Source organism: Emydura macquarii, unplaced genomic scaffold (assembly GCF_026122565.2).
Source record: "Emydura macquarii macquarii isolate MOO-44397 ecotype Brisbane River unplaced genomic scaffold, CSIRO-AGI_Emac_v2 contig_3114, whole genome shotgun sequence".
NCBI lineage: Eukaryota > Metazoa > Chordata > Testudines > Chelidae > Emydura > Emydura macquarii.
Genome location: NW_027133251.1, coordinates 551731 through 620593, shown reverse-complemented (window position 1 = coordinate 620593; position 68863 = coordinate 551731). Strand labels below are relative to the sequence as shown.

Sequence of the window (68863 nt, the reverse complement as noted above, 5' to 3'; positions counted from 1 at the left end):
GATTTTGTGAAGGACAAAACAGTAACAGAGGTCAAAAAAGAACTAGAAAAGTTCCTGGAGGACAGGTCCATCAATGGCCATTGGCCAAGAGGCTCAGGGACACAAGCCCATGCCCTAGGCGTCCTAAGCCTCTGACTGCCAGACGCTGGGAGTGGGACCACGAGTCGGCAGGAGCGGAAGTCTTGGGAGTGACTGAGAGATGCTAGGCAGGTGAGGATAGGCCATGCAGGGCCGTGAGTGTGACGACAAGTAAATGGTGTTTGATTTCTGGGGCGTCGGGAGGGGCCAGCGGAGGGCTGGCATGCTGGGACTGGCGAGCCAGCAGAACAATCGAGGTGGCAGCATTTTGCATGGAGGTCATCGGGACAGGGGCTGGGTTTGGGGCTCTAAGCCTGGGGCAATGCCAAGCGAATGGGTCCAAGGACTTGGCCAATGGCTTCCCTGTGTCAGGGCCTGAAGACCTCCCCCGCTCCTGGCTGAGAAATTGGCAGCCGGTCCAGGGTTAGCAGAGAGACCGCTTTCAGCACCATGGAAAGCAAGCGGCCTAGCGCAGGCTGGCCTGGCTCACTCCTTTCCTCCTGGCTTAGTTTCATTAGCACTTGGGTCCCGTGAGGACGGGAGCCCTGGGAAAAAAACCCGATAGGGCTGATGGGACCAAGATAGATGCCCATCTTATTTCACAGGCTTTTGGAGCCTGGGATTGGGGGGACGACGGAGGGGTCAGGGTTTCTTTTGCCGCCCTTTATGGTATATTGGCTATTTATGGGATGCACAGAAGCTTTCATAACTCTGTGGAAACACAGCGGGAGAGCGAATCCTGCTCCTACCAAAGCCATGCAAGTGCTGCTATTGATTTCAGTGGGACCTGGAGGGGGCACCGCCAGGCTGGCAAAGTTCGCCTGAAGCCCCCTGCCCTGTCACAGCAGAAGCTTATCCTACTGGCAAACAGTTAAGTGGGTCCCGCTGACTCCTTGAGGCTCCCTGGCAGATCATTAATTAGCTGGAGAAAAGGGAGGCAGGAGTGGCTCTCGGGGGCGGGCGGGGGAGGGGGAGGGGGGAAGAGGATCTAGTCTGTGGTCTGAGCTGACCAAAATGAGGAGCCTGAGAAGTCTTGAGCTGAATAGTGTGGTGTACTGTTGTTAATTGTGTCTAAGCAGAGACAGCAGGGGATGACTTTGTCTCTGCACGGTGCGGGGTCTGACTCTGAGCAAGACACATGCTCACAAAGGGCCTTTATTTGTTATTAATTACGATGATTATTAGGGAAGTGTATAACGCAGCCTCACCTTGCTTCTCAAACCCAGGTCTCTTGGATCTGATTAGGAGCCCTTTGTTTGCTAGATGACATCGTGAAGGAGGGTTTGGAATTCGGCCCCGGGTATTTTGTTTCTTGCACTGTCCTTGTTTAAACCCAGCAGAGGTGCAGCCATCCGGGTCTGCGAGGGACGGAATAAACACGGATGCAGGCCGCTGCACCCACTGAGACCAGCAGGATGTCATGACCACGGCAATCATCTCAGCCAAGTTCTGCTCTCATGCTTTGGCTGGTTCTGACTCTCTCACTCCTGGAGCGTGTGCCCGTCAGATTGCGGTTTGAAATGCCCCTATGCCGGTCAGCTTAGCGTACAATTGCTCCCATCATCGCTGACATTTCTCTAGCCGTTTTCCTCCTCGAACGATCCCAAACCAGTGGGGGCAGTATCAGGCACGAAATACGTACAATGCCATGGAAATGCAGCCCCCTCTGGGGTGAAAGGGGTCAACTAACTGGCATACATTGATTGGCACATCCGTGGGGTGAGCAGAGAGGTCTGTCGAAGGTACCGCTAGCTGTAAGAGGAACTTTCTCATCCATCACATTTCACTAATGTGACTTAGTTGCAGATTCCAGTTGCCCTGACATTCCAGAGTGGTGAATGCGAATGGCCGGTCTGCGGGTTACCAAGGCCTGCAGACTCTGAATTGCTACGGCAGGGGTTGGCACAGAGCACACAGGGGACGGTGGCCCTGGAGTCAGGACTGATGCACGTCAGCACGCGTGTGGCCACACACGAGCGTTATACGCTGAGTGATCAGCCAAAGGAAGCGGCTCTGGAATTGTCCCGTCTCTTTTCTGGCAACGCCCTGGGGTGTTTCGTATTCACGGGGGAGTTTTTTTCACTTCCTTCATCCCGCTCATCTCCCGCCCCCATGCTCCGATTTCTCCTCTCTGGGGTAGTGTATGATTATTTATATTCCAGTGACACCTAAGAACCTCAGCTGAGAGCAGGGTCCCGGCGTGTGGGGGGCTGTACACACACCAAATAAGAGATCGTCTAACTGGGCTTCCTATCTGATACTGGACAGACGGCGCCTGCACCGGGGAGCCGAATTCAGATTGTATGGATGTTATCCAGCCTTTGACCTCTCGACTTTCCATCTTTGGTGCCCTTTGAATGTCGTTTTTTGTACGTAATTGTATACAGCCAAGGAAAATGCACACAAACCTGGGAGTCTGATTTCCGGGTCCATCTCTGATTCCTGGGCTGACCTTGGCCATGTCATTTCCCCAGTCTGAGCCTCGCTTTCCCCATCTGTAAAATGGGGATAGTGATACTTTCACAGATCCCTGATAAAAAATCTGCCTTTGGTGGTATGGGTAGGGCCCCAGCTCTCCCGAAGGGGTGGTGTCGGTTGGTGAATGCTGATTATCCATGGTTTAACTGTGACCTCTGCGCTTCTGAGGGAGATGTGAGGGTTAATTAGTCAATGTCTCTATTGCACTTTGCAAGCACAAAGCACTGTTATTAGCCGCTCTGTTCCAGCATCGCCTCGCTCCTGCTTGTGGTGGTGAGCATGACAAACCCTGTGCAGCGTCTGCGGGGTCGGCACAGAAAGCAGATTCCTCCCCGCGCCTTCCCTGGAGGCTCTTTCCTGCCTCCTCACTGGCGGAGCAGCGTGCTCCGGTGCCGCTCGTGCTAATTGCACACATTAGCCCGCCTCCGTTGTTTGAGTAGGACTGTTGCCGTTTCCACTGTATAATTTGGAGCTCAGCGAGACAAGCAGCATTTACCTGGGCCGGCGCATGCTGCGCTGCCTGACAGCTTGTACAAAGGAGACGTGGCTGACGGCAGGACTCCCTTCTCCTCCTTTCCTGTGGCTGGTGTAGCGCAGAAGCTACAGTTTCACCTGACGCTGGTCGGGCTGTGTCAGGAGTGGCAGGATTCGTTGCAGTGACGCAGGACTCGCTCCCACGACCGTGCAGGGATCCGATCCCAGCTAGGCATCTCGCTGCCTCTGGAGGGCGTGAATGCTCCGGCTTTGCCATCGTCTGTTCTCACCCCAGAGGCTGGCAAAAAGCCAGTGCCACGGTCTGACGTGAGGCTGCCGAGCTGAGTCGTTGCCCGAGCGTCTCATTCTGCAGTCCGTAGCCCCGATGCCTCGTTCGGCGTTTCTTTGGCCCGGCCAGTGGCTGTGCCCAGGCGTGCCTGACGCTAAGCGACGCCCATCCATCCTCCGCTGCAGTCTACACCTCGTCCCGGCTTGGCCCTGATGCGACCTCTCCGGGAGGTCTTGGCAAGACACTCCGGGGTTGGACTCGTCTTTCCTGCTCGATGACCCGCTGCTCTAAGCCAGCCTCCTTCCAAGCTCCTCGCTCTGCGACAGGCTCCGTAGCAGCTCGGCCGGCTGGCCAGAGCAACGAGCGAGCAGCTAGCAACGTGCACCGCTTAGCCCTGCCTCTGCCAACAACTCGCTGTGTAGCCCTGGGCAGGCCTGAATTGGCTTCTGCCCAGCCGGCAGTCCCAGCACGTGACAATCCTCCCCACCCCAAGCACGGCGTTCCCGGAAGGCACAGGTCCACGCGGTGGGAGCTGATTGCTCTGGAAGGCGCAGATGAGACTTTGTGCAGCGCAGCGTGGAGAGAGCAGCAGCTTCCGGCCCAGCTGGCCAGCAGAGTGCAGCCCCGAACGGCCGTTTGGACTGGTGCCCGTGGCCTACTCCTTAGAGGACGGAGTGAGTGGTTGGGCGAATCCCCATTCACACGGTCACCAGAAGGGGGCAGAGTTGCCCGATTCATTTCAAACCATCCATGAGCCCGCGGCCATGGGGGCCACCTCTGTCTATGCAGTCAGCCCCGGGACCTTTAATTACCCCTGAGCCTTTGCGTTCAGGCCAGCTGAGAAGAGGCAGCCAGTGCCCAGGGCAGGGGTGCACCAAGGGTCTCCGGCGCCCGGGGGCCAAGCCTACATTTGCACCCCCCCCCGCAGGCCTCATGCCTCCCCCACACAGGGCAGGAGAGGTCCCAGCGCTACCCCCCAGTTGCCCCGGAGAGGGGGCATTTGCACCTATGTGTGGGGGAAATGTGAGGTTCGGGGGGGTGCAAATGCAGGTTTGGCTCCATCACCCTAGCTTGGGGGGGGGCTGGGCCAGCCCTTCACGACACACAGCTGGGGAGGTGCTGAGGGGCCCCCCTCAGAGCCTCCTGTGCCTCCCGCCCATTGGGAAGGGCCGGCCCGGCGCATCCCCCCCCCCCTTCATTTACCCGCCACTCCAGCCCCGCAGCCCAGCGCCGACTTGGACGGGACGGCCTCACCCCCCGGCCTGGGGCGGGGTGCTGGACAAGCCTTTTACAATGAGCAGGGGATGGGGGCACAGGGGGTTCTGCGCCCCTCAGAGCCTCCTGCGGCCCCCACCTCCTGTGCATCGTGAAGGGCCAGCCCGGCCCCCCCTCCATCCTCCACCCAGTACGCCACTGGCCCAGGGCCCTGGCCTGATGTGCTCCCATCAGCCTTTGTCGCTGAAGAGCTGGGGCTGCCAGGAGCAGTCCGGGTACCCATCACCTTCAGCCCCAGGCCGTCGTCTGACCAGCAGGCGAGGCGCACGTGGCGTGAGTGGCTGGGACTTTGTCGGAGCGGAAGCGTTGCCGTCTCTTGGGCAGGCAGAGGTGGGCAGAGTTCCCCCCCCCCGGGCTGCTGAAATCTGCATCCCCACGACCGGCATGAACCCAGCCCTCTGCACTGCCCTGATGATGATGAGGGGTCCGTGCACCCTTAGCCCACGGGGCGCTCGATGCCGCGCACGTTCCTCTGGCTCCCGCTTTGCCTGCGCGACGCTGCAGCCCATCAGAACGCAAGGCACAGTGTATAGAGCTGAGGTTCTGCTATTCCCCCACGACATCCCCCGGCTTTGAATCATGGACCTTCAGCACAGCCCAGGAGTAGTGATCATCAGTAACCAAAACCAGGCCTCCCTGTATAAACCCAACATGAAAAACAGTCCCTGCCACAAGAGTGGCCCAAGGTGAGAGGAAGAGCTGGGTTTAGAACCCAAGTCTCCTGAGCCCTACTCCACTGCTCTGCTCACTAGGCCACACTGCCTTCCCAGCTCCATTGGCGTGCAGCAGTAGTAAGCCATTATCTTTGAGTGACCCAGTCTCTAGTGGGAGACATGACATGCCTTTTGTCACTGAGTTGTACCAGCATCCCCTGCGGCCAAGGAGACATGACCCGCCAACTCCCCCCACACACCACCCACAGAACTGAAATTTTGTTCCTGACAGACATCAGTTCATCCCAGGGCTCCGAGAATTCTGAGTCCCAGCCCCTGGGTAGACTTGCCAGGACACCCAGCTGCTCTCTCCTATGGGCAACGTGTGAACCCATTTCTGTGGGTTGAGCAGCAGGTAGCGATCCCAATTCAGTGAGCACCGGCTGAGCTGTAACCTGGTTGCTATTGCTAGAAAAAGCCCCTGTGTATTCGCTTACCCACACTGCACATGTCTGGATCGCCTGGAGTTTTTTCCCCAGCGTTGCATGGACAAAAGAGCAACTTAGCCATTCTGTAAAAAGGAAACAGATTTCCCACACTGCCTTTGATTTTGTTTTCCGCTAGGATGGGGGGTTGGAGGGAGAGGGAAGGAGAGAAGGGGCAGGGAACTGAAGGCTGCAGGGCATGATGGAGGATTCAAGCAGAGCTGGTCAAAAGAAATTGAAGACAACCGTTTTCCATCCAGGAAAATGCACTTTGGTCAAAATCAAACATTTTGTGGAAGCGTTGTGATTTCAGCAACTTGTTCGAGGGGGAAAAGGCAAAAGCCTCATTCTGAGCGTGTCATTTTGACTTTTATATCACATGAAGATATTCATTTTAATATCACATTCTAGTGTTGCCCCTTTTGGACCCTAGTGGTTAGCCAAATTTCAGGCTATTCCCTGGGGAACGTTCCACTCGGAAGCAGAAATTGGCAAGAGTCAGGTTTTGCTTTGCCACCGTTTTATTTCTTTATGAAGTACATACAAAGTCCTGTGTCTGAATGCAGAAGGACCCAAGAACAAAGGAGCAGTGTTTTGGTTCACAGTCCCAAACCTCGTTAGCCAGCAGACCCAAAACTTCTCGCTCGAGGTTGCTTCAGGGTCACCCTGTGCTCACAGGGACCTGCATGGCTTCCTTGCTCCTTTGGCTCTTTCTCTGTTCTTGTCTTGCTTGCAGTTTCTGTGTGTTGTGTTCTCTCTCTCACACACACACACTTGAACTCTTGGTCCACATAATGCTAATGTCTGGGCAGACTCTATTAGAACATAAGAACACATGGTCCATCTAGTCCAGTGTCCTGTCTTCCGACTGTGGCCAATGCAAGGTGCTTCAGAGGGAAGGAACAGAACGGGTCATCATCACAAGATCCATCCCATCAGCCATTCCTAGATTCGACTTAGGCTTTGCATTAAGTGTGGTCCCTTAACTGTCTCTGACAACTCTCTGAAATAGTCTTGCAATGTTCACGCATCACTTAGAACAAGGTTTTATCTCAACTTACAACCAGGTTTCACCCAGTTTATAACAATGCTTATGTATATTTTATAGTTAATATTACATATACATAGTATTTCAATATAATATAAAAGTCAGAACAAAATTAATTGAAACGATGCTATTGAAAAGAAACTTTTGGTAGTCCTGAATCAATATTTTTTGGAATTTTTTTTTGTTGCATGGAAAATTTCAGCTTTTTTATCTGGATCAGAACAGGAGGAAAAATTAAAAACCAGGATTTCCCTTTGAACAGATATTCCAGGTCCTGGCCAGTGCTAGCTTCAAGCCTCTTACCCAAAATTACAGCAGGGGAGAAAAGTTTGGCCTGCTATTTTTTTCCTAATACACAGCTTTTTTGTTCTCGATGGCATGAGACGCTGGCATTTCACTCCCTTCTGGGCCATCCCTTCCTCCACTGCCACTAGAGGCAGAGGGATTTGATTTAATCTCTGCTTCAGTCACAAGAGATTGGCCCAGACAATGCTGAGGAAGCTAAATGTATCCAATTGTCCCCCCAGATGGACATGTGGCTAAGGCATCAAGGGGAGCTGAGTTCTCATCTCAGCTCTGCCAGCAACTTGCTTTGTGATCCTGGGTAAGTCACTTTCTGTGCCTCAGTTTCCCTAGTGGAGCTAACAGTAGTGACCTAGCCTTCCCGAGAAAGGCAGTTCTATTCTGTTCAGGTCCTTAACTGTGCCCGTCACTACAGTATCTGAGCACCATCTGAGTGTGCATTAAGCAACATGACTATTGGCTGTGATGCATGGTTCGTTCTTTCTCCTGTCCCCTCCCAGGGGCAAGTTAGGTGAGAATGTTTGTGTTTAAATTGCATCCCCTCGCCTTTTATGTCGTCTGCATATCTTTAAAGCGATGCCTGTGCGTTAGCTGCACGGGCAGTGTGCCAGGTGTGCGGCGCTGGGTGTTTAAATCCCTACCCCTAAAAACGGAGACCACAGCCCGGGAGGCAGGTTCTATCACAGTCAGCCCCTCAGAGACATTAGCAAAGATCCGCTCCCCTCTGCGAGACCAGGAAGTGTGGTCAGCCACATGTTACATCTTGGAGAACTGGGACTCGACACATCCCCGGAAACACCCCCTACAGACGACTGTGATAATCTTTGTACCAAATATGCCTTGTGATGAGGTATGGTTTGAGCGTTAGTATTCGTGTGTGAGGTAAGTACACGATGGGTGTCAAGAGCTGGGAAGATACATTGGAATGATAACGAAAATGTGGTCAAACCAGGTGTGGCGAGAGAAGTTTTTAAACCAGTCTGTCCCAAACAAAGAAATATGGGTTTACCCCAATCGACATCTAAGCAGTAAACGGCCCCCTCCAGGGGTGGAGGAAAACCTCCCACTGCCGAGGGGGGGAGAGGACAGCCTGGCATCTACGCCCAGCAGGAGAGAGAAGCTTAGTCTGCCTTTTACAATTCAGAAGAGTTCATTTCAAAGGTTCACTGGTATGTAAGGACAGGAGGTTAAACCTTAAGTGATAAGCAACGAATTGTACACAGTATTACTGTATTATACAAGTGTATCACCTGAGGTCCTTCCTGAAAAGTAATGACACACTGGTGATTAATATCACTGTGAAATATACATATTAACACCACGGGAGGAATTATGTCTACTCATTGATAGTAGGCTGTACAGTCTGCCCAGACAGGAGGGGATGTCTGAGATATAAAGGGGATGAGGGGGGCTAATATCTTTTATTGGATCAGTGTCTGTTGGTGAGAGAGACAAGCTTCTGAGCATACAGAGTTCTTGCTCAGGTCTGGGAAAGGCTCTCCGAGTGTCACAGCTAAATACAAGGTCAAACAGGCAGTTTAGCATAAGTCGTTCGTTAGCAGACCTTCTGTGGGACCCTTCGAAGTGAAGTGGCTCGTTAAGGTCTCTGAAGTCACAAACTAAAAAGGGCGGATTAGTGGGTTGCTGATTGCTGTAATCAGCCGTAAATCCAGTGTCTTTATTGAGCCCATGATTTTTGGCATCTAATGAAGTTCTGGCGTTAAGCTCCCAGGTTTGTCTTTTGAAAGTGTTGTGCGTAAGGGCTCTGCTCCCCTCGCTGAGCTGTGGTCCCCGGCTCATACCCTCCAGCTGCTTCTGCTGTCTTTCTCTCGTTGAGTCCGGTGGACTTTCCCGGAAACACAACTTGAAAACCTCTGCGCTTGCAAACATCTAGGCTGCTCTTCCGCCGAGGGGGCCTGCGAAAGGGGGGAGCAGAGCCCAGCGGTTATCCCTGACCAGAGGATGCTGACACAGGTTCTGCTCTGGGGCACGATCACACAAATCCACGTCCTCTGCTGATGGAACACAGCCGGCTCCATCGGAAGCAGCTGACACCAGGTGGGGATCTGACCCATTGCATTGAAACCTTATTGAGGGCACAGGAACAAACCATCCCGATGTGCAGAAAGAATAGCAAATATGGTAGGCGTCCAGCTTGGCTTAACAAAGAAGTCTTTGGTGAACTTAAACACAGAAAAGAAGCTCACAAGAAGTGGAAGCCTGGTCAGATGACTAGGGAGAATTATAAAAACACTGCTCGAACATGCAAGAGTGAAATCAGGAAGGCCAAAGCGCAATTGGAGTTGCAGCTAGCAAGGGACGTGAAGGGGAACAAGAAGGGTTTCTACAGGTATGTTACCAACAAGAGGAAGATTAGGGAAAGTGTAGGTCCCTTACAGAATGGGGGAGGCAACCTAGTGACAGAGGATGTGGAGAAAGCTGAGGTACTCAATGCCTTTTTTGCCTCTGTCTTCACAGACAAGGTCAGCTCCCAGACTGCTGTACTGGGTGGCACAGTATGGGAAAGAGGCGAACATCCCGCAGTGCTGAAGGAACAGGTCCAAGACTATTTAGAAGGATTGGACATACACAAGTCCATGAGGTCAGATGCAATGCACCTGAGGGTGCTGAGGGAGTTGGCTGAGGTGATTTCAGAGCCATTGGCTATTATCTTTGAAAGCTCATGGCAACAGGGGGAGGTCCCTGAGGACTGGGAAAAGGCAAATATAGTGCCCATCTTCAAGAAAGGGAGGAAAGAGGATCCAAGGAACTACAGATCAGTCAGTCTCACCTCAATCCCTGGAAAAATCATGGAGCAGGTTCTCAAGGAATCCATTTTAAGGCACTTGGAAGAGAGGAAGGTGATCAGGAACAGTCAACATGGATTCACCAAGGGAAAGTCATGCCTGACCAACCTGATTGCTTTCTATGATGAGGTGACTGGCTCTGTGGATGTGGGGAAAGCGGTGGACGTGATATACCTTGACTTTAGCAAAGCTTTTGATACTGTCTCTCACAGTATTCTTATCAGCAAGTTAAAGAAGTATGGGCTGGATGAATGGACTATAAAATGGATAGAGAACTGGCTAGAGCATAGGGCTCAACAAGTAGTGATCAATGGCTCCATGTCTAGCTGGCAGCCGGTTACAAGCGGAGTGCCCCAGGGGTCGGTGCTGGGGCTGGTTTTGTTCAACATCTTCATTAATGATCTGGAGGATGGGGTAGATTGCACCCTCAGCAAGTTTGCAGATGACACTAAACTGGGGGGGTGGTAGATACCCTGGAAGGTAGGGATAGGATACAGAGTGATCTAAACAAACTGGAGGATTGGGTCAAAAGAAATCTGATGAGGTTCAACAAGGACAAGTGCAGAGTCCTGCACTTAGGAAGGAAGAATCCCATGCACAGCTACAGACTGGGAACCGACGGGCTAGGCAGCAGTTCTGCAGAAAAGGACCTGGGGGTTACAGTGGATAAGAAGCTGGAGTCCTGGGAAGCATTACAGGGTGTCAACTGCTATGTTCCTTTCCAGCTAAGGGACCGGAGAGCCACTGCAGGAGCTCTGAGCATTGCTGCGCCCCATCCCTTCCTATTCGCTGCCCGTGGCATGTAATAGTCTCATCTCCTGTGGGGGCTCATCTACTTTGGTCTCATTTGTGCTGTTGGGGTTAGTGTGCGGGTGGTGAAGCACTGGAATGGGTTACCTAGGGAGGTGGTGGAATCTCCATCCTTAGAGGTTTTTAAGGCCCGGCTTGACAAAGCCCTGGCTGGGATGATTTAGTTGGGGTCAGTCCTGCTGTGAGCAGGGGTGGGACTAGATACTTCCTGAGGTCCCTTCCAACCCTCATCTTCTCTGATTCTTCTTGGTTAGATGTTTCTAGGCTGGATTGATAAGCCCGTTATGACATCTTTGTTCATCGCGTAGGTACTTACAGACTGTGATCAAATCACCCTGCAACCGTCTCTTTGTTCACAGGCTGAACTCCAGGAGTCTGTCACGATCAGGTGGGTTGTCCAATCCATTAATCATTCTCATCACTCTTCTCTGACCCCTCTCCAATTTATCAACATCCTTCTTGAACTGTGGGCACCAGACCTGGAGCCAGGATTCCAGCAGTGGCCACACCAGTGCCAGACACAGAGGTCAAATAACCTGTCTGCTCCTCCTCGCGATTTCCCTGTTCACGCATCCCAGGACTGGATTAGCCCTTTTGACCACAGCATCGCACTGGCAGCTCGCATCCAGCTGATTGTCTGCCATGATCCCCCAACCTTTATCAGAGTCCCTGCTTCCTAGGACAGAGTCTCCTATTCCGCACTCCTTGTTCCTAGATGTAGATATTTAAAGCTAGCCTTATTAAGACGTGCACCCGGTTTACTTCCCACGCCCCCAGTTTTTGCAGCATCTGCAAACTTCATCGGTGATGATGTTATGTTTTCTTCCAGGCCATTGATAAAAATGTTAAATAGCGTAGGGCCAAGAGCTGAGTCCTACAAACTCCGCTGGAAACACGCCCACTTGATGGTGATTCCACATTTACAATTACATGTTGAGACCTATGTGACGCAGGCTGGATTGTGGGGGGAGAGAGGGGCATTTATTATATTATTTAATATATCAATATGTCAAAATCATAATAATCCATGTGAGATCTGCCATGGCAGGTACGGTTAGAAAGGCTGTAATGTGCTGAGTGAGATGATAATGTTTATGTGCATGTGTTATCTGTGTATTGGAAGTTATGGATATGTTTGATGTATCTGTATTTCAACTCGTGCTGTGTCTGGGCGACATCCCAGACAGGATGGCTGCAGCACTAGCCTGCTTAATGGCGCATTAAGACATTCACAGGTAAAATGGGCCCAGGGGGAGAAGCCAGGGATATACCTGATGAGTCACCAGTCACTCATGTGATCCTGGACTCCATCTTATTTCTGTACATTTCCACAAGCAGCATGGCAAAGGCCAAAGGACATAAAAGGCAGCTGCACCACATCCATTTTGTCTTCAATCACCAGTCTTCAGCCTACCTCTGGATCAACTCATCTACAGCTGAACTGAAGCTGTAAAACAAAGGACTGAGACCCATCCAGGTACTGGATGTACCCGATGTATATGGACTTTCAAATCAATTGTATGTGTCTGATTGCTTTAATTATTTAATATTTCTCTTATAGTTTGTTTCTTTCTTTTTACAATAAACCTTTAGTTTTAGTTACTAAAGGATTGGCTGGCAGCGTGGTGTTTTGGGTAAGATCCAAACTTATATTGATCTGGTGCTGTGGCTGACCCCTTGGGGTCAGGAGAGCCTTTTTGGTAAAGAGCAGAGAGTTTTAAATAACTGATCTCTTTACTGGACCTAGTGGCCGATTGGGAGCCAGAGACGGGAATGCAGTAAAGGGGGCTGTGTGTATTTGTATTTTGGCTTCTTGATAACGGGTGTGGGGGAATCAGAAGAATTGTTTGTGGCAGGTTGGGAAGTCTGACAGTGCTGGGAGAATCTGGTCTATTTTTGCAGCCTGCCCTGACCTTGGCATTTTCAGGTGGCTACCCTAGGCACGGACGGGTCACAACCTATTATTGGACCAACTTCTGTTGGTGAGGGAGACAAGCCCCGTATAAGCGCAAAAGTTTGTCTCTCTCACCAACAGAAGTTGGTCCAATAAAATATATTACCTCACCCACCTTGTCTCGCTAATATTCTGGGACCAATACGACTACAACAACACAGCATGCATTTTGAGACCTGTCAGTTAGCCAGCTTTTAAGCCATTTAATGTGTGCCATGTTAATTTTATGTTAATGTTAATGTTAATTAGATATCCTTCTAGTTTTTTAATCAGAATGTCATGCTGCATGATATCAAAGACTATTACATCAACACTATTACCTTATGAACCAAACTTGTAATCTCATCAAAAGAAGATGCCAAATTAGTCTGACAGGATCTATTTTCCATAAGCCCATGTTGATTGGCATTAATTATATTACTCTCCTTTAATTCTTTAATAATCGAGTCCCATGTCAGCTGCTCCATTATCTTGCCCAGGATGAGTGTCAAGCTGACAGGTCTATCATTACCCAGTCGGTCCCATTTACCTTGTTTAAATATTGGTGTAACCTTCGCTTTCTTCCAGCCTTCTGGAACCTCTCCAGTGTTCCCAGAGTTAGTGAAAATCACCACAAACAGTCCAGAGAGCTCCTCAGACAGCTCTTTTAAAACACTTCGGATGTAAGTTATCCGGGCCTGCTGATTTAAAAATGTCTGACTTTACCAGCTGCTGTTTAACATCCTCCTGAGATACTAATGGAATGGAAAGCAAATCATCATCATATGCTGAGACTACATCTTCTGTCTTTTCCCCCAAATATGGAACAGAAATATTTATTGAACACTTCTGCCTTTTCTGCATTATTATTGATAATTCTACCTTTTCCATCTGGTAATGAACCAATGCCATTGTCACGATTCATTTTGTTCCTAATATACGTTAAAAACTTCTTCTTATTGTTCTTAACTCTGCAGGCCATAGAATTCTCCTTGTGTCCCTTGGCTTCCCTTATCAGTTTTCTACAATTCCTAGCTTCTCATATCCAGCTTATCCACTGTAACCCCCAGGTCCTTTTCTGCAGAACTGCTGCCTAGCCCATCAGTCCCCAGTCTGTAGCTGTGCATGGGATTCTTCCATCCTAAGTGCAGGACTCTGCACTTATCCTTGTTGAACCACATCAGATTTTTTTTTGGCCCAGTCCTCCAGTTTGTCTAGGTCACTCTGTATCCTATCCCTGCCTTCCAGCGTATCTACCAGTCCCCCAGCTTATCGTTTTATTTATTTCCCACTTATCATTCATATTTGTCTAACTAAATTCTTCCTCCCAGCTGATCTGGCTCGGAATTATTTTCAGCTCTGTGCCACCAGCCCCTTTAAAGCCCTGTGTATATATATATAGATATTTCTGGTTTGGCCACACCCCCTATAAAGCACTGCTCTGGTAAAGGACCACGTGAGTTATTACTTCAGGATCCCTTGGCCAGCGGGTTGAACATGCATCACCGTGTAATGTACGACGAGCGCTGCGTCGAGGGGTGGGGCATCATGTCACAGGCTAGTGACTGCAGCCCGTGGCTCGGCTGTTAAGGGTGGTCCTCAGACCAGCTCAGCTGCCTGTGCCAGAGGAGGCCATGGAGAAGGTGGTGGGAGCTGAGGGTCTCCACGCTGCTGGCTTCTCGTCAGTCTGTCCTTGGGCCAGGAGACTGCGCTGGTCTCTCTGTGCTCCCGCAGCTGTCCACACGGACTGAGAGGTTCGTGCATTGGCGGGCAGCACATCCTCTGGGGCGGGACCTTGGCACTGGAACGCTCTCCACTTCCCCCCGCCCCAGGGCCGACCGAGCCCAGGAACGTGGTGCAGCGGGTCCCTTTTTTGGCTCTGGCTTCCCCAGGCGTGGCTGTTTGAGGGCGCGCTCCTCTGGGCATGGTCTGTCTGCGCGTCATCCTCGGTCACTTTCAGGGTGTGCATCCAGAGACCACCTGAGCCCAGGATGGGAGGCTTCGTTCCACTCTAGCGGCAGGTCCCACTAGTAGGATAAGAGCCCACTGCAGTGGCCAGGCCAGGGAGAAGCTAGTCCTTTAGCTCTCGTGCGAAAGGCTTGTGAGTGCAGGCATGAACCCTGCTGATGGCTGTCACAGGAAGGCTGGCCCCCTTACGGGGAGACAGGGCCCTGCCTACCTGTGACGGGTTCCTTCATGCAGAATGAGTCCATCTCGGCACACCTCCGTGAGAGAGGAGCTCCCAGGGGCAGGAGCAGGAGGGCGGCTTGTTCCTACGGCTGAGAGAGCTCGGGGCAAGGAGTAGAGGGCTGCAATGGCTCTGTCAGAGACAGAGGAATCACAGCGAGCAAGTGCAATTTCTGTGGGAGACCCTGAAGCCAGGGACTCCTGCTTTAAGGCGAGTGAGATTCTGTAAGTCATGGTGGATCAACAGCTGGACACGAGCTCCCAGGGCGTTGCTGTGGCCAGAAGGTCTAGGTACCTACATGGGGAACAAATCTTTAACAATAGGCTCTTCCATCTAGCAGAGAAAGATGCAGCCCCTCTCAGCGGTGGGGACATCCTGCCACCCCCGTTGTGCCGATGGGGAAAGCAAGGCCGGGAGCAGCTCAGTGACTCGCCCAAAGCCGGGTCGCAGTGGCAGTGTTGGGAAAAGAACCCAGGAATCCTGCCGCCCCCTCCTCCGCACAAACCACCCTTTCTCTCCAGCCCGTCAGCTCAAGTGGAGGTTTCCCTTCCTGGTGTTTGAGAACATCCCCCACCCACCCGCCTGAGCCGTCTGACTCTCACACACGCCAACCGCGGTCCTTTCCCGCGCTCCCCTCTGAAACCAGAGCCCACTTATGGCTTTCAGAAGCTCTGTTATGCTACCTGAGCCACAGCTTTTTCTCCTTGGCCCGAGGCTTGGGACGGCTGCCCAACGCCCCGGCGGCTGATTTCTCCTCCGCGCGCCCCTCACCCAAGGCGCTGTGAGCAAGGAGAAAGCAGATGGATGCCTCCCCGGATCTCATGCGCTCCCCTGTCCCCATCAGCTTCCAGGGAACCGGGGCCAGTGACTCTGGAGGACAAGTTAATTGTCTCACCTCCCCTGCGACTGGAAGGGGGCAAAAAGGGGAGTACAACTTCTCTCTCCCTTCACAGCCAGCCCCCCGTGAACTGATTCCACCAGCCTGGATCCATAGGAGGGTTTGGGGAGGCCTCACGACTGGGCAGGGGAGGTTTTCTTGGCCCCTAAGGGCAGGCCTATGGCTCCATAAGAAACCCTGTGGTTTCAGACGCGCCAATGGAGACGCAGCTGCCCATGGAAAGGAATGGAAGGACTGAAGGCAAGTGGCTGGGGATGAAACGGGACTGAAAAGCAGAGCTGCTGCTGCCCAGCCAAGGACTGAGGTTGTTTATTTCACAGCTGTTGCTTAGTATGAATTATTCATGCACCAGGTGCCAGCCTGTGTGCGCTCCAAGGACACTGGTCGGCTGAGTAATATCGTGGTAGGCAGAGCCAGGAGCGTCACCTGGACGTAAGGTTGCCCGTCACGTCCCATTATCAGAGCCTGTTTTCAGTGCTGAATAACTGAGCCAAACTTTAACGGTTCAGGCTGAAATTTTCCATCCCGTGCGTCTGCCTCAGGCAGAATTTCTTTTTTTTCTTTTGAACATTTCAGCTGTAACCGTTCAGCTGTTTCCAAGACTGAGAACAGAGGGAAAATTGGCTGTTTTGCCCATGTTAAAAAAAACTCTTATGACTGTAGCACAAGGGCCTCCACACTCTGGAGCAGAGACTTGCAATTTGGCAGGGTGGCTCGCCCTGCCTGCAAGAAGCTGCTTTTTTCTGTTCCCAGGGAAAAAAAAACCCACATCTGGCCAGGTGAGCAGCCCTCCAGAAATGTCAGCTCGCACGTGCTTAGTAGAGATTTGTTAGCGTTTCCCAGCTAAAACCTCCAGAGATTCCCTTTTCACGGTGCATGCTCCATCCCCTTACAGCACCTAGCTCCGGCTGGACTGAGCACGCACCAGCCCTTCTGAGCGACTGGGCCTTCTCCAGCCCAAGGCTGCGGGGGCAGAGCAGGACTTGTCCTGCGATTGCTCCTCCTGGCGGCCCCGGCGCTGGAACTGAGAACAGGGAGCCGGTCTCTCCGTGACAGGTGCACCCCCCCCCACTGGTCCCCAGGCTGCATGAAGGAGGAAACCACCTGATTCAGATATAGGGGGAACAAGAGCTGGACTAGGGTGAGAAGGGGGGGGGCAGGTAGGGGAAGACTGAGCTCAGAGCAGGGGCTGAGGTGGGGAGATAGTGGGGCTGGCTGGACAGGAAACCCTTAACTCTGGCCCTTCCTCACGTTTCAGCACTTGACTTTGCAACCTCAATAATGGTGTTTTAATGCGGGTTTTTTCAGCTGCCTTCATATCTATGTTAGGATAGCCGCCACATGGGGTCCAGGCCCTACCAGGCCATGTGCTGTGCAAAAGACCGCAAAGTATAAAGCCTGCCCCCAAGTCGTTTATAACCCAAGGCCCCAACCTCGCAATTAGCTCCCTGGAGGCAAACCCTTCAGAGGGGCTGCGCACAGCCGCAAGCGTTGGCCCGTGTAGATCCACCGTGGCTGAGAAGCAGAGCAAAGCTATGGTTTTGGCAGCACCGAGCAAAGTTGCCGCTTGCCACGTGTTTGCATTGTGTTGCATTGTTTGCATTGTACAATGCATTGCATTGTAGGGTGCAGGTTGTTGCACACACTGGCCCTGTCTGGAAGCGCGCAGACAAAACAGACACGATTGAAGCAAAAGGGCGAATGAACATCTCCAAACAGCTCTCCACCTAAGCCCAGCCCTCATGCAACCCTCTTGCTGTGTCATTGCTGACTTAAGATGCCCCCCGTCCATCCTGTCCCCCCTACAGAACAGGATACAATCATCCACCCCGTTTGGGCTCAGAGAACCCTTTACTTTGTCAGAAAGTGCCATGGATTTCCAGTGCTCCTAGCCCAAAGGGCAGGACCTCACCAGGACAGAGCTGGGCTCGATGCTGACTTGGAAGGCAGAGCGCCACTGCTGAAAACTTCACAGTACAGCACCTCTAACCCAGAGTGATGCCTGGCTTTTAACCCACCCCAAAAAGCCACAGGCCAAGAATGTAACAGCAAAGGTATTTCATAGAATCATAGAATCATAGAATATTAGAGTTGGAAGAGACCTCAGGAGGTCATCTGTCCAACCCCCTGCTCAAAGCAGGACTAACCTCAGCTATATCATCCCAACCAGGGCTTTGTCAAGCCTCAGCTTAAAACCTGTAAGGATGGAGATTCCACCACCTCTCTAGGTAACCCATTCCAGTGCTTCACCACCCTCCTAGTAAAAAACTTTTTCCTAATGTCCAACCTAGACCTCCCCCACTGCAACTTGAGACCGTTGCTCCTTGTTCTGTCATCTGCCACCACTGAGAACAGCCTAGCCCCATCCTCCCTGGAACCCCCTTTCAGGTAGTTAAAGGCCGCTATCAAATCCCCCCTCACTCTTCTCTTTTGCAGACTAAACAAGCCCAGTTCCCTCAGCCTCTCCTCATAAGTCCTGTGCTCCAGCCCCCTAATCATTTTGGTTGCCCTCCGCTGCACTCTCTCCAAATTGTCCACATCTTTTTTGTAGTGGGGGGCCCAAAACTGGACACAGTATTCTAAATGCGGCCTCACCAATGCCGAATAGAGGGGAATAATCACTTCCCGTGACCTGCTGGCAATGCCCCTCCTAATGCAGCCCAATATTCCATTAGCCTTCTTGACAACCAGGGCACACTGCTGACTCATATCCAGCTTTTTATCCACCGTTACCCCCAGGTCCTTTTCTGCAGAGCTGCTGCCCAGCTCGTTGGTCCCCAGTCTATAGCTGTGCATGGGATTCTTCCTTCCTAAGTGGAGGACTCTGCACTTGTCCTTGTTGAACCTCATTAGATTTCTTTTGGCCCAATCCTCCAGTTTGTTTAGGTCACTCTGTATCCTATCCCTACCCTCCAGGGTATCTACCACTCCCCCCAGCTTAGTGTCGTCCGCAAACTTGCTGAGGGTGCAATATACCCCATCCTCCAGATCATTAATGAAGATGTTGAACAAAACCGGCCCCAGGACAGACCCCTGGGGAACTCCACTTGTGACCGGTTGCCAGCTAGACATGGAGCCATTGATCACTACTCGTTGAGCCCTATGCTCTAGCCAGTTCTCTATCCATTTTATAGTCCATTCATCCAACCCATACTTCTTTAACTTGCTGATAAGAATACTGTGAGAGACTATATCAAAAGCTTTGCTAAAGTCAAGGTATATCACATCCACCGCCTTCCCTACATCCACAGAGCTAGTCACCTCATAATAGAAAGCAATCAGGTTGGTCAGGCATGACTTTCCCTTGGTGAATCCGTGTTGACTGTTCCTGATCACCTTCCTCTCCTCCAAGTGCCTTAAAATGGATTCCTTAAGGACCTGCTCCATGATTTTTCCAGGGGAAAAATTTTTCCAGGGGATTTCTGACCCCTCTGAAAAACGGGGGGGGATGAGAAGGAGGAGTCTGGTCACGACCTAATCCAAACGCCCCAGCCTTTGTCCTCCGTGTAGAGGAAGGGGACCAACCGACAGGTGTACAGAATGAAGAACACATTACCAGGGCGAAGGCCTGCGGTCCTACAGGAAGCCAGTCTCAGCTGGAGGATGGGGAGTCTGTGCCTTGCTTGGAGAGCCCATCAATATTCGGAACGGATGTGCATGGCGAGGGAACACTGCGGTCGCAGAACGCACACATCTTAGCTGTGACCGGCGTGCTGGCAAGGCCTGGCTGCCGGATAATTCAGCGCTTATGTCGCTAAAAGTTCCATTCAATCAAAGGCAGCGAGAGCCAGGAAGAAGCTGGGAGATAAGGGCAAAAACAACAGTCAAACCGGAATGAAATGGCGAATAATCTCCGCAGCGGGAGGGACGCTAAAACCGCAGCTTGGCAGAAGCCAAGAGGCCTTCGCTGATTTCCTCTGTCTTTATTAACACGCTCCGGATCCAGATTCGCTTTCTTTGCTCAATTTTTATTGTGTCATGAGCTTCAAAATGGGACCTGCAGGCACTTGGAAACCCAGGTTGAGAGGTTCATGGGTTACAGTCCCAAGCTCTCCCAAAGACCAAGCGGGGTGAAGCCCAAGAATGGGTTACTGGGGGAGGTGGGGCGTGGAATCTCCATCCTTAGAGGGTTTTAAGTTGGCTGGGATGATTTAGTTAGGGTCGGTCCTGCTTTGAGCAGGCGGTGGGACTAGGTGACCTCCTGGGGTCCCGTCCAACCCTCATCTTCTATGATTCTGGGCTGGCACAGCCCCAGCCTGAAGCACCAGACCTGCGGGATACAGCCTTTCTCTTCCCTAGCTTTTTTGCATTTACAGCGCGGGCTCTGTTCTGCAGATCACAGGTTTCACATTTATTAGCGAACAGGTTACGGTAAAGAGTTTTAAAGTTTATGCTGTTTCTTGTTAAAGGTCTCGTATGTATGATTCATCTCCATATTGTGCACCCTTTTCACTGTATATTTCTACATCAAAGCCACTATAAAACCCAGCCTGTCCCTTTATGTAGGGGAAGGAATAGCTGGAAAGGTTGGAATGGTTATAGGATGTTTTTAGTGCATGCCTGTGTATTGCTGTGTCCTTGAGTCCTCTTAATAAAGGGAGAGCAGATAGGGAGCTGTCTGTGCATTGTAATGGAGAGGGCTGCGTTAGGGTAGCAGAAGCAACGGCCAAGACCTGGGAGCTTGTGGGTTCTAAGCCTGGATCTGTCACTGATGTGGGATCTGAGTTTGGCCAAGCCATTTCCCCTTTCTGTACCTCAGTTTCCCTACCAGTAGAAAGAAGAGAAATGCTGCCAGGAACTAAGTCCAGGCAAGGCGTGCGTGTAAAGGAATGAACGCCGTGTTTGTCCGCTTTGATATGACCCGTAGGCGGCAGCAGCTGCAGCTAAGCAACTGATTCGCTCAGGGAGAGAGAGTCTGGCAGAACAGACTTTTACTGGGGATTTGCTGAGCATCTAAAATGAACTGCACCGCAGCTGGCTCTAAGCGTCTCTCCAAGATCTACCTCCCATTCGTTCAGATAAACAGAACTTGGAACACGGCCAGCAACCGCGCCGTCTGGGAGATCCCAATAATACCACACAACCCACATGGCTTCAACACCCTGGGGCTAGTCACCCAGTCCCCAGGGCTCATGTATCCCGGCTACAGCTGACTGCTGTTTTAGGGCCCAGTCCTGGTCCCAGCAAAGACACACAGACCAGGCAGCGATTCTGGCCCTTACCGGCCCTGCCCAGAGAGGGGGCAGCGCCCTCAGCTTTGCCGAAGGGGTCCATCTCAGCCTCTCTTCTTTTCACCTTCCTCTCGGTTTCTTCTTCTGCTCCAGCCCCTTTTCCCCCTTCAGATCACTTTGCCATCCTTGGCCACAGGAAACCCCACGCCCTTTCCTAACATGCCCTCCTCACCTGCTCCCGGCCTGGCTCTCCCTCGGGGCTGGGCGTGCTGCGATTACCACGCTCTGCGGACCCTCCCTTCTCAACCTCCTGCCCCTGCTCCATCCCCTTTTCCTGGGGCAGGGGGGAGCCAATCCACGACAGAGGCCTGGGTTCCAGGTCTCAGCTGACACTGCCTCTCTCGGTGGCCTGGGGTGAGTCTCTTCCTGCCTCAGTTTCCCCCAGTGGTCAGCCCGTGGAGAGCATTTGCTGGCCCCAGGGCAGAACAGTCCGTCCCGCCCCTTCCACCCGCGGCCCCCACCCACAGCCGACTCCCTCTCTGCCCCAGACCCCGCCCCCGTGCCACCCCAGGCTCCGGGTGAAAGCAGGCTCCGAGAGGGTGAAAGCAACCCTCAGGATGTCTCCTGCCGGAGACAGCATGGCCGTGGCCCCGCTCCTGCAATCAGCTCTCTTGCAAACGAAGCGCTCTTAAAGGGCTAGCAATAAAGGGATTCCTCCAGTTCCTGCCCCTCTGACTCGCCAACCCCAGCGCCACCCCACAGGACTGCCCCACGGCCCGGCTGAGGGGGGTGGGGATGAACCCGGGGCCCGCTTTGGATCGGTCACCAGCTGATGCGCCCACGGCAGCAGCCTGAGATGAAACCTTGTGACCATGCACTCAGCAGCCCAGCCCTCTGGATGCTCCGGGTCCTAGGCTGAGGGGCTCCGCAGCTCCCTGGTCCGTCTGCGGCGCATCGCCCCTTGAGGCCCGCTCCATGGAGGGTGCGTGTCTGTGACGGCCCCAGCCGCAGAGTCCGGAGCCCACCGGAGGCCCGGCTCCCTGCGGGCAGCCCCTCGCCTGCTCTCTCTGCTTCTGGGCAACCACCAGCCACGGCTGTGGAGAGGTCCTTGTCCTGATGGCGGCTGGAGACAGGCTTAGCCAGAGGTCAGCAGCTGGGAGCCGCAGGCTTGGCTACTGCAACTCTGCACCTGGCCACTGGCTCCCCTGGGCCCGGACCCCAGGCTTCTGAGCTGCCTTCCCCTGGAGCGCCGGCGCCACTGCCAGGCTGGTAGGCAGAGGAGACGGTGCCAGCGGAGCGGCTGCCCAGGGAGCCTGCCCTCCGGAAGAGCTGAGAATGAGCAGGACCCAGCCAGGCCAGCGTAGGACACGCGCCCGGAGCGAACCGGCAGCCATGCCCCGCAGGATGGAGGGCAGAGGGGTGCACGGGCCAGGTCCTCAGCGGGCAGAAATCGGCATAGCGCCTGGATCCAGCCTGCTTTGCACAATTGTGCCAGGCACGCCAATCCTGGGGGGATGGGCTTGGCCCAAAGACCGAGACAGCAAACTCCCTTTGCACCCAGCTCCCTTGCCCCCGGCTGCTCGAATGGCGCAAGAAACTAAACAGCGGAAAATTAGAATAAGTCACTGCCCTCCCCGCCCCCAAATGCCTTGTAATCTCCCAGCCCCCCGCCTGCTAATCGGGCGCTGGTTGCACCGGGCGGAGGTGCTGCCCCAGCAATGCAATCTGCTGCAGACGCACCCCCACCCTCCGCAACGCGCCAAGTGTTGTTAACGCGCCCAGCGAGAGCAAAGCCACGGATGAGATTTTAATGCGTCAGCGCCACGGCTGAGTGCAGCCGCTAGAAACCATCTCCCTCGCCCGTTCACCAGGTTCCCCTGCCCTTTGTCTCTTCCCAGCGCCTCGCCCCCACCATCTTCCTTCCTCGTTAAAAAGATGCCACGGGAACCCCCACATAGCAACAGGGCCTCCGCTTTCCATGGTGCCATGCACCCCAAAGCCTCGCAGGTGGTTCACATTTCACCCACCACTAACATGCAGCCAGCTCTGGGATAGGCCATGGCAGCTGCTTAATAGAGGCCAGCAACGCTCTGCAAAAAAGGGACGCGGCACCGTCTCCGGTCGAAGTGACTCTGGTAATTTTAACGCCTGAGCTATAAAAGGGAGCCGTGGGGGGGCTTTATAGCAATTCTGTGACAGCGCCGCTGAGTTGAAAGGCATCAGCAGCTCGGCGGAGCGACGCGTCGCCTTCCCCGGGTGGGCGGCTCTGTGCGCTGCTGACATTTCGCTGCTCAGACCAGGAAAGACAAAATCCACCCTCGGCTTCTCCTGCCAGGAGGGAACTTCCTTCCGCTGGCTCCTTTATTTCGTCTCTTCGCACATCACCTAAAAGAACGTGCCAAAGGGAAGGAGGATTTGTTCACCCAGGGCTGCAGAGGCAGCTGTGACTGGCCCGGGCTGGGTCCTTTGGTCATTCTGGTGGCCAGGGCCTGGGACTAGCAGTCAGGACTCCTGGGTTCTAATCCTGCCATCGCCTTCCCGTCCCATCTGGAGCAAGTCACTTACCCCCTCCCTGCTGTGGTTTCGCCTGGCTGGGAAACGGGGCTGAGGTTTCCCTACCACAGGACTCGCCTAGGTCTGCCAAGTGCTTGGGGTGAAAGACACCCCTGGAGCGAGGGCCAACAGGGTGTCTGGGCATCACTTAGCACCTCCGTGCAGACGGGTTTGCAACCCCTTCCAGGATTGCTGAACCCAGGCCAGGACTGAGGGGGGCCCGTGCGGTGCAGCGGCTCCCGTCGGCGCCGGACCCGGCCGTGAGTCAGCACCAGGACGGATACAAATTCGGCTGATTCATTGCCTACCAGATGCCTGACGGTACGCGACGGCCATCAGCACAGCTCGCCGATCCCGGCACATCCCCAGGAGCTGTCCCGGAGCTCCGTGCGACAGCCACAGCGCCCCACCCCCTGCAGCTGTGCTGGGCCACCTTCGCTGCCGTTGTGCACGTGCTCCCAGGGCAGGGAGAGGTTTCCAAATGCTCTCGGAGCTTGGGAGAGTCACACAGGCTCCTCTGCTGTATTGCCCCAGCGTCTGACGGGAGAGATTGCTAACCCACGCCGCGATCACCAGCCCACTGCCTCACAGGCCAGGGGAACAAACAGGCTAGTGTGTATGGCCATCGCTGCCCTTTGCTGAATAGACTCACAGCTGCTTGACTGTGTGTCATAGTCCCTGTAGGGCTGCCACAACCCTCAGACAGTACACAGACAGTAGGGAGGCTCTTTCCAATTGCCTCCATCCTGCCCACTGTCCAAGACCATGCTGCTAGGTGATGGCATATGAAGGAGACGCAGCAATGCCAGACTCCAGCTTGGCTTAGAAGTCACAAGATCAGTGCACCACTCATAACCGCTGGTGCCGTGTCGTTACCTGTCCTGCACTGGCCCACACACCTGTGGGAATCTACGTGTGCATGCGTGTGAACGCATAGGCTTACTAGATTTGCGGCGGACACCCAGCGGGGAGGGGCTGCAAGCGCTTTGGGGCCAGGATCGGAATTGAAAAGGGACTGGCCACATTAGAGAACTGGTCTGAACTCAAGAGGCGCTTCAGTAAAGACAAGTGTAAAGTGCTGTGCTGAGAAAGGAACAAACAACTGCACCAACGGGGAATAACTGGCCAGGCTGAAAAGGAGCCGGGGTTATCCTGGACTGAATAAAAGGCGACCATGTGATGCAGGGGTGCCAAAGGTTAAGATTTATTCTGGGGTGTAGTCACAGGAGCAGCGGACATACGACGCGGGAGGGAACCATCCTGCTCTACTCGGCCCTGGTTAGGCCTCAGTGGGGGAGAACCGTCCTGCTCTGGGCGCCGCACGCCAGGAATGACGTGAACAAAACGATGAGTCCAGAGATGAGCAGCCAAAGACGATCGAAGGTTTGCAAAGCCTGGCCTAGGAGAAGAGAGTACCAAAACTGAGCGTGTTTAGTCTTGAGGAAAGAACACGAAGGGGGAGATGATCACAGCCTTCAGAGATCAGAGCTGATCAGAGATGTGCGGGGCTGTGACCCAGAGGAGGGTGAGCAGCTGTTCTGCACGGCCTGGGAAGGCAGGACAAGAAGCGACGGGTTTATGCCACAGCGATGCAGATTTAGGTTAGGGTGAAAGGAAAAAACTGGCTGACTCTAAGCCTGGTCAAGCTCTGGAAGGGGCTTCCAAGGGAGGTTGTGAGATTCCCCGTCCCTGGAGGTTGGACAAACCCGTCAGGGCTGGTCTAGGTTGACTTGGTCCTGCCTCAGCGCAGGGGACTGGCTTAGACGACCTCTCAAGGGCCCTTCCAGCCCCATATTGCTGTGACCCTGTGCGTGCACATGGCCACGGAAAGGCCTTGGGATCCCGGGTCTCTGCAGCCCCCCGGCCAACCCCCAAGCCCATCCCCATGAGATCCATGCTGCAGGCAGCAGCTGCTCACAGGCTCGGCAGCTCACTGACGTGTCTGGGGAACCCGCTGTGAGCTCTGCCGGTCCCTAGCTCTCCGCCCGCCAGGCTCTGGGGAGAGGGAGCCGGGCAAGGAGAGCCCCGGGGTGCTCCCCTGGTGTTTTCAGTCATCGGGGGGCAGGATCAGGCCCAGCCGTAGGCAACCCGCAGGCACCAGCGTTTGGATGTCGCCTGCTTTCTGTGGGTCGCAGCCATGCTCTGGGACGTCCCTTCTCCCCCTCCATTCCCAGCTCTCTCCCAGCACCCCCTGGAAACGGAGATCACTTGGCTGAGGGGTTTCTCCGGATGCACAGACAGCGCCAGACGAGCCGGAGTCACGACGCTGGTGCCTTAACATGGTCCAAGTGGATTCTGGGCTTGGGAAACTCCAGGCACGAACCTAGCCCCATGCGGGTGAAGGGGGGTGGGGGCCCCAGGGAATCAGCTTCCCGCCCACCCCCAGCTCTGCCGGCGGGGAGCCGTTTTACGATGTTGATCCACGTTCCCATGGGGGCTCAGGTTGCTTTTCCCATCTGTCCCCGCATTCAATCCACAGGTGCCGGCTGCCCCGTCCGTCCCCCTCTCTGAAGCACGGAGCAGGGCTGGGCCTACGCCCACATGCCCCAGACATCGAAGGACGTCTCGCATGCCCTGGACTCCCGGGGTCCTTTCCAGCTGCAGCCACCTCTGGGCAGGCGAGGGAGGCTGAGAGCATGGGGGAGAAGGGGCGCGTCACAGCACGCACGGGGAATGAGTTTGTGCCGGGTGGGCCCTGGGGGATCCCCACTCCCAGCTCCTCTGAACAGAGGGCGGCCCGGCCCCCTATGATGCCAGCCCCCTTCTCGTTCACCCCACACCCTCCATCCCCTGCACCCAGCTGCCCCCTCTCCTCCGCCCGCACTGGCAGGCAGCCCCAGGTCTCAGCCGTGCCCATCTGGTTTGATTTTCCTCTTCAAATAGCCAGCGGGCCCCGTTCTCCGCGAGGAGGAGTCGTCTTTACTTCTGATGCCAGATGTCTATCTACGGGACCCCTCCTCCGGAGCGAGCCAGGGCCCCTCCGCCAGGATCTTGTGGGGGGGCCACAATCTGGCAGCTAAGGAAAGTCTCTTCATGGCTGGGAGGAAATGTAGCTGCCAGGAGACCTTTGGGGGCAGATGGCAACCTCCCGAAGGGAAGAGAGAGCCAGGGGACCAAGGGGACAAAGAAGAGGCTGCAGGGGCTGGGGTGAGGCTTACTTCCCCCACTGCTTTTTACACATGGGGAAACTGAGGCACGGAGAGGCAAAGTGACTTACCCAGGGTCACCCAGCAGGTCACTGGCAGAGCCAGGGACTCCATACAGCCACCCCGGTTCCCCGTCAAGTCCATCCCTGGGCTCCCCACATGCAGCCAGCTCTGCCGCTGCCCCTCCACACCCCACTGCATGCCACCCTGCCCCTCGCGGTTCCAGACCCGCACTCCTCACATGCCCAGCTCGGCTGATGCCCCTCAATCCCGACCCGCAGCCCCCCCTGACCCGCTTCCTCTCACAAGCTTTCCAGCCCAGCGTCTCAGACCCGAACTGACACCACCACCAGCTAGCTGGTTCTCTCTAAGGCCCCTCTGCCCTATGGTGCTGGATTCAAAACCGCTCCAGGCCTTTCCTGAGCTCAGCTCCCCAGCCGCCCGTGCGGAGCAGCCTAAGGGTGTGTCCACGCTGCAGTAACACTCCTGCGGCTGGCCCGGACCAGCTGACTCTGTCTGGCGGGGCTCAAGATGCAGGGATAGAAAATTGCACTGTGGCCGTTTGGGCTCAGACTGGAGCCTGGGCTCTGGGACCCTCCGCCCGCGCGGGGTCCAAGAACCTGGACGTGGACGCCGCAATGTGGGCGCAGAACTCGCTGGAAAACCGCTCCCAGAGAGCAGGTCTCAGTGGCTCACAGTCAAGCTGGAAGGGCAGGTCGAGTGGGGTCCTGCAGGGATCTGTTCTGGGTCCGGTTCTGTTCAATATCTGCAACAGTGATTTAGATAACGGCATCACAGAGAGCACACTGATAAAGTCTGCAGACGATACCCAGCTGGGAGGGGTTGCAAGTGCTTTGGAGGATAGGATTAAAATTCAAAATGATCTGGACAAACTGGAGAAATGATCTGAAGTAAATAGGATGAAATTCAATCAGGACAAATGCAAAGTGCTCCAGTTAGGAAGGAACAATCAGTTGCGCACACACAAAATGGGCCATGCCTGCCCAGGGAGGAGTTCTGCGGAAAGGGATCTGGGGGTCACAGTGGATCACAAGCTAAATATGAGCCAACAGTGTCACACTGCTGCAGAAAAAGCAAACATGATTCTGGGATGTGTTAGCAGGAGTGTTGTAAACAAGACATGAGCAGTAATTCTGCCGCTCTGCTCCGTGCTGAGCAGGCCTCAATTGGAGTTTTGTGTCCAGTTCTGGGCGCCACATTTCAGGCAAGATGGAGACAAATTGGAGATATCTAGAGAAAAGCAAAAAAATGCTGAAAGGTCTGGAAGACGTGACCTCTGAGGGAAGATTAACGACCTGGGTTTGTTTAGTCTGGAGCAGAGAAGGCCGAGGGGGGACATGAGAACCGTTTTCAAGTACATAAAAGTCTGTTACAAGGAGCAGACAGAAAAATTATTCTCGTTAACCTCTGAGGACGGGACAGAAGCAATGGGCTTAAATTGCAGCAAGAGCGGTTTAGGTCGGACATTCGGAAAAACTTCCTAGCTGTCAGGGTAGTTAAGCACCAGGATAAATTGTCAGGGTAGTTAGGCAGTGGGATAAATGGCCCAGGGAGGTGGTGGAACCTCCGCCCTGGGAGATGTTTAAGAGCAGGTTGGACAAACACCTGTCAGGGATGGTCTAGCTAATACGGGAGAGCAGGGACTGGACTGGACTCCTGAGGCCCCTTCCAGTCTTAGGTTTCTCTGATTCCGGCTCAGACGCCGGCACCTGGGGGTGGAACTGAGCAGTGTTTGTGCATAGCCATGGGGGAAGCTCGCCCACCCGGCACACCCCACTCTGGAGCTGGGTGCAGTGCCACAATCCACCCAGGGCAGTGGGCAGCCCCCTAACGGATGCTGCCAGCGGCCCAGTGTGTTAGAGTCGCATTCCAGCGGCGCCTGCCCGGGACCTGCCGAGTCGGGACGAGGCTCCCACGTATCCGACCGGTGATCTGAGCGTGGGGACCTAATCCCGAAGCCACCTCCCTGGAGAGACCCCCCCAGTCTCCAGCTTCTCTAGCTCCCTCCCCAGGGCATCCCTGACCCACTTCTGTTCCAGGGCATCTGCTGCACTGGCGGTGGCCACGGGGCCAGGCGCTGCCCAGGCAGCTAACCAAGGGGCCAGTCCCTGCCCCAAAGTACTCATAATCTTCTTGACGGTGGGGTGAAACAGCTCCAGGGAGGCAGGTCACCGTGTCCATCCCCTCTCGGGCACTGGGAAGTCCCCGCAGCGCAGCCCTGAGACTCAATTGTGCGGAGAGCTGCTGGATTTTCTGTTCAGGGGGGAAATTCCAGGATTTGGACTTTTTTTGGGGGGGGCCTTTGGCAACTTCCCACAAAACAACAGCGTGAAAAAATTCATTTTGAGTGGAAAGGTTTTGGTGCCACAAAATCAAAACATTTTGTTCCAGTTTCGGCCTTTTTCACCTTTTCTTTAAACGCCTTTAATATAGATAGATACAAAAAAATCCAACAAGTTTAGTTTCAAAAAGTCACCTCGAAACAAAAAGAGCCAAGCCCTGCCGTTCTGTAAATATCAGAACCCCAGGATTTTTGGCCTTTATTGAAACAAACACTGAGGTTCTCCTAGGTCCTCGTATTCAGCTCCTGCGAGCGCCCGTCCCCCAGCCCCTTCATAAACGAATCACCCCGGCGCCGCTTCGCTCCCCTTTTTTCTTAACACAGATTTGCCAAAAGTGACCCATTTTTCTAAACTTTTCCATTTCTTCAAAACCAGCCCATTGGAAAAAAAAACATTTGGATGAAAAATTTCGGACCAATTGTCACGGCAAATCCCCCTGGCTCAGGGGTGAGTGAGCCAAGATCAGCCGCACAGGCAGCCCCCAGGGCCCGGGCCTGTGGACTCGCTGGCATGGCCTCTCTAGAGGATGGAGTCTTTGGATGCTCAGAAGGTTCCGTGAGAGAGGCTTTGCCCAGAGCCTTAACCACTGCCCGTCATGCTGAGCGGTGTCATCTCGCTGTTTCCTTGCATTCCCCATCTGTCCATATCCCCCGTCGTCTTTTGTCTCCTATTGAGATTGGAAGCTCTTTGGGGCAGGTGCTGTCCTTTTGTTCAGTGTTTGTACAGCACAGAGCGCAGCGAGATCTGGCTGGGGCCGGCAGATGCTACAATCAAGTCAACCACAACAACAACCGAACGGGGAGCCGTGGGCTGCCCTCGGCCAGGATCAGCGAGCTCACGCTCCAGCAAGGGCTGTGCGCAGAGCCCACCGGAGCAGCATGCTAGCCCGGACGTGTTGTTCCAGATGTCACCCTGCCCAGCCCTGGCGCCGACGCCCCCACCCGGCCCCTGGGCCTATCAGCGAGGAAGCAAAAGCCTTCGGCTGAGATTGCCAAAGCCACCTTAAGGGACTCGGAAACACAAGCTCCGACACAGACTAGCGGGAGCTGAGCAGCCAGACCCCTCCCCGCCCTCCCAGGTCCCTCGAAACCTGCCCCACAGCGCGGGGACAAGGGTGCACTTGGTGACATTCACAGGCCGCACGTTTTTTTAAAGAGAAAGCCACGTACAGCTAAACCGTGGGGCTGGCTGCTGCCGGATGCCCCCTGGGGAAAAAACTGGAGGGCGAGAACGTTCCTGGCACCCAGGAGAGCTCCTGCAACGGCAGGTTAACGTCAGCCCTTTCTGCTTCATGCCATGATCCCCAGCAGGGCGTGGGAGGAACGGGACAGCCGTGCACTAAGTCAGACTTGAACCTTCCTCGGAAGCACCTGCCACTGGGCGCTGCCTGAGGGGGGGACGCTGGCCCCATGGAAACTCCCGCACCCTGCCCAGTTCTCCCTTCTGGCTCCCGGATCTCGGCCGACCCCCAGCTACTCCAAATTGCCATTAGCCCAACGTCCCCCAAGAGGCCCACGCAGCCACCGCGGTTCTAGCCATTAGCGCGGGCCAATGGGCCGCCGTTTGCCACTGCCCCCCCACCCGCTTCCGGAGGATGCTCCGTAGACGTCAGAGATGGATCAAGCCCAGCAGGACGGTCGCCAACAGCCTGAACCGCTAGGACTTGCTTTGTGCAGGTGAGTTTCCAATGACTGCCGCAGGGGCTTGTGTCTCTCAGCTGAGGCAGCACCACACCGCTCACCCCGGGCAGGGCGTGCTGAGGCTCTGTGGTTGCTGCCCCAGGCTTTGCCAACCCCCCGGGTTATCTCTGGCAGCTCTGGGCTCAGACGCCTATCAAACGAGCGTCCTGCATCACCCACCCCTCACCTTGAGCTCATGGTCGCCCGACTCCTCCAGGAAGGAAGAGAGGGGGCTAGGCCCTTTCCAGCCCAGCAGGACCGAGCGTAGGCGCTAGGGCAGGTCTGAGAGCCGTCCCTACCCCCCGGACAGACCTGCCCCGGGGCTGATCGCAGCCAGCGTGACTCGTTTCGCCTCGGGCTTCCACAAAGCCACCAAGGGAAACCGCTGGGACTAGGAGTGGGCAGAACCTGGGACGGAAAAATCATCATCTGCAGGCACCCACCCAGGGCAGGCTGGATGCGGAGGAGGGCAAGGGCATGGGCAAGCACTGGCGCTGCTCCTCCCCGCCCATTGCTTTGTCTTAGGGCTCCTTCCTTCCTGCAGGGTCATCTTATTTCTGAACCATTCCCAGCGGCAGTCAGGACCCACAAATGCTGTTCTGAGTTCCAGGCCCCACACTGGACTATTGCAGGTACTTATCTAGCTCCCCATTACCTGTGCACCGCACCATCTTCAATGTGTTTAGCCCTGCAACATCCCACGCGGCAGGGCTGTTATCCCCAGGTTACAGAAGGGGCAGCTTAGGCACAGAGAGGCTAAGTGACTCACCCAAGGTCACAGGCGGCATCTGTGGCAAAGCAGGGAACTCGAACACGGGTCTGCCAAGGCTGAGGTGAGCATTCTAACCTCTGAGCCATCCTTCCTCGCCTGAACCAGCCCTGCAGCCAGCACCCTGTGGGACGTGCCGTTTGCACGATGGCCACGGCATCCAACTGACTCCCATGCACAGCTACAGACTGGGGACCGACGAGCTGGGCAGCAGCTCTGCAGAAAAGGACCTGGGGGTAACAGTGGATAAGAAGCTGGATATGAGTCAGCAGTGTGCCCTGGTTGCCAAGAAGGCTAATAGCATATTGGGCTGCATTAGTAGGAGCATTGCCAGCAGATGGAGGGAAGTGATCATTCCCCTCTATTCGGCATTGGTGAGGCCGCATTTAGAATATTGTGTCCAGTTTTGGGCCCCCCACTACAAAAAGGATGTGGACAAGTTGGAGAGAGTCCAGCGGAGGGCAACAAAAATGATGAGGAGGCTGGAGCACAGGACTTATGAGGAGAGGCTGAGGGAACTGGGCTTGTTTAGTCTGCAAAAGAGAAGATTGAGGGGGGATTTGATAGCAGCCTTTAACTACCTGAAAGGGGGTTCCAGGGAGGATGGAGCTAGGCGGTTCTCAGTGGTGGCAGATGACAGAACAAGGAGCAATGGTCTCAAGTTGCAGTGGGGGAGGTCTAGGTTGGACATTAGGAAAATGTTTTTCCCTAGGAGGGTGGTGAAGCACTGGAATGGGTTACCTAGGGAGGTGGTGGAATCTCCATCCTTAGAGGTTTTTAAGCTGAGGCTTGACAAAGCCCTGGCTGGGATGATATAGCTGAGGTTAGTCCTGCTTTGAGCAGGGGGTTGGACTAGATGACCTCCTGAGGTCCCTTCCAACTCTAATATTCTATGATTCTATGATCTCTTGGTCCTTGGTGCTCCGGTCGCATGGGTGACAGCCAGCCCAGCCTTTTCCCCGCTGGATAGGTGAGCTGTCTCAAGGCCATTTGATGGGCATGCATGCGATTCCCCTCCTGTTTAAAGATGAGCAGCAGGCTTCATCTTCCCCACCCTCCCCCCAGCCAACCCCACCAAGGCCAGAGATGCCAGATGCTTTGATGCCGTGCGGGAGCAGCTCAAGGGAACTACCCCAGCAGGAGGCAGCCAGCCGCACACAGCTCTACACTAGCCCACCAGATCGCAGGGCTAAATCTGCTCCCCGGGTTCTGCTGATTGTCTGACTCCAAAGGACTGCTCGACATATGCCTGAGGGGCCTTGGACAAACCTGCGCTGGCTGTGCAGTCTCTGAGCAAATCTACCAGCAGCCCGTTTGCAACATGATTAGAGACCCTGTCTACCATATTCTCCCAGCCAGCTGGTCTCTCAATTGTCAGGCACTGGCTGTCGCCTTAGATCTCCTCCTAAATCACAATGCAACAAACATGATGCTCATTAGGCCCTGTTTAATTAAGCAATATGGATCCTGCCTTGATATTTACAATCCCACTTGCCCTGATTTATTAGGGAAAGTGTCTTGTTTTTAAATGCAGCGACTGTAAAGTTTAATACTGCTTGACTTATTGCAGAGTTCATTTACAGCGCTGGGCTGATGCAATCCAGGCCGGGCACAGAGCCGGTGGCCTAGTAAATCAAAGCTAAGTAGGCGTGCAGCAAAAGATGACTAGCTTCGTTACAGCCGGACAATTATTGCGATCTGGATTTACACATTCATGCAAACTCGTCATCACTTCCCTGGGCTCTGGGCGTGCAGGACAGAGAGAGAGAGAGACACTGCAGGACTGGGTTGTAATAAACCCACTTGTTGCAAACAGATACCATTACAAGCCCACCCACGTGCTCCGGTGGGAAGCCGTATCCTGGTTCTCTAAGCTCCAAAATGACAAGCCTCTGCCAGGAGAACTAAAGGACAGCTCTCCTGGCTGACACCAGTAGTAAGGCTCTTATCTTGAGCGGCAGAGAGAGCACATTGAATAGCCCCTTTGTGACCCGTCCATGCCTAGGGCAGACCACCTGAAAACGCCAAGGTCAGGACAGGCTGTAAAAGGAGAGCAGATTCTCCCAGCACCGGTGGGTGGCACTGGTCAGGCTTCCCAACCAGCCACAAACCGCGCTTCTGATGCCCCACACTGGTTATCAAGAAACTAAAACAAAAATACACACAGCCCCCTTTACTGCATTTCAGTCTCTGGCTCCCAATCAGCTGCCAGGTCCAGTAAAGAGATCAGTTATTTAAAACGCTGTGCTCTTTACCAAAAAGGTTTATCCTAACCCCAAGGGGTCAGCCACAGCACCAGTTCAATATAAGTTTGGATCTTACCCAAAATACCACGCTGCCAGCCAATCCTTTAGTAACTAAAACTAAAGGTTTATTATAAAAGGAAAGAAACGAACCATAAGAGAAACGTTAAATGACGAAAGCAATCAGATACATGCGATTGATCTGAAAGTCCCTATATATCCGGTTTCTAGTAGAATTGTGGAGTTGCAGGCTTGTCTAGTCCCTCTGGTGTACATCCCATACCTGGATGGGTCTCAGGCCTTTCTTTCACAGCTTCAGTTGTAGATGAGTTGATCCAGAGGTAGGTGAAGACTGAAGAAGACTGATGACTGAAGACAAAATGGATGTGGTGCAGCTGCCTTTTATGTCTCTTGGCCTTTGCCATGCTGCTTGTGGAAATGTACAGAAATAAGATGGCGTCCAGGGTCACATGAGTATTAAGTCCTGGTGACTCATCAGGTATAGCCCTGGCTTCTCTCCCCAGGCCCATTGTACCTGTGAGTTTCCTTAACGGGCCATTAAGCATCTTATTGCTGCTCCCATACTGCTGGGATGTCACCCAGAAACACAGCACACGTTGAAATACAGATACATCAAACATATCCATAACCGCCAATACAAATACAACACATACACAGAGACCATATCATCATCCTTAGCAAACGATAACCTTTCTAACAGTACCTGGCATGCCATATCCCGTATGAATTATTGTAATGTTGAAATATTGATGTTAAATAATATTATAAATGGTCCCCTTAATCCAGCTAGCATCACACCCCCAGGCAAAATTGATGCAGAAAGGGCTGTCCCCAGACACTGCTGAATGCATCCAGGAACTTTCCATTTCTGGTTTTGTATTAGTACAATTTCTAACTTGTTTCAAGGGTTTTAAAAAATATCAGGCACATGGTGCATTTTTACAGTTTCTGGAATTAGGAACCAATTAGTTACAAGAATTAATATCAGCATTACTATTAACATCCAAATCTTGTCTGGGTGAAACAGGCTTTACTTTGTAAGGTTTACTATGGCGGTAACGATGTTATTGAATTTCTTTACCAACCTTACCCTGGGTTTGGTGAGATCACTAATGGACTGGATCTGCTCCTGCTGCATAATCTCTGTTTATGTGATCTCGCCAGGCGTGTCCTCTGTGCTAACAGCTCTGGGTAGCACTTTCTCCCCCATCAGGCATGTAACTCGCACTACTACACACCCTAGCTAGTTCACTAGTTTTCAATTTTTCAAGGGTTACCCATTTCAAGGCTGGACTCTGTTTTAAAGAGACACCGGTCGTTTTCACTTGCATCTCATAAACAGAGTTCTGACATGCTTCCATTGCCAATCTCTGACTCCACATGGAATCAGATGTACCTGAGTCCACTGAGAGACTATCAAACATGTTCACAGTGCCTGGAGGTGAGAGTTTGCTTGCCACCCGTTTTTCCAAGAGATCAACTGCACGGCCCTGCTGTCCAGCTGTGTAGCTCCAGCTGCCCAGTCTTCCCTTGTCTGGGTAACAAGAGTATCGATGAAGCACTGATTATTATCCAACAGTGTACACGCTGACAGCTGTCAAATGTGAACAATCCTCCTCCTAGTCTAAACCCTGAAGGCAGAAATGGGTTCAGACATCAGCACTTGACCGAAGTGCCATTCCACAGAATAAGCGAGGGGGAGATTTCCCAAGGGTTGCGGTGGATTCGCCAGCGATTTCTAAACCAGGATTGGATGTTTTTCTAAAAGTTCTTTGTGCCTGAGTTCAAACTGGGCTCACTGGGGGGGAAGCTCGTCTGTGTTCGGGGCTATGCAGGAAGCCAGGCTAGAGGACCACGGCAGCCTCTTCTGGCTTTAGAATCTATGCACAGCGAAGCGTGAAAACGACAGGAAATGCCACTGACAGGGAAGTGCCCCTGCAACCTTAACTCTGCCTCACTGGGCACTTCATCACGAAATGATAAGAACGGCCACACAGGGTGAGGCCAACGGCCCACCTAGCCCAGGATCCTGTCTTCTAACAGTGGCCAACGCCACGTGCTTCAGAGGGAATGAACAGAACAGGACAATTAGAGTGATCCATCCCCTGTCATCCATTCCCAGCTTCTGGAAAACAGAGAGCGTAGGGTTGCATCCCTGAGCATCTTGGCTAATAGCCATTGATGGACCTGTCCTCCAGGAACTTATCTAGTTCTTTTTTGAACCCTTGATCTTCCATTACATGCTCCTGCTCAAATGCTGTCCACAGATTTCTTCAACCGCTTACAAACACATAGCATTTTGTAAGTAACCTTGAGAAAGAGACTGAGACTGGAAAATTTCAGCCCTCAAGATGGTTTCAGCAAATCTAGAAACAGAACTGGTCAACAAAACCAAACCAAACCCACAATTATTTTCATTTCAAAATAAATTTCAAAGTTTTGAAGTGTTTTTTTGTTGTTCTGGTTTGGGTTTGCTTTGTTTGTTTTCAAGTGTCCAAACAATCTGGTTTTCATTTTATCATCATTTTATTTTTTTTTAAATCTTTTTATTAATTAAAAACATTCTGGAAAGGGTTATGGGGTTTTTCTTTTACCCAAAATCCAGTTTCCAGTAAATTAAACATTTTGATAACTATTTTTTTTTAAGTTTACAAAGGCACTAGCTTTTTAGTGAAAAACAAAACATGTTTTATATTTGTTGATGTGTTTTTGTGAAAAACTTTGTTTAAAAAGTCCATTTTTCTAGTAACAAATTTCCCCTTCGACAAGTGCCAACTGGCTCTAGCTACAAGTGACTGGAAAGGGGCTGAGAATGGAAACCATTACAGAACCTTACCACTAGCAGACGCTGCTGCTGCAGTTCTAACAGTGAGGGTGAGCAGCTGAGCTGCACTGATCCCTGAGACGTGCAAAGCCCCCTGAGCATCACAAATGCCGACAGCTCTTGCAACCAAGAGCAGGCGCTGGAGGTATCTCAGATCACTCACAGAGAGGATCCTGGGGCCTGGGATTCGTTCAGTGCTGAGAGCAATACTGAGCTTTGAAAGCTGCCGGCTCTTCCCGCTTATCAGCGAAGCCTGTCTCAAAGCCACGTGGCTCACATCAACAGATGTTCCCTCAGACACGCAGCCCAACACCGCCCCGTTATCACATCACTCCTTTTTTCATCTCTGCACACGAAACGCCAGCAAAACACCAGCATCCGGCCAGGGGACATTGTCCCCACTCCCCAGACACTGATGGGGGCTCCTTTGGGGAGCCTGCTGGTGGGTCATTTATCCTGTTCGTGAGAGGAACTGCCGGCCCCCACATCTGGAGCACAAGCAGCTGCCCCGCCTCACACCCAGCAGGGCTGGGCCTCATCCAGGCTTTGGGGAGGCGGGGGGGGATCTAGCAGGGGCACCAAGGCGCTGTGTCGAGCGAGGCTGGTGAATAGGAGGCAGTTGGTGAACTCGTGCTCCAGCAGGGCTGTGTCACGGCAGGGACTGTGAGGCTTACAGCCAGGATCCCAGCCCCTGGCGCTCAGAGACTGCGCTTCTGAGGGCCCCGGAAGTACCCCACAGCAGGATGGTACCGGTGCTTGGTACACCAGTGAGACGGAAACACCCCAGAATGCTCCCCAGGGTCACACTCAGATGGGCTGGGTGAGCCGCGGTGAGTGGGCGTAAGGGAGGCTGAGAAGGGGTAGGTTAGAGTGAGATGGAGGTGACGCACCAGGAACCTCCTTGACCATCCCACGCGTGGCTTTTCCTGCCTCGCTCCTCTGTTCCAGCCCGCCAGGCCACCACGGAAGCAGCATGCAGACCTCCGGAGCAGATCCACAGCCCCGGGCCATGCCCAGTCCTGGGCTGCAGGCAGAGATGCTACAGCTGCCTTCGCAGCATCCCTCCCTGAAAAGGAAGCCACGAGGCAGGACCGTAGCTGGCAGGAAAGCCAGTGGCAGCAGCTGGCCCCTCAGGAAGGGCCCCCAAGCGGCTGGCTGGAGGGAGGACCAGGTGCTGGAGTCGTGGGCAGGGGAGGAGAGATGTCATGGCCATAGTGACTTCTAGGCTGGGGCTGGCAGTGTGGCCACAGAAAAGGGCGTGGGAACAGCCTGCCCCTGCCTCAAGCTGTGCCAGGGACTGGAGGGCCTGGCCTGCAGGGCACAGAGGGACCCCATGACTCCAGCGCCTCCCGCAGGGGCTGCACCGAGCCCTCAGGGCTCGATAGCCACAGACCCGGTGCTTCCAGAGTGGATCAAGCCCCGTCTGCCGAGACGGGGCCGAGCTGCCCTAGCGGGAGTGTCCCGGCCAGCCAGCAGCCCTCTGTACACCGGCAGGCCAGCGTGCAGGCTTCTTCCCCGTCCCCAGGAGCAGAGGGAGGTCTGGCTACATCTCAGGTATAAGTGGTGCTGGGTTACCCCAGGGGTACCCTGTGAGGCAGTCGCTGATCATTATGGCCGGCCCCAGAGCGATGCACACCATCTCATCCCCAGGGCCCATCTAGCACAGCAGGATTTGCCTGCCCCCGTTGACAGGGAAAAGCCTGCGGGTACAAATCCCTGCCCTCGGCGTTGCTGTCGCCTTCACAGCCACTGCTAGAGAGACACACGGGGCCAGGACAGCAGGGGGGGGCTGCAGGTCAACGTCCCGGGGCAGGGTGGCAGGGTGAGCCAGAACGGGACTAGCAAAGGGCTGGAACAGCCGGAGAGTTTGCATTGCAAACAGAGGGGCAGTGCGGAGCAAGGCAGGGGGAGCCCGGGGCTCGAGGGGCAGCAGCCGAGCTGGGTGGGGGAGCGCAGGGCTGGAGTACCAGGGGCTGTGGGCTGGAATTGACACACAGGCAGAGCTGCCCGGGGGAAGCCGTCACAGGCCTTGCTCAGACCCTCTGGCTCCATGAGGCCCTCGCTTTGAGGGGTGCTGTGGCTGCTCCCCAGCTTTAAAGAGACTCGAAAGAATCCCCAGACACCCAGGGCTCCGGGGCTGGGGGTCTTCCATGGGGGTAGGGCTCAGTAACATGAGAGGACTCATGCGCTGTTGTCTGAAGCTGAAGGAGGTTCTGCTGAGGACCCAAAACGGCCCCCGCTGCAGAACCAGACAGGCTCACACTCGGCCCCAGCCCCTTACAGAGAGCCCCTTGCAGCATCTCCCACCCCAAGGAGGACAGTGCTGGGGGAGCGCCGGGGGCATGGCTACGGCAGAGAAGCAGCAAGGCAGGGTGCAGCCTCCATTCCCACTGAGCACAAGGGCAGACCAGGGAGGGTTTCACCTCCCAAGAGAAATCAGCTGGCTCAATCCCAGGGCCGAGGTAGCAGAGAAGCAACGGGGCTCACCCACGCTGGCTGCACCAAGCCTGATTTTTCACTGGGCCTTCTCCGCACACGTTACAGCCACGCCAGCTGGACCTGGGGACGTTCCTGGGGAAAACCGCTTCCCACAGTTAGTAGGTGGCAAATTACTGCTGACGAGGAGAGCATTTGCCCACGTGGCGGCTGTGTCCAGCACCCAGGAGCCCAATTAACCACTTGACAAGAATACAAGTCTCATTACAGAGTCGCAGGACATTTCTCTGGTGATAATTAAAGAGCTCACGAGAAAAAGCCCCAGCGACAGCGAGAATCGTCTGCCTGGAAACCAGCACCTCCCCGGGGCAGGTGTCACAGCCCTCAGCAGGTGCGAATGAGCTGGGCGCACGGGGTTATTGCCAGGGCAGAACTGGCGTTCGCACGGCCAACGCCGACAGGACTCCCTCTGGGCCCAGGTCCCATCTCTGACAGCGGTCAGCAGCGGCTGGTTCAGAGGAAGGTGCAAGACCCCCCCCCAAAGGCGATTCTCCTCCAACCCTATTAGTCAGAGGCTGGGTACCTGGCCCCAGTCTGTCCAGTCTCCCTGTACACCAAAGCCACCCCAGACCCTTTATCACTCGTCCCTTGCCCATGAACCCCATCTATGAGCGGGGGCACCCAGAACAGCACAGCACCGCCAGGGAGGCTGCCCCCGATTCCTGTAATGACAGAGGTGCTTTCCATCTGATTCTCCACCCATTCCTGGTGCCCCCCCAATGTCTTCACCTTCTTGACCGCGCCAAGCAAACCGGGCTGCCCTCAACGAGGCCCAGGATGGGCCCATGGGGAGTCAGCGGCAGAGCCGGGCATAAAACGCAGGGAAAGGGGCTCGGACCCATCTCTCTTCCCTGGAGCATTTCATCCCGCAGCACCCACTCCTGCGGCAAGCAGGGGGGTCTGAGCCGAGCAGGGGATCTCCCGTACGTTGGCAGCACACCAGATTCATTCTGCGTGGGCCCTGAAAGCGAAACCTGACAAATTAGACGCAGGAAGGGGGAGCAATAAAAAATGGGCTTTCCATCAGGAGCAAGGAGCGCTCAAACACCACCTGCTCCGGGCAGGTGCGGAAGAAAAATGTCACGACCCAGGCAAAACAGCAGACGGCCGGGAGCGCAGCAGAGCCGGCTTAGCGGGAGTGGTGCGGGGCCAGGCGTTAGAGGGAAGAAGCTGCTCTCCTCGGGAAGACGTCCCTTCTGTAGCGCAGTGCCCCCTACCACAGCTGGGGCAGTCTCAGCACCATGTCCCCTAGCACCCTGGGCGAGGTGGGGCGGGATGGCCAGCGCAGCGCCCCGGGGAGGATCGCCAGTGCAGCACGGGGCAGGGAGGCGGCCTGCTGGGCTCCTGGCGCTCCAGAGCCCAGAGACGCGGGTACCTGATGCGCTCTCAGCCACAGCCGCCATGGGACTGGGGCCAACGCCACTTCCGTCTCACCACCCTCTCTTCTTCGGTGACTGCAGCCGGTTCCTTCCCCCTCGCCCTGCAGCCCGGGGCAGAAAGGGGAGGGAGGCTGGACCAGCGCTTCGAGCACCGGCCTCGGGAACTAGACGTGGATTTGCCCCATCCCTCACCCCGAGACATGGGGGAGTCGCTGCCGCCGCTCTGTGCCTCAGTTTCCCCAGCTAGATGGGTGGGGGATGGGGAAGATTTAACACACCGACATCTCTGGAGGGAGACACGTCCGGTGGCAATGCTACCAGTAATGGTGCGGGGGGGGCGGGGGGGGCATGAGCTGAGCAGCAGGGGCAGGCGAAAGGCCCAGCCTGTGGGCACGTCAGTGCCAGGGTGGGTCGTGGCACCGGTGCCAGAGGCAGAGCAATCGCACTAGAGCGTCCTTCACACCTCGCACGCGTGAGACGGCTCTGGGGGGCGCCGTGCCTGCTGGCTGCCTTCCCCACCGGCAAAGAGCCCCCGGACAGCCCCCGCCCCGCAGACCCAGATGCCCCGGGCCAGCGTATATCCACGCAGAGCCGCAGGAGTATCGGGGAATGACAGCGGCGGAGGTCCGGCCCCAGAGCTCCCAGCCAGCACCAGGCAGCAGAGCTTCGCTTTTAGGTTTTATTGAACGGAATGGAAAGCCAGGCGCCGAGAGGCGGCACCGCAGAGGGCGGCAGGCGGGAGAGCCACGGCCCCCAAAGCGGCCTGCCCGACCGTCTCCACCGTGCTCTGCCCACCAGGCCCTCCAGACAAGATCCCTCCAGCCTGTGTCCCACCGATCGGAAAAACAAAGCAACCAAGTCCCAGCGTGAGGCCAGCGGCCCCCCCTGCAGCGCACCGGCTCCCCTCCTCGGGCGAGGCAGCTTGTCACGCCACCTCCTGGGGCCTCGCCCTGTAATGCTCCCCGGGCAGATTCCTCAGCCGCTCGGCAGCCTGCGGGGAAGGAGAGCACGGGTGAAACCTCACGCGGGGAGCCAGGGGCCCCAGAGCCAGGAGAACCAGCACCGAGACGGCTGCTCCGAGACGACTGGACGTGCAGAGAAACCGGGGGGGGGGGGGTTGGCTCCTGCAGTTCATGGGGCACCCAACCCCACAGCCCGGCCCTTCCGGGGGGGCGTCAGCTCCCAGCCTGCAGCCCCTGCCTCCAGCGGAGCTTGCTCCTGAGAACACCGTGCCCCCGGGCCCGGGACGCATGCACTCACCTGCTCCGGCGTCAGGTCGCGCTGAGCCTGGGCCAGGAGCTCGTAGCCCACCAGGAACTTGCGGACGGTGGCCGAGCGGAGGAGGGGCGGGTAGAAGTGGGCGTGAAGCTGCCAGTGGCTACAGTCTGCTCCCAAGTGCGGCCCCGTGGGGGCACCTGCCAGACACAAGCCCGGGAATGAGCCCAGCTGCCGGCGGGTACCGGTCACAGAGCCAGGAGCCGCCGGGCGGCTCCCGGGCATACAGGACAGGGACCCCAGCACCACGCCGGGGGCCGGCCGGCATCAACAGCTGGGGTGCGGCTCAGTTGGGAAAAGCCACTGACAAATTTCTCCCCCAGGACCTCCCCAAAGTGAAATTGAAGGTTGAACCTGGTTTAACGGTCCCATGTGGGCAGAGGCCGTCATTAACCCGTTGCCCCCGTCTGACCCCTTCTATCCCCCCCCGACCTGTGTGAGTTTGGAGAACTTAACCAGGCGGGAGGCTGGTAATGGACCTAGACTACAGCTGGAGCCAGGCAGCCCCCGAAGCAGCCCCTCGATGAAGAGGGGCAGGACGAGCTTATGGGGCACAGGGGCGGAGAACGACCTGGGTTGGGAGCAGCCCTTTTCCTTCCACACATCGTCCCCGCCTGCCCCCGGTGCGCTGCTGGGGGGAGAGGTGAGCTCTCTAGGGAGAGGTGAGCTCAGTTCCCGAGCTTGAGACCCTGAGCCTCAGCTGGGGCTGCCCCCCCAGGGGCGGTTAACGCGGACGTGAGGAGTGGGGTGAGTCCGGTGTCCAGTGCGGACTGAGACTCCGCTCACGTGGCCCCTGAGCAGCCCCCGGGATGGGCTGGGGCTGGATTTGAACCGGTGACCCCCCCATGCCGGTCCCCTGAGCCGCCTCGTGCCCTTTAACTGGCCCACAGCTAGCCTCCCGGGGCCCCCAAGCCACTTACCATGCCAGCCCATGGAGTAGGGGAAGGAAACCTGAAAGAGGTTGTCGTACTTGACGAGGAGCCTTTTCATGATCGCCGCCAGACCTGCCACGCAAGGACGGAGAGCGGTCAGCCAGCCTCGCGCCAGCCTTGCCCAGGGGCCCATCTCTCTGCAGCGCCCTAAACCAACCCGCTCCCGAGCCCTCGGTCCGCATGGAGGTATTAACAGACAACAGGAGGGGCCTTGGCGCGGACCGGGAGGGGCAACGCTGACAGGGGAAAAGCACAAGAAACCCTTCCCTGGTCACAGCTGGGCATGGGAGAATCTCATTCCCCTCCCACGAAGCAGCACGGTGCCCTGGCAGGAGGCGGCCCTGACCTAACCAGCAAGGACCTTCTCTGCAGAGATCACCTTCCAAGCCAGAGCTCACATTGTCTGACCCCTCAGCCTGGGCGCGGCTATCCCGGGCAGGACCGGCCTGGCTCACAGCTCCTCAGTGAGCCACTACGGAAATGAGAACTTGAGGAGAGGTGCCTTGCCCTTATCGAACCCAGGGGGCGTTAACTCTGGAGCCTAGTGATGACCCAGTGGACACCAGAGCCATAACTATTTCACTGCTGATCAGAGCATGCAAGAAAGAGGCGGGACCATGTCGCTGATCAGTCTGATGCAGAGGGCACCTCATTCTGGCACTGTTTGAGAAGGGAACACTGCTTATCCTCCCTTCCCACTCACCAATCTAACCCTTGGTTCAACCTGCTCCAGCAGCCCTGCGGTGGAGCCCAAAGCATCTCCCGGCTCCGCACACTCACTCCTTGCACACTCACTCCTTCCTGAGGGCCTCTGTGACAGGGGAAGCTGCCGAGGTTAACCCCATGTTCACGGGGGCCAGGCAGTGTCCCTGCCCCCATCACAGTGCTTTCACAGATTGCAGGCCAGAAGGGACCATTGTGATCCTTTACTCTGACTCCTGGTATCACACAGGCCATGGGACTCTCCCACAATAATTCCTGGAGCAGACATTTTGGAAAGTATCGGATTTAAAAATGGTCAGTGATGGAGAATCCACCGTGACCTTGGTAAATTGCCCTGGTGGTTAATGACTCGCACTGTTAAAAACGTACGCCTTTATTTCTGCTCTGAATTTCCACTTCCAGCTATTGCATCAGGTTAGACCTTTCTCTGCTAAGACTGCAGAGCCCATTGCTAAATATTGCTTCCCCACGTGGGTTCTTACAGACTGTGAGCAAGTCACCCCTTAACCTTCCCTTTGGTAAGTGACATAGGCTGAGCTCCGTGAGTCTGTCTGTACGGCAGGTTTCTAAGCCTTTAATCATTTTCGTGGCTCTTCTCTGATCCCCCTCCAACTTACAGACATCCTTCTTGAAATCTGGGCTGCACAAACGGGCGTAGTATTCCCGCAGCGGTCACACCAGTGCCAAATACAGACATCAAATTACTTCTCTGCTCCTACTCGAGATTCCCATGTGTGCACCCCAGGACCACCCGGGTCCTTTTGGCCCCAGCGCTGCACTGGGAGCTCCTGTTCAGCTGATTACGACCCCATGACCCCCAAATCATTCAGCACCCCTGCTTCCCAAGACAGAGTCCCCCATCCTGCAGGCATGGCCAGCATTCCTTGTTCCTAGATGTATACATTGACATTTAGCCACATTAACCCTTACGCTGTTTGCTTGTGCCCAATTTCTCACGTGATCTGGATCACGCTGCATCTGTGACCCGTCCTCTGCATTATTTACCCCTCCCTCAGTGTTTGCATCCGCTGCAGCCTTCCCAAAGCCCCGGGAGATAGGAGGGAGTGTGTGTGCCTTGCAGACTTAATCCACCCGCCCTCAGCACAGATTCAGGCTCCCCCACCTCCGGGGCTAGTCGACTGACCATAGGGCCGGCAGGCAGGACGCCTGGGTTCTATTCCTGACTGTCCGGGAGTTGAGGGACACATCAGGCACCAGCCCAAGCCAGGATCAGGAAGCTTAACATGGGTGGCCCGGCACCCCGCAGGGACAAGCATGGGGGCTCAGCCCTCCAGCAGCCCCACCTCCCGAGCCTGGCTCAGCACAGAGCACCTGAGAAGTTCAATAACAAAGAGTTTCCCCCCCGCCCGATCGCTTGGGGTGGGCGCAGAGCCGGCACTGCAGCTCCGCCACACTCCAGAACCCCCCCTTCTGATGTCATGCCTTGCAAGAGAATGAAGGGAGACCGGGGGGCTGAGGAGCCTGCGCGCCAGCAGCAAGCGAAGTGGTGGGTGGAGCAAGGGAAGCAGAGGTCGGAAAAGCCGCTACGGGAGACAGGCGCGCGGCCTGCACGGCAAATCCAGCATTTCCCAGCAACCTTTAAAGCGACAGCCGCCTCCAAGGGAGGATGGGAGGGGACCGAAGCCGGCTCCTCTAGCGGCTGCCTTTGAGACTCTGGAGAACACAGTAACGCCCTGGCCCCCTGAGGAACAACCCGCTGCAGGCACGTCTGCCTGAGTCGGCAGACAGCCGGAACACTAGCTCTGAGATGCGCAAGCTGCCCCCACGCCTCTCAGTGGGCTGCGTTCTCGGACGCAGAACGACGCCAGGCTGCTTGCGAACCATTTCACTGCTGAGCGGAGCAGACAAGAACGGAGAGGGGCGTCTTGTGCAGATCTACGCAAAAACCCCTTCTCCTCCAGCCATCAAAAGCGGGCAGAGCTTGAGTGTAACAACGTTTTCCGAACCCCACAGCCGACCCCTGCATTGCATTTACAAACCCCGACACCTCACAGCTGCCTGCCAGGGAGGGCAGCATCATTACCCCTAGTCGACAGATGGGGAAACCGAGGCAGGAAGAACAAGAGTTCCTTGTCTGGTGTCAGAACTGCTTTGCGGCTGGTGAACAAAGGTTTTCAGTGAAGGACAGGCCAGTGGGCCAATCAGGGGGGGGCAGTTTAAGGTCCAAGCCCTGCCTCTCACCCCAGCTGTATGCTCAGCCTGGCAGGAGGGGGCGAGAGCAGCTGGCATAAGAGGCTGGACCCAGAACTCCCAGCGGAGGGGAGGGGCCCCGCTCCAGGCTCCTCCCCATCCTCCCTGGAGCAGGGGTGGGAGGCAGCAGAGCCTGCAGTAAGGGTGGAGGGGGGCATTTCCACCGGTGCCGGGGGGCCCAGCCACTTACTGTCTCTCTCGCCATCGCTGAGCTCCTGGAAGCGGCAGACGTGACGCCGGGGCAGGAGCAGGGTCTGGAAAGGCCACACAGCCCAGTAGGGGACCACCACCAGCCAGTCCTTGTTCTCCACCACCAGCCGCTCCTGCGGGAGCACAGCGCGCCGGGCTCAGGCGCATGCACTGCGGGGGGGAGGGATGCTAGCCCCGCCGACCCGGCCCAGATGCAGCGAAGCTGGGAGCAGGACCCAGGGCCGCGCCAAGGCCACGGGTCCCTGCCCCGCGAGCGACGGCAGATCTCCCTCGCGCAGCAGCAGGGGCAGGCGCTTGGTGCTTTCCGTGGGCCCCGCTGCAAGACGGCGATAGGGTCTCGCACGTGCCCAGAGCCCTCTGAGCCCCACCGCCGGGGGGGAAGATAATCTCAGGGGCAGGGGCCTTGCTTAAAAGGGGCCCAGACCTGGTCCCTGATCCCAGCAAAGCCACCTCCCCGCTGCCTCCCAGGTGAGCCCACGGCCGCCCCCGCCCGCCCGCATGCTGCTACCTTCCTCTGGGCCTCCAGCCGGGCGTACTCCAGCAGCATGGGCACGCTGCGCTCTTGGAGGTGCTGCCGCTGCGTCCGGTCCTCCAGCCGGGCTTCGTTGGGGAGGAAGTTACTGGCCCAGACCTGGGGGGGGGGGAAGTGCAGTCGCTGAAGGGGAGCGGCCCTGAGACGCTCCCCGGGGATGGCCTGTAGGGATGGGGGGGGGGGGAGCCCGCAGGACCCCAGCTGCAGTACCAGAGTGCCACCTGCCTGCCAGAACCGGGCTGAGCAGCTGGTGCCCTGCTATTTCCCTTCCCCCTCCCCGCGCTCACACGACCCCTCCCCGACGCTGTGATCTCCCTGCCCCCCATGGGCTGGCAGGCAGGGACGGGTGGGTCTCAGCAGGGCACTGAACCCAGCTCTGCCCCCACATCCCCGCCACCCCTGCCCCATTTCCAGGGCCTATCCCTGCCCCGGCCTCACAGCCAACAAGGGGGCCCAGTCAGCACAGGGCCCCGATGGTGGGCTCTGCAGGGTGGACACCTCCACAGCCTCAGACAGACACACAGCAGAGACCCACCCACCATCTCCTGCCCAGAAACCAGAATCAGATGTTGAGGCCACAGCAACCGCTGGGATCATCCGTTCAGCCCGTCTGCATAAGCCGGGCCAGAGAGCCCCACCCAGAGAGTCCCACACCCGGCCCGACGGCAGGCATCTGAGCACGTGTGGAGTTTTTAGAGAGAGACCCCTGGTCTCCATTGGAAGGACCCTCCCGTCTGTAAGGGAGCCGGTCTGGCGGCTAGCCACCCTCCCGGTAAGAGATCGGCGCCTTGTTTCCAGTTTGTACGCCCGGCCTCCGCTTGTTCTGCCCCTGACTCGCAGAGAAAAGGGTGCTTGGCTATAAGAAATCTCGTAGACCATGAGCCAGCCAGCCCTTAACCTTCCCTTCGATAAGACAGAGCGTTGCAGGTCTCTCACTGTCACCTTCTCTCCACTGCCACGGGCCAGACACCCGCCGTTCCTGGCTATTTACGTGACAGCCGCTCCCACAACTGTCACGTGGCCAAGCCTGGCTGACTCGGTCTGCCCCCTGGATTGATGGCTGCTTGTCGCTATCTTCTGGGTAAGGAGAAGCCCAGCCCCAAGCAAAGTCAGGCTCTGGTCCCCTCCCCACAGAGTGCCCCTCCTTCCAGCGTCTCCCCTCTCGGAGGACCAGGGATCGGTGAGCCAGCTGCTCAGCCCTGCCCAGCCTCTTGGATCAGGCGGCTCTTGCTCCGGTGGAAGCAGAAAAGCTGTCCCTGTTCCGTGCCCCTTTCTATACCGGGTGCCCACCTCCTGTACTATCACGGGGGGCCGACACCCACCCATGCTTAACTGCAGCTGGCCAGCGGTGGCGACGCTGGGGAGCACCGCAGCAGCCAGCTTGGTCCCGGCTTTGAGGGGCTCCCGGGGGGATTTTTATCTACACAACGGGGCTCTGGATGGGATCTTTCGAGGCCGTTTGCCAGGCTTGGCTGCAGGGGACTTCGGGCACCGGGAAGCAGATTACGGCAGACCCTACAGCGGTTCTAGTGGGTATCACCCTTCCTCACGGGGAGACTCCACCGGCTCCCTGGGCAGGCGTAGATGACCCAGCCCCTACCCTAGGAGAGTAGTCAGGGTGGACTTCCAGAAATCTCTCCCCACACAGCTAGCGCGGGGCTGGGTTCCCAGCTGCCCTCTGCGCACAGCATGGAAACAGCTCCAGGGGGAGGGCCGAGATGGAAGGCAGCACCCAGTGGGCCCTCCGGGGTGAGGGACAGTCCCATGGAAGCGGCAGGAGGCAGGGGAAGCCCGCCCTGCCCCTGCAATAGCCTGGCAGAGCCGCGCTGAGGGCCCACTCTAGCCAGAGGGACAGCTTTGGATGCTAACGAGCCTTTTGCTCTCAGCTCTGTCCCAAGAACGGTCGCCCCAGCAACGCTCTGGGAGCACCAGGCAGGATCGCCTAAAGTGATCCCCTTTTAAAATGCTAACAAGCGGCCAGCACGGTCGTCCCTCCAGCCTCCACCGTCTCCCCGCGCACCCTGCCGCGGGACAAGGGGGAAGGGATGGAGACGGATCTCTGAGAAAGCAGTGCCTGGGAGAAGAAGCCATTTGCAGGTTTATGCTGCCCCCTGATGGTGAAATTTTACAAGGGATCTTGGTCTCCCTTCCCTTTGCCTTCCAAAAAGTGTGCTGTCAGGCCGTGATCCTGCGCACGTCCAGGGTTTTCTTATCGCAGGGCCCCTCACAGTGGCAATGAAATGATACGAACTCCTTTCTAGTTACCACTCAGCCTGACGGCCTCCCGACACAAAACAGGGAGAACCGCCGTGTTTTGGAGGAGGGGAACATAGCACAGGTACAGGGCCAGATCTTCAGCTGGCCTGAGGAGGTCTGACCCTTCGAAGTCAAGGAAGCTAAGTCAAGAGCTACACTGGGTAGGGATCAGCCCACACAAACAGTTACCTGGGCATCCAGAGAGCTCAGGAAGAAAAAAATGGGAAGGTGCATTTATGGGCGACCCAATCTTAGTAACTGGGAGTCCATGAAGCGAGTCCAGTATCAGAAGGTACACTGCCAGGGTTGTACAAGGCAGATAAGGGCAATCCCTCGGCTGGGCTATCAGCACCCGAGACCTCGGAGGCTGAGGGAATCCCGAGTCTGGTTCACTTTGCACTGGTGACGCTGGCCCTTTCCTTCTTGCCCCACCCTGGGTTTGGACAATGAGGCTACGCTGGTCAGTTTCACCGCCAGGGCTGTGTTGAACTAGTTCAGCCTGTCACCTCCCGGCCTCAGGGGGAAACAGGGGCAGAAGCAAAACTTAGTCAGGCAAGCGACCCTGCAAAACGGCGCCACCTGACTCAGCGATCGGCCCATCAGCCCACGCAAGAGGCAGGTCCCTGGCCAGAGGAGCTGCAATCAGATACAGGGGTGAGCATCCCCGGGTCAAGCCCCCACCAGTCCAACTGCAGGATCGGGGCCCCTAGAGGACAACCTGACTGGCAGGTGAGAACCAAACAGACATACGGCTTCAGGGTTAGGATTCAGACCCCGTGGCTAGACCTGCCTTGCTGTCCGGGCAGCTCAGATGTCAAGAGGGAGCGTTTTAAGCACTCACTTGTTGAAGGAGACACTGCGGGAGCGATCTGAACATTGCACAGCTGGGGACTCAGCCAACATGGTTCAGGAGTGTTGCTTTGCAGAGAAGATCTAGGGAGGCGCAAGAGGGTGCTGGGATGCCCCACACCCTCCGCACAACAGATCCAGCAGCCATCCTGTCCCCATAACAGAACCTTCCCTCCCCCACCCATGGCATTGTCCCCAGGGCACAAGCAGCTGGCTCCCTTACCTGGCAGTGAGGGTGAGGGTTGGAGCAGCCCATCATGGCCCCTTTGTTCTCAAATATCTGCAGAGAGAAGGGAAATGAAGCTCTCGGGGCTATTCTAATGTCAGCTGGTGGCACAGCCTAGTGGTTGGAGCAACCCGACGGAGCATCTGGACTCCTTGATTCTATTCCCTTCTCTGCCACTGAATGGCCTTGGCAAGTGGCTGCCACGCTCTGTGCCTCAGTTTCCCCATCAATCCCTTGGGGGGGTGATACTGACCGGCCTCTGGGCGGAGCAGTTCAATACACAGATGCTAGCCAGACCCCGGGAGGACAGGGATGGAGGCCAGCCAAGCCCAATGGGTGTACTTTCGAACCCTTTTTTAGCTCTAAATCAGACCCTCCCACACAGGCAGAGGAAGGTTCTCTCTCGTTTGACCCATGACGTGCACATGGCCAGTGGAGAGGGGGCCCCCCCGAGTGCTTCTCTGCAGCCCAAGACACTGTTCTCGCAGCACGGGGAAAGCAACAGGCTGTGGGCACGGGAGTGGCCTGGAGGAAGGCGGGTATGGCACAACATCCAGACAGCAGCAGCACGCTTGCTGGGATATAAAGCTGGCGATGTCGCTGATGCTCTGCCCAGCACAGACCGTTGGGGGCAGATGGGGAAAGGCAGGAGCAGGAGAAGGTCATAAAACGCCTACACAATTCAACGCCTACGCTTCAAGGCAAGTCAGGGATAGTCCCCCAATTTTACAGGTAAGGAAACTGAGGCATGGAGTGGTCAGACAGGTGAGCCCGTAGACTAGAGCCCAGGGATCCTGGCTCCCAAGTGCTCTGCTCTCAGTAGCAGAGCGCACGCAGCGGCAGCGGCGCCCCCCTCCACTGGGATACGTTGGAGGCAAGGCATTCAGAAACAAGCCCCCGGCCGCAGGGGGAGAGCACTGAACGCCCCTCAGAGAGATGCACATCCGGGCCCGTCACAGCCTGCGGCACAGCTGTGAGACGCCGCCAGCCGCCTGATCCTGCCACGCCTGTGTGCGTGCCAGGCAGAGCCAGGGGAGGGTGGCCATGGAGCTGCACACCCCTCACCCGCCCCTAGAGGGTACAATGCATCCATGGGGGGGCTGCCCCGGCAGGGCCTTGCAGACCAGGAGTGGGGGGGGCACTAACCTGTACCCAGGGATAGGAGGAGCCCAGCTCCACCATGAGCTCCGCCCACTTGTCAATCACGGCCCGGATCTCGGCCAGCGACATGAGCGGCAGCGTCAGGTCAGACCAAGGATGGAAGCACATCACCTTGCTGAGAGACAGGAGGGGGAGACGGCTGTGAGCACAGGCCCAGGGCCAGGGATCTGCCCGCATCCAGCCCCCCAGACCAGATGCAGGGCACTGACCCAGCACCCCACTCCCAGGAGTGAGAACCAGAGAGCCCGTAGCCCCCTGCCCCCGGCAGACTCAGCAGAACAGGCCACAGAGACTGAGTTCCCTTCCCCCCTCCCGGGATGGCCCCACCTATGCCAGTGGGTCTGAACCAAGGCGATGGAGACGCTGGGTTATTTGCCAGCGTTTCTATGGGGCTCCCCTCTCCCCCAGCAAGCTTGAATGAGCTCAGTCACACAAGCCCACGATCCTCCCCACCGCCCAGGCAGCAGGGAAGACAGTGGCCCTGCCCCTCTTTCACAGGGCCCAGGGAGGGGAAGGGACCTGCCCAGGGTCACCGCAGGGGGGCGGCAGAGCCAGGGCTAGAACCTGGGAGACAGTGAAGGGCCGCGGGAGCATAGAAAATTGCTCCCAAACTGCTGCGTTTAACCCCCCAGCACAGAGCCGCCGGGCGAGTCTCCTGCCAGGAGCCACCTGGAGGGGAGAGCGGCCAGGAGCCGGCTCCGGGAGGGGAACCAAAGCCAAAAGCGAGAAAAGCATCCAGACAGAACCACCACCCAGCCCCTCCGCAAGAGTCCCGAGGCCACGTACTGTGCGCCGTCCTTTCACATCTGTAGCAGGGGGCCGGGCAAGACGGGGGCCGGGCAAGGGGCTAGCTAGAAACCCTACAGAACTGCAGGGCCCCTGAGATAATGCTGCTGCCTCCAGCGCCGCCTTCAGCGTTAGGCCCCCGGAGGGGTGCAGGGCCTCAGCCAAGGCCTTTAAAGGGGGGAGGCTTTATTTACCAAACTCCTCGGGCGGAGGCTGCTCGGAACAAGGGGTGATCGCAGGCATCTGGGGAAGGCGAGAGAGAGGAATGAGCAACCGAGGGATGGCGAAAGGGAACAGCGCGGGTCAGGGATGAGCCGCACGAGCTGGAGCCTAGCGCAGCGCCAACGTCACCAGCTCTGCCGCTGCCCGTCAATCCCGGCCCGCAGCCTCTCCTGCGATGGCAGCTCTGAGACCCCTCTCACACACGGCTCTGCCTCTGTCCCTCACTCCCCACCAGCAGCTCCGGCCCCGGGGGCCCCAGACCCAGTCAATCACACCAGCAACATTTCTTGGCCAGGGCTTGGCAGGAGACCAAGCCCAGTGTCAGCTCCTCTGGCAGAGGCTGGGGTCTCGGGGCAGGCGAGCGCCGCAGGGGACGTTACCAGGTTCCAGGGCATCCGGCTGCAGCGCTGGGAAGTCGTTCTCGAAGACAAACGTGCTCGTGTACTGTGGATTCACCTTCACCAAGAGAATGAGAAGCAGGTTAAAGGGGCAGGATCCCCGGGGCCCATGAGAGGAGGCAGCCAGGAGCCCCCAAGTCTGCACCCCACCTGCGCTACGAGCATCCTAACCCACAAGTCTGGCATACCCACCAGCTCACAGGCATGGAGCTCGTCCTGCCGGGGTCCACTCCCATGAACCCAGGAGCAGAGGCACTGAGCTCAGCGGTGGGCCTGGCCCCCATGGAGAAATGGGGTGACTGGCTTTCCCCAGCTCCCCAGGGCAGCCCAGAGGACTCCGGAGATCAGCACTGAATGACACACTAGAGGAAGAGAAGCCCACGGCCGGCTGGGTTGCAGTCCCAGCTCTGCCCCACATTTTCTGCCTGACCTCGGACAAGCCACTCCTGCTCCCTGCCCCCACCTGGAAGGCAGGGCGAGCGATGCCCTTCTCCTGCACACAGCCATTGGTGTTTGCTTGCCGTGAGGTACCCCCGGGCCAAGCTCCGCTCCCCCCCACACCTCCCCGGGTGCAGTACCTCCCCGTTGGCTCGTGTTGCACCAGGGCAGAGCGGGTTGGACAGGTCACAGCGCGGGACCTCCTCTGGCGGGGGTTTCTCCACCTGCCCCTGCCAGGGGCGCCTCATCCGGTGGGCAGACACCAGCACCCAGTCATCCCGCAGGGGGTTGTAGCGGATGTGCTGGTGCTCTGGGGGAGGAAGGGAACAGAGACGTGACCGTGGCAGAACCTGCCTGGGCTGGGAAATGCTCTTCTAAGGGGCCATCGCCTCCACCCAGAAACACCTGCAGCTAAAATAACTGATCTGTATACTGCAGCTAGGCCGAACATCCCCAGACACCGATCCAGCCCCCTGGGGAGCCCCGGCTGCGCTGACTGGCTAGCACGCCCCACTGCCGAGCCAAGGATAGCTGGGTTCTCCTCCTTTGCCATGGATTCGCCAAGTAACCCAGGGCCTAAAATATTTGCCAGGCACGAACCTGCTAGCCAGAGGACTGAACTTACCAGCCAGATGCAGAAGGGGCTCGAGGGTAACACCTGGCTCAGAAGCCCAGCTACCTGCTACCTCCAGCTGCTGGGAAGAGGCAGCGCTCTGGGATTCCTGGCCCCAGATGCTGCCGGCTTCCACTGCCTCTGATCAGTCCAAAGCCACCGCAGCCTCACCCACCCCTCGCCCGTCCCCATTCTCCTGCAAAGCATGCGGGGGCCGAAGCTGGGTGATCCTGGATAGGTTTCCAGATCCTCCTCCCTGCCAACTGTCCCAGCACGGCTCTCTTAGAGCTCTCTCCAGCAGCAGAAAGAGCGGGATGTAATTGCTGGCGTCACCACGGTCCACAGCGCTCTGAACTGTTTCCTTGCCAGCGCCGCCAGCAATTTAAGAACATGAGAACGGCCACACTGGGTCAGGCCAATGGTCCATCTCGCCCAGTGTCCTGTCTGCTGACAGTGGCCAAGGCCAAGTGCTTCAGAGGGAATGAACAGAACAGGTCATCCTAGAAGATGAGGGATGGAAGGGACCTCTGGAGGTCATCTGGTCCAACTCCCTGCTCAAAGCAGGACCAACCCCAACTAAATCATCCCAGACAGGGCATCAAGTGATCCATTCTGTTGGCCATTCCCAGTCTCTGGCACACAGCAATCCCTGCCCATCCTGGCCAATAGCCATTGATGGACCTGTCCTCCATGAACTTATCGAGTTCTTTTTTGAACCCCGTTATAGTCTCGGCCTTCCCCACATCCTCTGGCAAGGAGTTCCACAGGTTGACCGTGCGTTGTGTGAAGAAATACCTCCTTTTGTTCGTTTTAAACCCGCTTGCCCGTTCATTTCATTTGGCGACCCCCTAGTTCTTCACATTCATTTCCTTCCAAGCCTGGCCATGTTTGGGTCTAAAAGCCCCAGCTCCCGGAGTCAGGTGAGAACACCAGACCCTCACAGCTTTCATTTAGGGAAACACCAAGGAAGGTTCTAGTCTCCCAGCTGCGGAAAAATACCTCGCTCTGTGACACACCCTGCACAGTTTGAAATCCGGAAAGAACCGACAATGTATTAGTGCTAAGATCTCATGATTTTGGGAGCTTGATTCGTGAAGGTCTGGGGCTAGCAGTGCAGCAAACAACTGCAACAGCAATAGCCAGAGCCTGGCTAATTCCACTCTGCTGCTGCAGCCGCCAGGGTGCTGGAGGGAAATGGCTGGTCTGTAGATGGCCCCAGGCAGGGGAGTGGGGTGGAGGGAGGGTGGGTCTCTTGGCAAGCCTGGAAGCTGTCTCCCAACCCCCACCGCCTTTGGAGAGACCTCAGCCCTGGTAGTCCCACAGCCCCCTCCGCTCCACACACAGCCTCTCCTGTTTTAACAGGGGGATAAAATCCTTCCCCACGGCTGCTGCTGAGAAAGGCAGGTCAGGGAGCAAGAGTAGAAAGACACGGCGGAGGCTGGAGGAGGGGGGACACCAGGAGCTGGGAGGATGGGCGTGTCAGCACTGGGGGGCATGGTGGTGCTGGGGGGGGGATGGGTTGGAGATGCAGCGCCAGGCACGCGAGAGCCAGTGCTGGAGGAAGGGGGTGCCAGGCCCAGGGGAGCTCGGGGCTGGGGTGTTGGGGGGTGCTGCAGGGGGGACGGGGTGCTAGGGGCACTGCAGGAAGGCGCTGGGGTGCCAGACAGCGGGCAGCACAGGGGAGCGCGGGGCTGGGGTGTTGGGGGGTGCTGCAGGGGTGCTAGGGGCTGGGGGGCCGGACGCAGGGGGCAGCAATGCAGGGGCTATCGGGCAGCGAGGAGGCGATGCTGGAGGAGGAGGGGGGCTGGGGGCGCTGTGGGGGGGGGGATCTCCCTCCTACCGCTGGGCTGGAAGGACGCGGCCGCCGGCCCCGAACCCGCGGCCCCCGAACGTTCCATCCGGCCCGCGCCAGCCAGCCGCCGCCGCTCGCTCCTTGCCCGCCGTCAGCTGACCCGCCCGCCGCGCCGCGCCGCAGTGTCACGTGACCCGCAGTGAAGGGGGCGGGGACAGGCGCCGCAGGTTCCTCGCCAGGGCGGCCCCTCCTCCCCCCACCCATTGACCCAGTGACCGAGCGCGTCGGAGAGCCCCGCCCCCCTCCCTCCCGTGTCGCTCCGCGGGCTGCGATTGGCCGGCGGCCGGGACTCCCGGGTCTCCGCGCGCTCCCATTGGCTGGCCGCGGAGTGGGCGGGTCCCTTTCGCCCTGGCGCGGCTCGGCTCGGCTCGGCACGGCACGGCGCGCTGCGGGATGTGGGTGCCGGGGCCGCGGGCGCTGCGGGCCGGGCTGGCGCTGCTGGTCCTGGCCCTGCTGGCCCAGGGGCTGCGGAGCTGGCTCGGCTCCCGCCGCTACGAGTTCCAGCCGCAGGAGATCGCGGAGCTGGCCCGGCAGCACGCGGGTGAGTCCGGCCCGGGACCCCAGCCGCAGCCGGCCCGGGCCTGGGGGGCGGGCTCCGGGGAGGGACCCGTGGGGCGGGGGGGATCCGGGGCTCAGTGCGCATCGCCGGCCCGGGGAGTCGCGGCTGCACCGATCCGTGCCGGCTGCCCACTTGCTTGGCGGGCGCGACGCCGCAGCCCAACCCGGTGGAGCCGGGAGGGACGTCGCCTGGGTGTTGCCCCTGCTGGAGATCCGGGCCGCCGCGGGGCTGGGCAGGGCAGGGCACCGGGGCCGCCGCCAGCCTCTGCAGCTCGCTGTCTGGGAGAACGGCGCCTCCCGGGGACCTGGGCTCGTGGAGCGAAATCAGCCACCCGCAGGAGATCCGCAACCCACAAAACCCCCTGTAGCGACAAGATCTGTGGAAGGCAGATCGCTCCCTAGGGGAGAGCCGGGAGCCCCTTTGCTTGGGAGGCTTAATCCCAAACCTGGGGGGAAGTTACAGAGAACAGATGTGGAAGAGCAGGGAGCCTGTTAGATCCCATCTCTAACGTCTGATTCCCAGAATACAGCCCCGGTCCCCATTCTAGGCTCGGTGGCTTGTACGGGTGGGAACTAAGAAGGCGGCAGGGACATGGGTCGGGCCGTGGGCCTCCTGCTTGGGGATGACTTTTCCCCGGTTTGTTGGTGCTGCAGGCTTGGACCATGAGCTGGCCTTCTCCAAGATCATTGTGGAGCTGCGGAAGAAGCATCCAGGCCACATCCTGCCGGACGAGGATCTGCAGTGGGTGTATATCAACGCGGGTGGGTGGATGGGCTCCAGGTGCCTGCTGCACGCCTCGCTCACCGAGTCCGTGCTGCTCTTCGGGACGGCCATCGACACGGGGGGCCACTCGGGTAAGCAGGGCTCAGGCAGATACATTCCAGCAGAGAGGCTGGGGTTGGGGGGCTGCTGCTGGGTAGCCCAGTGCTTGGAGCTCACTTTGACCTCCAATCTGGTGTCTTGCACCCCAGCTGACAGTGCCCTGGGCATGACACTAGCGCTGCAGTCTGGGGGCTTGGATGCCCGGCTCGCTCAGGATGGAGGCAGGGCCTTTCTCACAGGGTGTAGAGGAAGAGATCAAGGCTGGAAAATCTCATCCCACCCTGCAAACATTGGGGTGGAAGGAAGATGCAGCCTTCATGTCCTTTGCTGTCCAGGGTAGAGGTTGAGCCACTTTCGCAATGTGTGCAGATCACACGTGCTTCCAGCCCCAGGAACTTGGCCGTGGGTCAGGGACTCTGTGGCTCCCTGCATTCAGGTGCTGCGCCTGTTGCTTTACTGACTGAGGGACCTTGGCTCCAGTGCTTAGTGGGTGGAGAGGCACTTACCCATGGCCACGTTTCTCTGCCTTTTAACAGCTTTTACATTGAAACCACCGTGGCCTTTTCCTCCACTGTGTCGCCCAAACACGCCTTTGCCCTGCAGCCTGCCTGGCCAGAGGAATCCCAGAGATGGCCCCGGGCTCCAGAGCCGGGGCGGGATTGCTCCCTGCAGTGTGCTCCCATGAGCCGCTTCTGGTCTGATTATAAGTGACTGAAGCAAATGGCTTCATCTGATTCCATTTAGATCTTTGTCCTACCCCTGATAATCCTGCTTCCTCCATGGGGCTTGTCCCCATCAGGCGCTTGTAGATGCCTGTGGTGCCTTCTCTTCTCTCCCCTGCCAGCTGTGGTCTGGCTGAGCCAAACAAACGTAGCCCTTCCGATCGTCCCTCTTCAGTTCGTAGCTTCCCAGCACAGCCTGTCTGCTAGGAGGAGCGTCTCTGCCTCGTGATCCCTCTTTGTTGCATCTTCAGAGGGGTGGCTGCGCATCCAGGATCCCCCAGCCCAGGAATGCTGTGTAAACACTTGGTATTTATCCCCTTCCAGAAAGAGAGACCCAGTTGAGGCCTTAAGGGGGAGCCTGTCTTGTGTCTGATTACTCTCCTCCCTGTGGGTAGTTGCCTCCAGGATAAGTTGTTAGCTGCTCATCGGGGGAATGGCAGGTGTCTGGCACAGGAGAGCTGCAGGTCCCACACAGGTCGTGCTGAGATGTGCTCAGATCCTCGCCTTCCCATCTCGCTGTGCTTTTCACCTCCGTTACAGAGGGGTTTGTGGAGCTGCCATCTCAGCAGTACCTACAGCCAGCAGCCCAGCGCGCTTCGTTCTTTACAGCCCAGCCTCCCTGCTTGCAAACAGTGGTGGTTGGTGAGGGCTTGACTGCTGAGCTCTGAAATCGAGGGGGAGCTACAGAGGGTAGGAAATGCTTGGGATGGGAACGATGTAGGTTGGGATCTCTGGGCTTGCCAGGAATAGGAGCACACCAATTCCCCGCAGAACAAGCAAGTCCAGATGTGTGACAAGCTGCCGCACCTGGTCTTGGCTTCTGGTCTAGCAGGGATCTTTGTGCAAGACGGCAACTCGCAATTCTAGGCACTTGGACGAGCATGAACCGCCACTCCCTTCCCATAGAAGTGTCTGGGCTTGTTCTGGGACAGCTGATCTAACCCACACAGCAGCCTGCAGTGCCCAGATTTCACGCTGTCTGCCTCTCACAGGTCGGTACTGGGCCGACATTTCCGACACCATCATCTCGGGGACCTTCACGCAGTGGAAGGAGGGGACGACCAGAAGTGAAATCTATTACCCAGGTGCGTGTGGCACTGTCAGCGCGAACCCCACCCACTCACGCTCGGAGCTGTCCTCTGTCTCGCTGCCTTTGCGGTATCAGTCACTTGGGCCTTTCATGTAGTGATTTGAGCAAGTAAAACTAGAGCTCCCCCAGCGTAATCCTCGCAGCCCCCCAAGACCCGGGGAAACAGCCTGTCCTGGGGACAGTGTATTAGCCTGCAGAACGCCATGCCTCTAGATCTCATGGAGGCCAGGTTGAGCAGGACTCAAAGCTGATACCCTGACTGGGTGAGGAGCACATCTCGACTCCCATAAGGTAGGATTAAAGAAAAAGGGGAGGGTTATAAAGCCTCCTGGTTCAGGGCAGCAGCCAGCCCAGAGTGTCAGGAGGAAACTGCCCGGGTGGGAAGGCTGTTCCATAATTCTCCTTTCGGGGGCATCCTTGCATCTTTCTTGGTAGCAGTTGGTACCGAGCACTGTCAGGGGCAGACTTCTGGACTAGCTGCTCCTCCCTCCGATCTGGCAGGTCTCCAGTGTGGTGCTGAGCACCCCCAATTCCCCTTATCCCGGGCTGCGAGTGGAGGGTGCTGAGCACACTGTAGAATCAGGCCCACAGAGAGCTCTGTGTGCTGTCTCTGGAGACATACCGGGAGCAGCGCTCTGGAACCGGTTTTGTCCCAGGGTTCAGAATAACAGCCAGTGCTGTGTGTGTTTGTCCGTCTGCCTGCAGGGGACACCATCGTGCACCAGGCCGGAGAGGCCACGGCTGTGCAGTGGAGTGCCGGCACCTGGATGGTGGAGTACGGCCGTGGCTTCATCCCCTCCACGCTCATGTTCGCCTTGGCTGACACCATCTTCAGCACTCAGGACTTCCTCACCCTCTTCTACACCCTCCGGGTTTATGCCAAAGGCCTGCTCCTGGAAGCCTGTGCCTATTTCACCCACCTGGCCCAGTGAGACCCCTTCCCCACACACCAGCACGGCCTCAGTGGAAAGGGTGCCCCTTTCCCATCCCCCCTACCTCCTGCAGACTGTACTAGACAGGCTGTGGGCAAGAGCCCCTCTGACCCCCACGCCTGCGTGCCAGGTAGGCTGACCGTTAGCCATCTCGTCCGCCTGCCGCAGCGAGCACTCAGCCGGGGGAGAAACAGGCTGTGACGGGGTAATCGATAAACCCACACCACTCGTTTTTAACATCCAAATGTTGTTCTATATTTCTGTAAATAGACTGCAGCGCCTGCCGAGCTGCCCCCGTGTCTGTGTGTGTCCATGTCCTTTATCTGCAGCTGGCCACCCCGGTGACAGACCCATGGCTCTGCAGCCGGCTGACCTCGGGGAGGGAAATGGGGCCGAGCGGGTTAGAGCCGGACTGGGGCTGGGAGCCAGGCCTCCTGGGCTGTATCCCCGGCTCTAGGAGGGGAAGAGGGTTGTGGGGCTGGGAGCCAGGACTGCTGGGTTCTTTTCTATTCTGTGCTCTGCCCCAGATTTTCAGCATGACTGAGGACAAGACACTCTCGCTCTTCGCCCTCAGCTGTTAAGTGGGGCTAGTGATACCCTTCTCCTGCGCACGCACAGGGCTCTATTCATTGGTGTTTGCTTGTTGGGAGGTACCCGGGGACCCAGATCTGCTTCCCCACTGCCCCGGTTGGTTCACATTAACTCCAGGGCACAGCAGGCTGGACAGGGCACAGCCCCGGACGTCCTCTTGTGGGGAATGGGGGCGTTTCCACCTGCCCCTGCCAGGGGTGCCTCATCCGGTGGGCAGACACCAGCCCCCCGTCATCCCACAGGCACTGGGCTGGGGTGCCGGGGGTCGCTGGGGAGGGGTGGGTGCTGGGGTGCCAGACACTGGGGAGCAATGCAGGGCGTATGGGGGATTGGATGGGGTTTTAGGCAGTGAAGAGTGGGGCGGGGGTCAGACACGGCGGGGGGGGGGCTCCCTCCTACCGCTGGGCTGGAAGGACCCGGCCCCGAACCCTCGGTTTTCGAACGTTCCGCCAGCTGCTTCGCCGTCACGTGATTCCATACGCGGGGCGGCCCCCCCCCCCCTCCAAGTTAAAGGGGCGGCTCCAGGGCTGTGATGAGACCCACGCGGCCGCCCCGTCTGTCTCTGCAGGCTGTGATTGGCCGGCGCCCGGGACACCTGGCGCTCCCATTGGCTGGCCGCGGAGTGGGCGGTACCGTGCCCTGGCGCGGCTCGGCTCGGCTCGGCTCGGCTCCGCACGGTGCGGCGCGCTGCGGGATGTGGGTGCCGGGGCTGCGGGCCGGGCTGGCGCTGCTGGTCCTGGCCCTGCTGGCCCAGGGGCTGCGGAGCTGGCTCGGCTCCCGCCGCTACGAGTTCCAGCCGCAGGAGATCGCGGAGCTGGCCCGGCAGCACGCGGGTGAGTCCGGCCCGGGACCCCAGCCGCAGCCTGCCCCGGGCCTGGGGGGCCCAAAATCGGGGGGGGTTGGACGCTGGGTTCTGGGGGGGGTACCGGGGATGGGACCCGGGGTTTAGTGTAAGTCGCTGCCCCAGCCGGGGTGCGCCGGGCCAGGCCGGGGGGTCCCTGGCAGCCCGCGGGGCGCAGCTGCACCCATCCGTGCCAGCTGTCTGGCGGGCGGGATGCCCGGCGCAGTCCATCCACTGTCGGCTCCGCGTGGGAGGCTGCCTGGTTGTTATTCTTGCTGGAGATCCAGGACCCTCCCCAGCCGGGAGCTTGCTGTCGGGTGGCCACCGTCAGGGGATCTCAGGGCGGGGCCTGGCTGCACCCCACTGCCCCGGGGTCCCTGGATGCCACCTGGAAATGGGGTACGGCTGCGCCCCCTTCACTCTGCAGCCTGGGCTGTCTCTCACGATGCTGTGCTAGTGCCAAACTACCAATCCCTTGAGGCGCTGTTATCACTCAGCACATCAGAGCTCCACACCCAGCCAGATTGCATGAGCGCTCCCTGAGGTACTCACCAATCACACAGAATAAAACACCAGCCCTTTCCTTCCAGCCCTGCCTCCCAGGATTGTACTGATCTGCCCTGGTCAGAAACCTGACCAGGGTAAGCTTATTAACCAGTCCGCCCCTCCCTCCATGTAGGCAGGACACACACAAGTCTTTATAACTGGTCTGAGATTTCCTAATCGCTTCAGCCAAAACACACTGTTTTAGGTAAAAGATAAAACATATTTATTAAGTACGGGAAGATAGATGTGAAGAGATAATAAATTGTAGGCATAAAAGATCAGAGACCGTTACCAAAGACAATAAAAGATAAACACATAATCTAAATCTTAAACCTCATTACACTCGGTAGTATTTAGGTCAAGCAGTTTTCTCATCCCACTGGATGTTAAATTTCTTACCACACCGGCTACTCCCTTGGGCCTGGGACCAATTTCCTGAGGTCCTTGTCTTCCCAATGTCCTTGTTGCTTCCAGCATGGGTGAGGGGAGAAGAGAAAGGCCAAAGCCTGGTGCCGTTGTCCCCTAGTTTATATCCTCAGTCCCTCTGCCTGGAAGACACTAGCCCACGTGGCGTGGTGGGCTTTGCTGAGTCACCCAGTTGAGCGATCCTCCTGGTGTGGTCTTGTGCAATGGGGTCCTAGAGTTGGGCAGTCCTCATTGTGTGGTGCTTGTGCAAGGCATTGATGTGTAAATCCTTGTTTACAACTCCCCTGTTGATTAAGGGTTGATGAGCACCCTCCTGGGAGTGGTTTGCTTCCTCTGTAGCAAACTTAAAACTTATTTCAGTAGAACCATACAGCAAAATCTCATAACCTGATACACATTAACAATGCACATATCTTGACCGAACAGTGGGATTCAGCAGATCATGACCTTTCATAAGATATCTTATGTGGCATGCTTTGCATCACAACCATATGTGAACTATGACTATGGGGCTTACAGGTGCTGCTTTGAGGTACAGTGTCTCACACCCACAAAACCTCCAGTATTAATAAGATCTGTGAAAAGCAGATCACTCCCTGGGGGAGGGCTGAGAGCTCCTTTGCTTGGGAAGCTTAATCCCAAACCTGAGAGAGGTAGCAGAGAACAGATGAGGAAGAGCAGGGAGCCTGTTAGATCCCATCTCTAACATCTGATTCCCAGAATACAGCCCCGGTCCCCATTCTAGGCTCAATGGCTTGTACTGGTGGGAACTAAGAAGGCAGCAGGGACATGGGTCGGGCCATGGGCCTCCTGCTTGGGGATGACTTTGCCCGGGTTTGTTGGTGCTGCAGGCTTGGACCATGAGCTGGCCTTCTCCAAGATCATTGTGGAGCTGCGGAAGAAGCATCCAGGCCACATCCTGCCGGACGAGGATCTGCAGTGGGTGTATATCAACGCGGGTGGGTGGATGGGCTCCATGTGCCTGCTGCACGCCTCGCTCACCGAGTACGTGCTGCTCTTCGGGACGGCCATCGACACGGGGGGCCACTCAGGTAAGCAGGGCTCAGGCAGCTACATTCCAGCAGAGAGGCTGGGGTTGGGGGGCTGCTTCTGGAGCTCACTTTGACCTCCAATCTGGTGTCTTGCACCCCAGCCGACAGTGCCCTGGGCATGACATTAGCGCTGCAGTCTGGGGGCTTGGATGCCCGGCTCGCTAAGGATGGAGGCAGGGCCTTTCTCACAGAGTGTAGAGGAAGTGATCAGGGCTGGAAAATCTCATCCCATGCTGCAAACACTGGGGTGGAAGGAAGATGCAGCCTTCATGTCCTTTGCTGTCCAGGGCAGAGGCTGAGCCACTTTCGCAATGTGTGCAGATCAGACGTGCTTCCAACCCCCAGGAACTTGGCCGTGGGTCAGGGTCTCTGTGGCTCCCTGCATTCAGGTGCTGCGCCTGTTGCTTCACAGTCAGACTGAGGGAGTGTCCCTGACTTACAAGCAGTGCCCTCTCCTCCACTAGGCATGGAAGCCACCTGTCTGGAAGGGGTGAAAGGAACTGCCCTAAATGTGCATTTGGGCCAAACACCCTGCACTGTCCTTGGCGGGCAGAACAACTAGGGAACCAGTGGAGATCTCAGCTTCAGTGCAGCCATGCTTGGGGGTGGGGAGACACTTGTCTGTGGCCGCGTTTCCCTGCCTTTTAACAGCTTCTACATTGAAACAACCGTGGCCTTTTCCTCGACTGCGTCGCCCAAAGACACCTTTGGCCTGCAGCCTGCCTGGCCAGAGGAATCCCAGAGATGGCCCCGGGCTCCAGAGACCACTGGAGCAGGATGTGACTGTCCATCCCTTTGCTGCTCTGTGCTGGGAGTCTGCTGATCAGCAAAGCCCTCCTGCCCCCAAGAGCCAATACGAAGGGGATGCAGCTGGGTCCCCAGAGAATGGAGGAGGCAGAGGCAACGCCAGATCCTTTCTCTTAGCCTGCAGCCGGCTTCTCAAGATCCCCTCAGAACCCCTGCTACCTTTGATTCCCTGTGCTACGCGATCAGGGGAAGGGCAGGTGTCCGGCGCAGGAGAGCTGCAGGTCCCAGCCAGGCATGGCAAGCTGCGCTCTGATCCTCCGCCTCCCCACCTTGCTTTGCTTTTCACCTCAGTTTCAGAGGGGTCCATGCAGGTCAGCCGGAAACCCAGCGCACTTGGTTCTTTACAGCCCAGCCTCGCTGCTTCCAAACAGCGAGGGTCGGTCTAAAACCTGGTGGCTGGTGAGGGCTCGGCTGCCTAGTTCTGAAATCAAGGAGGAGCTCAAGCGGGTGAGAAACGCCTGGGGTGGGAACGATGTGGCTTGAGATCTCTGGGCCTGCCAGGAATAGGAGCCTATCAATTCCACGGAGAACAAGCAAGTCCCGGTGTATCACAAGGTGCCGCACCTGGTCTTGGCTTCTGGTCTAGCAGGGCTCTTTGGCATCAGTGCAAGACTGAACTAACAATTCTAGGCACTTGGACGAGCATGAACCGCCACTCCCTTCCCATAGGAGTGTCTGGGCTTGTTCTGGGACAGCTGATCTAACGCCCACCCGGCGCTAGCAATGGGCTGTCTTGCCCCGTTGCTCAGATTTCACGCTGTCTGCCTCTCCCGCAGGTCGGTACTGGGCCGACATTTACTACAACATCGTCTCGGGGACCTTCAGGCAGTGGAAGGAGGGGACGACCAGAAGTGAAATCTATTACCCAGGTGCGTGTGGCGCTGTCAGCGCGAACCCCACCATCTCGCGCTCGAAGCCCCCCTCTGTCTTGCTGCTTTTGCAGCGCTGGTCACCGGGGGCTTTTCATGTAGCAGTTTGAGGAGGTAAAACGAAAACTTCCCCCTGCGTAATCCTCACAGCCCCCCAGAGCCCGGGGAAACAGCCTGTCCTGGGGACAGTGTATTAGCCTGCAGAACGCCATGCCTCTAGATCTCATGGAGGCCAGGTTGAGCAGGACTCAAAGCTGATACCCTGACTGGGTGAGGAGCACATCTCGACTCCCATAAGGTAGGATTAAAGAAAAAGGGGAGGGTTATAAAGCCTCCTGGTTCAGAGCAGCAGCCAGCCCAGAGTGTCAGGAGGAAACTGCCCCTGTGGGAAGGCTGTTCCATAATTCTCCTTTCGGGGGCGATCCTTGCATCTTCCTTGGAAGCAGTTGGTATCGGGCACTGTTGGGGGCAGACCTCTGGACTAGCTGCTCCTCCCTCTAATTTGGCGGCTCTCCAGCGTGGTGCTGAGCACCCCCAATTCCCCTTATCCCAGGCTGGGAGTGGAGGGTGCTCAGGTCCCTGCAGAATCAGGCCCACGGAGAGCTCTGTGTGCTGTCTCTGGAGACATACCGGGAGCAGCGCTCTGGAACCGGTTTTGTTGCAGGGTTCAGAATAACAGCCAGTGCTGTGTGTGTTTGTCCGTCTGTCTGCAGGGGACACCATCGTGCAGCAGTCTGGAGAGGCCATGGCTGTGCAGTGGAGCGCCGGCACCTGGATGGTGGAGTACGGCCGTGGCGTCATCCCCGCCTCGGTCATGTTCATCTTGGGCGACACCATCTTCAGCACTCAGGACTTCCTCACCCTCTTCTACACTCTTCAGATTTATGCCAAAGGCCTGCTCCTGGAAACCTGTGCCTATTTCAGCCACCTGGCCCAGTGAGACCCCTTCCCCACACACCAGCACGGCCTCAGTGGAAGGACGCCCTTTTCCCATCCCTCCCGCCCACCTCCTGCAGACTGTACCAGACAGGCTGTGGGCAAGAGCCCCTCTGACCCCCACGCCTGCGTGCCAGGTAGGCTGACTGTTAGCCGTCTCATCCGCCTGCCGCAGTGAGCACTCAGCCGGGGGAGAAACAGGCTATAAAGGGGTAACCACTATTTTTTTAATATCCAAATGTTCCTCTATATTTCTGTAAAGAGACTGTCTAGCGGCCACGCTTGTCTGTGTGTGTCCATGTGCTCTGTCTGCAGCAGGCAACCCTCGCCTCTCTGTGTGTGTCCGTGGCTCTGCGGCCGGCTGCCCTGTGTTGCTTTTTGTTGCTGTCTCTCCTGCTCTCTGAAAGCCGGGGGCCTATGCAAACCATCATGGGAATGTGTGATATGGATCATCCTGTGAATTCTAGTCCCATTGCGCAATTTATATGCACCCCGCTATATTCACCAGCTTGCCTTTTATTCTATTCGGCTGGAACGCAAGAAACCTCCAGGCCTGTATCCTGTAAGATATGCGCTGGAGCAGTGAGTTAGCAGAAGTGAGGTTACGTAGGCTGTAAGCCTTGGCACAGCTCCACGGTGACCTTTAGGTTTTGGGAACTAAGAAAAGCTTGCCCAGTGGTAGGAGTTAGGACGCCCCGATCAGCAGGACCGCAAGGAAGTGGGAAGGAGTGACAGCAAATCCGCTTAAGCCAGGGGTGACAGGATGCTGACGCGCCGAAATGGCAGTGGCACGGCTCAATGTCTTAAGCTGCAGCGTAAGTACAGCTCAGCGTATTGGGGGGAAAGCTCAATGTGGTTGACCCGGAGGGACGGAGCTTGAGCAGGTGATGCTCTGGCTCTGTAGCAGGGCAGTCGCCATGTTCTTTCCTGGGCCTCTTCCATCGCGGCCTGTTTCTTTTTCTACTTGACCCTTCGACTTGTGGGGGAATTTAGACTATCAGACGCTGCATGCGACAGGGTCCTTCTGTCTCTTACACCAGCCCGCCACGAACGGTGTGAGTATGCGATCGAAAGGCTGATGCAGAGAGGGATGCCACAGATCACCCCAGTCTTGTATTACCTTGTTACGGGGCTTGGATCTTTTCTAGCTTTCTCAATTTATTTTAAGAAAGGTATCTAAGGTTTCGCTTTGTCCTCAATGTGAGCGTCCTTGTTATCTGCCCCGAGACTCCCCACTAGATACTGAACTCGGTGTGAGTTCTGAGTAGCCTGATTCTGGGGGAAGAACCTTACCAGAAGCGGGTCATTAATCTGAACATTATCGACCTTCAAAGGGTCAGGTAACGGCGTATGCACTGCGGGCACCATGTAAACCACGCCCAGCGTGCGTGTGCCTAGCATAGGGCCAGGTGCTGAACCTGGAGTCACTGCAGGAGAGTAAATGGGGTTCAGCCGGTGTGAATCTGGTGCCCAGTCATGGGTGTGACAGACCCACCCCGCCGTAGCTGTATGATTTCCAAACGCTGCCTAGAGAGCGTTAGACATGCCCCGGCCCTGTTTCTCAATCTGATGTAAATGTGCTCTGCAAAGCAGCAGATCCCATCTGCCGTCACGTGCTGCGCTGCATGCTGAAATGTCTGTTGTGTGCGCACACGGAAGAGGCCTGCCCCGTGCAGTCTGCCTCTGTGTCATTCTGCCCCTGGGTCGCGTGGTGTGTGTGTCCACTCTGCCTCCTTGTAAGGTTCTGATGAGGGGCGCTTGGGGAGGAAGGCCAGAGGCTGGGGCAGGTGTCCTTTGAACGGTGCACTTTCTCCAGAGGTCCTGTTATCGTTTCTTTCCATGATGGGGAGAGCCACCATCCATTGCCTGAATAGACAGCCGTGTTCTGGTGGCCTTCTGGGCGGTGCACACGTGTCTGTACCTCCTGGGGAGGTGACTCAGCAGCTGGGCAATCTGTGCCCCCCCAAAGGGCTCTGTGTTGGCTGAGCCCCAGGGCTGGGGCGCACGCCACAGAGCCCCACTGGAGCCAGCCTGCCCTGTGTACTGTCTCTCGTAACTGACCTCGGCTGGTTATGGGGATTTGTCCCCGTAGCTGTTCCCCGTCTTGAGATACCTCATTTCCGATGCGGCCCTGGCTCCGCCCCGACCTAATGTCCTGGCATCTGAGAGGTAGAGGTTACTGAAGACCTGTGGGTTGCTTTCCCCTTAGGGCCTTACAGCTGTGCGGGGGAGCGGAGGGGGCAAGGAGGTTGAGTTGTTCCCCTCTCCTTCCCCTGCAAAGCGGAGTGGCTGGAAAGCGGGGCCCATCATCTGCCACGCCACTAGCACCCCACTGACCGTTGCACAGAGTCCTTGTGCGCCCGCTCTGGAGCACCCTGGGAGCCATTGCAAAGCATTGTGGGGGGCTAGCGGAGGAGGGAATGATCGGGAATTGGCGTGAACGCTTGTGTGGAAGGAATAATATCCATTTGTCCCCAGGCCTCTCCACACAGGGCGTTACCTTACTCCCAGCTCACCTGCTTTGATCCCCTGCGAGGGCCAACTCAGTGCGTTTGGCCCGCCAGGGCTACGAGTCATTTGGATGCCAGTAGAAACCGGGGAGAATTGGCCCCAGCAGCTCTGATCCAGCGGCTAAACTTGGCTTGGATGGACTTGCGCTGTGGGCGCCTGTGGCCCCCGCAATCCATGGTGAGCCCTCTTCTTTAGGAACCTTGTCAGGTTTCCCCTCCCAGCAGGAGACAAGGTGCAAACTCTCCCTAGCGGGACCCCTGGGCTTGCAATGCCAAGAGCCCGGATGCTGCGCCTAGTTTACAAACCCGCTGCCTCTTACTACAATGGTGTGGCCCCTGGAAACCACAGGTCCCAGCACGCAATGCGAAGGTAAGCGGGGTCTGAAGGGACTCTCCCCTACTGAGCTGGTGTTTGCATGAGCACAGCACTGCTGCGTAGCTGTCAGCGCGAGGGGACTGCTTTGCCCAGGTGATCCCTTTGCCTGGTGGTGGGTTACAAATCACTGCCGTGTTCATGTGAAGGGAGATGGAGGAGGGGGACAGGTATTCCTGCCTGGAGGAGCCCCAGGCATGGTTTAACCTCCCCCGCACCCCGTTCATACAGCTAGTTAAGATTCCATTAGGAGTCCCTTGTTTGAAGTGCCGGCTAGAGCAGAAATCATCCTCGGTGGGGCAGTGCCCCCGTCCCAGCTTCAGCCCTGAGCTTCGCCCCCTGAGAGCTGACGACCACCGAAACGGAGACTGAGCGCTGGGTGGAACGTGGAGAAACCAAGCCCTGGTGGAGAAGCAGGTGGTAGCAGCGGGCGAGGGCGTGCAGCAGAGCGGCTGGCAGAGCGACTGGCTGGGCGGCCGAACACAGTGGGGGCAGGCAAGGTGCCTTCTTCTTCCCCCCCCCCAGCCAGGGTGGGAGGCGAACTCCGTAGCTGCACCTCTCGACTCTGGGTCTGCCCTGAGGAAGGACAACCCCTGTGAGGGGGCGGGCGCATTAAAGGAACTTGTTGCTGGACTGAAGAAGCTGAGGCAAAAGGAAGCTGCCCCGCGTGCTCGGGGCTGGGTGTTTTGTCCGGGGTCGTCTGCGCGTGAATCCTGCTTGCGGCGTTTTCCCAAGTGATT

At 56.9% G+C, this 68863-nt stretch overlaps 3 protein-coding genes across 3 annotated transcripts; 2 read left to right on the top strand and 1 right to left on the bottom strand.

Annotated features, from left to right (window-relative positions):
* Nucleotides 1–40721: 40721 nt before the first annotated feature.
* GALT (galactose-1-phosphate uridylyltransferase) lies at nt 40722–55186 on the bottom strand. The gene is made up of 11 exons (XM_067530877.1): nt 55036–55186; nt 52723–52892; nt 52127–52202; nt 51719–51767; nt 50724–50853; nt 49575–49631; nt 46223–46345; nt 45695–45827; nt 42559–42642; nt 41624–41778; nt 40722–41354 (listed from the first exon to the last, which is right to left on the bottom strand). The coding sequence occupies exons 1-11, from the start codon at nt 55091–55093 to the stop codon at nt 41289–41291; spliced, it is 1101 nt and encodes a 366-aa protein (XP_067386978.1). The 5' UTR covers nt 55094–55186; the 3' UTR covers nt 40722–41288.
* Nucleotides 55187–55378: 192 nt separating this feature from the next.
* Nucleotides 55379–59920, top strand: LOC137141784 (sigma non-opioid intracellular receptor 1-like). The gene is made up of 4 exons (XM_067530870.1): nt 55379–55588; nt 56260–56460; nt 58143–58235; nt 58946–59920. Exons 1-4 carry the CDS (start codon nt 55441–55443, stop codon nt 59170–59172), a joined length of 669 nt encoding a protein of 222 aa, XP_067386971.1. The 5' UTR covers nt 55379–55440; the 3' UTR covers nt 59173–59920.
* A 260-nt stretch (nt 59921–60180) lies between these two features.
* LOC137141788 (sigma non-opioid intracellular receptor 1-like) lies at nt 60181–67967 on the top strand. Its single transcript, XM_067530875.1, has 4 exons — nt 60181–60596; nt 62428–62628; nt 64212–64304; nt 65018–67967. Exons 1-4 carry the CDS (start codon nt 60296–60298, stop codon nt 65242–65244), a joined length of 822 nt encoding a protein of 273 aa, XP_067386976.1. The 5' UTR covers nt 60181–60295; the 3' UTR covers nt 65245–67967.
* Nucleotides 67968–68863: the final 896 nt, after the last annotated feature.

Bases quoted from the DNA above. Each gene is read 5' to 3' on its own strand.
- GALT (XM_067530877.1), bottom strand. From the start codon at position 55,093: ATGGAACGTTCGGGGGCCGCGGGTTCGGGGCCGGCGGCCGCGTCCTTC. The intron at 52,203-52,722 runs GTACTGCACCCG...CTCTTGGTGAAG, and splicing joins CAACACGAGCCAACGGGGAG to GTGAATCCACAGTACACGAG. The intron at 50,854-51,718 runs GTAAATAAAGCC...CCTGTCTCTCAG, and splicing joins GCCTCCGCCCGAGGAGTTTG to CAAGGTGATGTGCTTCCATC.
- LOC137141788 (XM_067530875.1), top strand. From the start codon at position 60,296: ATGAGACCCACGCGGCCGCCCCGTCTGTCTCTGCAGGCTGTGATTGGC. The intron at 62,629-64,211 runs GTAAGCAGGGCT...CCTCTCCCGCAG, and splicing joins CGACACGGGGGGCCACTCAG to GTCGGTACTGGGCCGACATT. The intron at 64,305-65,017 runs GTGCGTGTGGCG...GTCTGTCTGCAG, and splicing joins AAGTGAAATCTATTACCCAG to GGGACACCATCGTGCAGCAG.
- LOC137141784 (XM_067530870.1), top strand. From the start codon at position 55,441: ATGTGGGTGCCGGGGCCGCGGGCGCTGCGGGCCGGGCTGGCGCTGCTG. The intron at 55,589-56,259 runs GTGAGTCCGGCC...TTGGTGCTGCAG, and splicing joins GCTGGCCCGGCAGCACGCGG to GCTTGGACCATGAGCTGGCC. The intron at 58,236-58,945 runs GTGCGTGTGGCA...GTCTGCCTGCAG, and splicing joins AAGTGAAATCTATTACCCAG to GGGACACCATCGTGCACCAG.